The sequence below is a fragment of the Bos javanicus genome, chromosome 12 (assembly GCF_032452875.1).
Source record: "Bos javanicus breed banteng chromosome 12, ARS-OSU_banteng_1.0, whole genome shotgun sequence".
Classification (NCBI taxonomy): Eukaryota; Metazoa; Chordata; class Mammalia; order Artiodactyla; family Bovidae; genus Bos; species Bos javanicus.
Window position 1 is genome coordinate 42,090,595 of NC_083879.1, and position 72,089 is coordinate 42,162,683.

A 72,089-nucleotide genomic window follows, 5' to 3' on the forward strand; every position below is an offset into this window, starting at 1 on the left:
ACAGTATCTTATATCGAGCAAAATAAGTTTAAGATCAGTTCAGCTCTGTCGTTCAGTCATCTCTGACTCTATGCGACACCATGGATTGCAGCATGCCAGGCCTCCCTGTCCATCACCACTCCCAGAGTCTGTCCAAATTCATGTCCATTGAGTCGGTGATGCCATCCAACGATCTCATCTTCTGTTGTCCCATTCTTCTCCTGTCCTCAATCTTTTCCAGCATCAGCGTCTTTTCAAATGAGTCAGCTCTTCGCATCAGGTGGCCAAAGTATTGGAGTTTCAGCTTCAACATCCCAGTCCTTCCAATGAACACCCAGGACTTATCTCATTTAGGATGGACTGGTTGGATCTCCTGGCAGACCAAGGGACTCTCAAGAGTTTTCTCAAACACCACAATTCAAAAGCATCACTTACTCGGTGCTCAGGTTTCTATATAGTCCAGCTCTCACATCCATACATAACTACTGGAAAAACCATAGCCTTGATTACAGGGACTTTGGTAACAAAGTAATGTCTCTGCTTTATAATATACTGTCTGTTGCTGCTGCTGCTGCTGCTGCTAAGTCGCTTCAGTCTTGTCCAACTTTGTGCGACCCCATAGACTGCAGCCCACCAGGCTTCCCCATCCCTGGGATTCTCCAGGCAAGAATACTGGAGTGGGTTACCATTTCCTTCTCCAATGCATGAAAGTGAAAAGTGAAAGTGAAGTCACTCAGTCGTGTCTGACTCTTAGCAACCCCATGGACTGCAACCTATCAGGCTCCTCCATCCATGGTTTTCTAGGCAAAAGTACTGGAGTGGGGTGCCATTGCCTTCTCCGAATATACTGTCTAGGTTGGTCAAAACTTTCCTTCTAAGGAGTAAACATCTTTCAATTTCATGGCTGCAATCACCATCTGCAGTGATTTTGGAATCCAAAATATATAAAGTCAGCCACTGTATCCACTGTTTCCCTATCTGCCATGAAGTGATGGCACCAGATGCCATGATCTTAGTTTTCTGAATGTTGAACTTTAAGCCAACTTTTCCACTCTCCTCTTTCACTTTCATCAAAAGGCTCTTTAGTTCTTCACTTTCTGCCATAAAGGTGGTGTTATCTGCATATCTGAGGTTATTGATAAATATCCCAGCAATTTTGATTCCAGCTTGTACTTCATCCAGCCCAGAATTTCTCATGATGTACTCTGGATATAAGTTAAATAAGCAGGGTGACAATATACAGCCTTGACGTACTCCTTTTCCTATTTGGAACTAACTCGTATGTCTAATTTGTTCCATGTCCAGTTCTAACTTTTGCTTCCTGATCTGCATACAGGTTTCTCAAGAGACAGGTCAGGTGATCTGGTATTCCCATCTCTTTCAGAATTTTTCAGTTTATTGTAATCCACACAGTCAAAGGCTTTGGCATAGGCAATAAAGCAGAAATAGATGTTTTTTTCTGGAACTCTCTTGCTTTTTCAGTGATCCAGCAGATGTTAGTAATTTAATTACTGGTTCCTCTGCCTTTTCTAAAACCAGCTTGAACATCTGGAAGTTCATGGTTCACATATTGCTGAAGCCTGGCTTGGAGAATTTTGAGCATTACTTTACTAGTATGTGAGATGAGTGCAATTGTGCGGTAGTCTGAGCCTTCTTTGGCATTGCCTTTCTTTGGGATTGGAATGAAAACTGACCTTTTCCAGTCCTGTGGCCACTGTTGAGTTTTCCAAATTTGCTGGCATATTGAGTGCAACACATTCATAGCATCATCTTTCAGGATTTGGAATAGCTCAACTGGAATTCCATCACCTCCACTAGCTTTGTTCATAGTGATACTTCCTAACGCCCACTTGACTTCACATTCCAGGATATCTGGCTCTAGGTGAGTGAGCACATCATCGTGATTATCTTGGTTGTGAAGATCTTTTTTGTATAGTTCTTCTATGTATTCTTTCCATCTCTTCTTAATATCTTCTGCTTCTGTTAGGTCCATACAATTTTTGTCCTTTATTGAGCCCATCTTTGCACGAAATTTTCCCTTAATATCTTTAGTTTTCTTGAAGAAATCTCTAGTCTTTCCTGTTCTATTGTTTTCCTCTATTTCTTTGCATTGATCGCTGAAGAAGTCTTTCTTTTCTCTCCTTGCTATTCTTTGGAATTCTGCATTCAAATAGGTATATCTTTCCTTTTCTCCTTTGGTTTTTCTTTTCTTCTTTTCACAGCTATTTGTAAGGCCTCCTCAGGCAGCCATTTTGCCTTTCTTTTTCTTGGGGATGGTCTTGATTCCTGTCTCCTGTACAATGTCACAAACCTTCATCCACAGTTCATCAGGCACTCTGTCTATCAGGTCTAGTCCCTTAAATCTATTACCCACTTCCACTGTATAATCATAAGGGATTTGATTTAGATCATACCTGAATAGTCTAGTGGTTTTCCCCACTTTCTTCAATTTAAGTCTGAATTTGGCAATAAGGAATTCATGATCTGAGCCACAGTATAGAGCTTCTCCATTGGAAAACATATTCAGAATTATTATAACATGATTTTATTAATTCTAATTTAAAATTTGTGTAATGGCACCCCACTCTAGTACTCTTGCCTGAAAAATCCCATGGACGGAGGAGCCTGGTTGACTGCAGTCCATGGGGTCATGAAGAGTTGGACACGACTGAGCAACTTCAATTTCACTTTTCACTTTCATGCATTGGAGAAGGAAATGGCAACCCACTCCAGTATTCTTGTCTGGAGAATCTCAGGGAAGGAGGAGCCTGGTGGGCTGCCGTCTATGGGGTCGCACAGAGCTGGACACGACTGAAGAGACACAGCAGCAGCAGCAGTACACATCCTTTCATTTTACAAATTCTCATTGAGGCAAAAGTCACATATGAATTTAACATTTAAGTGTATGATTCACATAGTATCTGCATAGGGAATTTCATAAGAGACAGACAAAAAGCAGTTTAATAATTTTCTGGATAAAAGAAAGATTAGTGACTGCTTAATTGTCATAAGGTTTTCTTTTGTTGTTATGAAAATATTTTTAGAGAAGTGGTTATTTGCAAAACATGTCAAACATACTAAGTGAATCACACTTTGAGATGTTCATTTTATGTTATCTTTTGTTTACCTTTCATTGTATCAAAGTTTTCTTTTAGAGGAGAGCAGAAGGCAACCTTCACATTGAGAAAAACATTGAGCTGTTTTGTGACCCAGTTTGGTTTTGCTAAAGGAATGCTGAAGTCTTAGGTCAACTTTACCTGTTAGCATAACTTTCCTTTCACTTCTCAAAATAGCGATAACTGAATTCCAGTTTATAGCTGAGCATATGACCCTGAAGCTTTGTGCAGCATATTTTTGTTCACCCTTCTGTGGTCATTTTTATTCTTCTCCTTGCCCTGGAAACAAGAAAGTAAGTTACCGTTAAGTAAGAGTATTAGTCACTCAGTCGTGTCCAACTCTTTGCGACTCCATGGACTGTAGCCCTCTAGGCTCCTCTCTGTTCATAGAATTCTCCAGGCAAGAATACTGGAGTAGGTAACCATTCCCTTCTCCAGGGGATTTTTCTTTTTCTTTTATTTATTTATTTAATTTATTTTAATTGGAGGCTAATTACTTTACAATATTGTAGTGGGTTTTGCCATACATTGACATGAATCAGCCATGGGTGTACATATGTTCCCCATCCAGGTCTCCTGCATTTTAGGGAGGTTCTTTACCATCTATGCTACCAGGGAAGTCCATAGAAAACAGGCTTGCTAATCCTGGGCCTCAGGCTGGGGTTATACATTTGAGAATACAAGTTCCAAGTAAGAAACTAGAGGGTGGGAGAAATAGAGTCAGAATTTTCACTTCTACTGATTTCTTATTTCAGGTTACAGGGCTGATGGCAAGAGCTGTTCTTGATACAAACCTCTCTCTCTCTCCCTCTCTCCTCTGTTTTGATAATCACCCTCACCCCCTTATCCCTGCAGGACCAGGTGCACTAATGCTGGTTTCCTGTTTTGGTGGATTTGGAGAGGGTCAATTATCACCCTTTCTTGTGAGCCTTGGTTCTTGGTAAGGACCCAACGAAAACTCTGAGTTCTTACCCAAGCAAAAACAAGTTTACTGAAGAAAGAACAGAAAGAGTACCTCAAGAGAGAGGTGGACCAAACTAAAAGAGACACTGGCCCCAGAATGATGAAGTATGGAGGTTTTCAAGACAGGGTTTTTGTATATTCATCTAGGTGGGTGTGGACTGACAGTTTTGACTGACAGACTCTATTGAGCTTGTCTTTCCTGTAAGTCAATCTGTTATAATCAGTATGTATAGAATGTTTATGAACCCTTAGTGGGCTCCGGGCTGCCTAAGGTCACTTGAAGACAGCTGTGCATCAAAAGTGAATGTGCCAAAGTTGAGAAGTCCCCGTGGTTAGTCTGTATCCACTGTGCACCTAGGGTGCAAGCTCTGGAGTTGGAAACATCTCTATGATTATTTTGCAGCATATCTGTGAACTCTTCTGGGCCACACGGGGGTATGTCTGGGTGGGGTTTAGAGACCAATATGAATCTTTCCTGGCTAGGCCACATCTCTTTGCTCATGGCTAACTTCCCACCTAGTATCGTTTATTACATCTGTTTATCAGATGTCCATCTCTCCTACCTTTCTTGTATTAATACCAAGCCTAGCATGATAGGCTGACACAGTGTCTTTGAAATATACATGCATTTTCTAATAGGGAAATGAAACCCTCCTCCCAATGACATCACTATTAATAACTGAAAGTCATGTTAAAACAACATGAAAACAATTCACCTAATTATATGCTTTGAAATATAAAGGGAAATAAAGGATAATACCTAATGTTGCTGAGGCTATGGAAAACAAATTAATTGGCTAAATTAACTTACATTTCTAAATTCTAAAGATAAAACATTATACTTACTTCATTGGATCGTTGTAAGGATTATATAAGTTATTACAAGTTAAGGATTTCACACAAAGGCTGGCATACAGAAAGCAAATAATAAATATTATATGTCATTACTATTCTTTTTTTTCCCATTAAAACCTAGCTTTAAAACACTGATTTTCAGTCAAGGATTCATGTGAGAATCACCTGGTAAACTTTCCGTGATTATACATCCTGAGAACACAATTTAGGGGCCTCTGATTCAGTAGCTGTTGTATGAAGGTCTAAGTGTTGACCAATCTCCACAGAAAGTACTAATATCTATTCTTAACAATATTTGTTTTGTTACATGAGAAAATATTTAAAATATAGCTAAGTGAAAGTAAATTATGGTATTTATTGTCTAATTTAGACCCCATAGATTTCTTGATAAACATTAAAGATTGAAAATTTATGCCAGTGACAATAAAAGTAATATATCAAATAATAAATTCCTCAAATCAGAAAAAAAAAATATTACATTTGGCCTTTATAGATTTGGACAATATTTTTTATAGGAGAATTTCAAATAGGTAGATAAAGAATCTTTCAGTGTTTAAAACAAAAACAAAACAACTCCAGCAAATGGCTGCAGAGTTACTGTATATTAACTTGTATAGGTGCAGATAATCTATGATACTGAGTTACCAAAGGGAATTTGAAAGTTCATTATGACAGAAACTCTGTGCTTGCTCAGTTGCTCAATCATGTCCAATTGCCTATGATCCCATGGACTGGAGCCTGCCAGACTCCTCTGTCCAGGAGATTTCCTGGGCAAGAATACTGGAGTGGGTTGTTATTTCCTTCTCCAGGGGATGTTCCTGATCAGGGATCAAACCATAGCCTCCTATACAGACAGATTCTTTACCACTGAGTCACCTGGGAAGTCAAAAACTATAGAGCCAGCAAAAACAGATAATATCAGTTATGCATTGGTATCGTGAAAATATTATTCTCATTCTGCAGTCCCTGTTTTTTAGTAAATTTATCTTTAGTTTGTACTGAATATTTTCTTTAAAATAGAAAAAACTTATCCCAGTGTACAAATTTACCAATTTAAAAAGTGTAAATTTGAAGCTGTTTAATTTATATATGTGAACAAATACAACTTGCAAACCTTCTTTGTAAAATTACAAAGGTGCAGCTGTATCAGATTCATTAGGTAGGGAGTTAGGCATGAGCAATAAGGGTGGCCTAGCTGAAAAAATTTCCGTTCAGTTCAGTTCATTTCACTCGCTCAGTCATGTCCGACTTTTTGCGACCCCATGCACTACAGCACGCCAGGTCTCCCTGTCCACCACCAACTCCCAGAGCCTACCTACACTCATGTCCATTGAGTCAGTGATGCCATCCAACCATCTCATCCTCTGTCATCCCCGTTTCTTCCTGCCCTCAATCTATCTTTCCCAGCATCAGGGTCTTTTCGAATGAGTCAGCTCTTTGCATCAGGTGGCCAAAGTATTAGAGTTTCAGATTCAACATGAGTCCTTCCAATGAACACCCAGGACTGATCTGCTTTAGGATGGACTGGTTGGATCTCCTAGCAGTCAAGAGTCTTCTCAAACACCACAGTTCAAAAGTGTCAATTCTTCAGTGCTCAGCCTTCTTTATGGTCCAATTCTCACATCCATATGTGACTACTGGAAAAACCATAGACTTGACTAGATGGATCTTTGTTGACAAAGTAATGTCTCTGCTTTTTAATATACTGACTAGGTCGGTCATAACTTTCCTTCCAAGGAGTAAGCATCTTTTAATTTCATGGCTGCAGTCACCATCTGTAGTGATTTTGGGGCCCCCAAAAATTAAGTCAGCCACAGTTTTCACTCTTTCGCAATCTATTTGCCATGAAGAGATGGGACTGGATTCCATGATCTTAGTTTTCTGAATGTTGAACTTTAAGCCAACTTTTTTCACTCTCCTCTTTCACTTTCATCAAGCGGCTCTTTAGTTCTTCTTCACTTTCTTCCTTAAGGGTGGTGTCATCTGCATATCTGTGGTTATTGATATATCTCCCAGCAATCTTGATTTCAGCTTGTGCTTCTTCCAGCCCAGGGTTTCTCATGATGTATTCTACATATAAGTTAAATAAGCAGGGTGACAATATACATCCTTGATGTACTCCTTTTCCTATTTGGAATCAGTCTGTTGTTCCATGTCCAGTTCTAACTTTTGCTTCCCGATCTTCATATAGATTTCTCAAGAGGCAGGTTGGGTGGTCTAGTATTCCCATCTCTTTCAGAATTTTCCACAGTTTATTGTGATCCACACAGTCAAAAGATTTTTCATAGTCAACAAAGCAGAAATAGATGTTTTTTCTGGAACTCTCTTGTTTATTCAGTGATCCAGCAGATGTTGGGAATTTGATCTCTGGTTCCTCTTCGTTTTCTAAAGCCAGCTATGACATCTGGAAGTTCACAATTCAGGTATTGTTGAAGCTTGGCTTGGAGAATTTTGAGCATTACTTTGCTAGCATGTGAGACGAGTGCAATTATGCAGCAGTCTGAGCATTCTTTAGCATTGTCTTTCTTTGGGATTGGAATGAAAACTGACATTTTCCACTCCCATGGCCACTTCTAAGTTTTCCAAATTTGATGGTATATTGAGTGCAGAACTTTCACAGCATCATCTTTTAGGATTTGAAATAGCTCAACTGGAATTCCATCACCTCCACTAACTTTGTTCGTAGTGATGTTTCTAAGGCCCACTTGACTTTGCATTCCAGATGTCTGGCTCTAGGTGAGTGATAACACAACCGTGGTTATCCGGGTCATGAAGATCTTTTTGTACAGTTATTCTGTGTATTCTTGCCACTTCTTGTTAATATCTTTTGGTTCTGTTACATCCATACCATTTCTGTCCTTTATTGAGCCCATCTTTGAATGAAATATTACCTTGGTATCTCTCATTTTCTTGAGGAGATCTCTAGTCTTTCCCATTCTATTCTTTCCCATTCCAGGAGAAAGGAACAGTGACCCCCACATGAGACTTGTCTGTGGGTGTCTGGAAGTCTCCAGTTAAAGTGTCAGTCAGTGGCAACCTGCTGCAGGGTTGGGGGTGTGGACTGTAGCAGTAAATGGATAATATCTTTTGAGGGAGGTCACCAATATCTTCATTACCTCCACCATAGTTTGAAAGTGAAGTTGCTTAGTCGTGTCCGACTCTTTGCGACCCCGTGGACTGTAGCCCACTAGGCTCCTCTACCCATGGTATTCTCCAGGCAAGAATACTGGAGTGGGTTGCCATTTCAGGGAGGGAACACAGCTCCAGCTATCAACAGAGACTTGGTTTAAAGGTTTACTGAGCATGGCCCTGCCCATCAGAATAAGACCTTGTATCACCCTCAGTCAGTCTATCCCATCAGGAAGCTTCCAGAAGCCTCTTATCCTTCTCCATCAGAGGGAAGACAGACTGAAAACCACAGTCACAGAAAATTAATCAATCTAATCACATGGACCACAGTCTTGTCTAACTCAAGGAAACTATGAGTCATACCATGAAAGGCCACCCAAGTAGGACAGGTCATGGTAGAGAGTTCTGACGGAATGTGGTCCACTGGAGAAGGGAATGGCAAACCACTTCAATATTCCTTCCTTGAGAACCCCATGAACAGTATGAGAAAGCAAAAAGATATGACACTGAAAGATGAACTTCCCAGGTCAGTAGGTGCCCAATATGCTCCTGGAGATCAGTGGAGAAATAACTCCAGAAAGAATGAAAACAAAGCCAAAGGAAAAAACAACACCCAGTTATGCATGTGACTGGATATGGAAGCAAGGTCTGATGCTGTAAAGAACAATATTGCATAGGAACCTGGAATGTTAGGTCCATGAATCAAGGCAAATTGGAAGTGATCAAACAGGAGATGGCAAGAGTGAACATCGACATTTTAGGAATAAACGAACTAAAATGGACTGGAATGGGTGAATTTAACTCAGATGACCATTATATCTACTACTGTGGGCAAGAATCCCTTAAAGGAAATGTAGTCATCATAGTCAACAAAAGATTCTGAAATGCAGAATTTGGATGCAATCTCAAAAACGACAGAGTAGTCTCTGTTTCCAAGGCAAACCTTTCAATATCATGGTATTCCAAATCTATACCCTGACCAGTAATGCTGAAGAAGCTGATATTGAATGGTTCTATGAAGACAAAGACCTTCTAGAACTAACACCCAAACAAGATGTCCTTTTCTTTATTTGGGACTGAAATGCAAAAGTAGGAAGTCAAGAAACACCTGGAGTAACAGGTAAATTTGGCCTTGGAGTACAGAATGAAGCAGGCCAAAGTCTTATAGAGTTCTTCCAAGAGAACGCACTGGTCATAGCAAACTCCTCTTCCAACAACACAAGAGAAGACACTACACATGGATGTAACCAGATGGCTAACACCAAAATCAGATTGATTATATTCTTTGCAGCCAAAGATGGAGTAGCTCTTTACAGTCAGCAAAAACAAGACCGGGGCAGACTGTGGCTCAGATCATGAACTTCTTATTGCCAAATTTAGACTTCAGTTGAAGAAAGTAGGGAAAACCTTTAGACCATTCAGGTATGACCTAAATCAAATCCCTTATGATTAAACAGCAGAAGTGAGAAATAGATTTAAGGGACTAGATCTGATAGACAGAATGCCTGATGAACTATGAACAGAGATTCATGACATTGTACAGGAGGCAGGGATCAAGACCATCCCCCCAAAAAAAGAAATGCAAGAAGGAAAAATGGTTGTCTGAGGATGCCTTACAAATGACTATGAACACAAATATAATTTAAAACAATAAGCTTAATTCTTCATGTTGAAATAATACAAGAAATATCTCCCCTTTATTTTTTCTTAGATAATTTACTTTAGATACATGTAATTATTAAGTACTTTCTCCTCCTTTGAAATGGACACACATTCTTTTGAAACTAAACAAGCCTTTAGTCAGCTTTATCATGGCAAGTATAACTTTTCAGGGACTCAGGAGCTATTTAGCTGAAATGCAAACGTTAAGGAAGACTGCATCCTTACCTCCCAGTTTCTATAGGAGGATAAGAACTTAATTTCAGTGGGCACCTCACTTTGGGTTGCAAAAATACTTTCTGTGGTAAGTATATGAGATTTCCTCCCACTTCTGGATAAAGCCAAGTAGCTGATACAAATAGTCACCTCAATTCCAAGTGTACCCAGGATGAACTATGTGTAACAAATGGTGCCCTCAAGTCCTCTGACTTAAGGACTAGTCATTGTTTATCTCCAACAAAGGTCCATCTAGTCAAGGCTGTGGTTTTTCCTGTGGTCATGTATGGATATGAGAGTTGGACTGTAAAGAAGGCTGAGCACCAAAGAATTGATGCTTTTTAACTGTGGTGTTGGAGAAGACTCTTGAGAGTCCTTTGGACTGCAAGGAGATCCAACCAGTCCATTCTGAAGGAGATCAGCCCTGGGATTTCTTTGGAAGGAATGATGCTAAAGCTGAAACTCCAGTACTTTGGCCACCTCATGCGAAGAGTTGACTCATTGCAAAAGACTCTGATGCTGAGAGGGATTGGGGGCAGGAGGAGAAGGGGACGACAGAGGATGAGATGGCTGGATGGCATCACTGACTCGATGGACATGAGTCTGAGTGAACTCCTGGAGTTGGTGATGGACAGGGTGGCCTGGCGTGCTGCGATTCATGGGGTCGCAAAGAGTCGGACACGACTGAGCGACTGAACTGAACTGAACTGATTGTTTATCTTGAAACTAGATAATTAGTGAGTTTTATCTGTTTGGCTGTGTCAAATGCTGATATTTCTTTTTGTTTTTTCAACTTTTTAACAGACTGCTGGTGATTTTGCCCCACATTCTGGTTTAATACTTATTCAATTATAACATGTCTTCTTTCTCTGCAACCTCTGTGGAGAGGGTTTCTGGCTTGGAAGAAGGCTTTTAATTATATTTCCCTAACAATTTTAAAACATTATTTCATCAAATACACATGAACAGCTTCAAAACATTTTGCTGACTGAGTGAAGGAGCAGAGATTTTTCAGTTTGTATCACTTAATTGAGCTACAGCCTCTGACACTTCTATCTCTGAAAGAAGAATGGCTCCTCACCATACTTTACCTAACCCTTATAAAAGGCAAATTCTAACTGTTATTTTAGTCATATTTCTGAATTCTAGCCTCAAGGAAATCTAGAAGAATGTATTTCGGTTTCCTAACATGAGGAAGAAAAAAAAAACAAAACAAAAAAACCAAAAAATGTGGCAAATTAAAAGTGCTGGTTTTCCAAAAATCTTAAACAATGATCACAAATTTCACTAATTGACTTTGAAGTGAAGACATCTGCTATTCTTTTGCACTGACCTTTCCAAGAAAAAAAAATATCAAAAATAAATACAACAGCAATAATAAAAGTAAACCAGGCTAAAATACGTATTTATGAATAAAAAAAAGACATTTAATGCCATCTTCGATTTCTTTGTTCATTCTTATGAGCTGGAAGATAGAAACAAGTAAAACAGCCTTGAGGCTCACGTTTTGGGGTAGAATAGCCATCCCATTAGCCCTGGATGACTTACTCTGGACTGTTATGTGGAAAAGAAATGAGCTTTTACTTTATTGGAAGGCCATTGTAGCCCGGGTTCTTTTTATTACAACAGCATAGCCCATACCAATGGTCATTTGGTGTTGCTATGGCAACCCACTCCAGTATTCTTGCCTGGGATTTAACGTTTAATATTTGTTCAGTACCCTCTACCAATAGCAGCAGGTGTGGGCTGTAAAGTCTATAAATCCCCAGGAAAGCCTACTTTCTAACATCTTCCTTAGATATTATCATATAGGATAAGACTATAAACTATAAGATGTGCAAAGGATTTATTACAAAACAGCCACAGAGGCAGTTGAAAGGGTTATCAGAGAACAACTCTCCTCCAGTCAATTCCATCATGAGATCTAGTTAGAGGAGGGCATCATTCCAGGAACCCAGGCTTCAGAAGCCCACGTGTCTCATGATACATCCACCAAAAAGGTAAAAAACAATGCATCAGTCTCAGTTCTGTTGTTCAGCCATGTCCGATTCTTTGTGACCCCATGAACAGCAGCAAACCAGGCCTCCCTGTCCATCATCAAATATAGGAGTTTACTCAAACTCATGTTCACTGAGTCAGTAATGCCATCCAACTATATCATCCCATGTCATCCCCTTTTCCTCCTGCCTTCAGTCTTTCCCAGCATCAGGGTCTTTTCAAATGAGTCAGCTCTTCACATCAGGTGGCCAAAGTACTGGAGTTTCAGCTTCAACATCAACCCTTCCAATGAACACCCAGGACTGATCTCCCTTAGGATGGACTGGTTGGATCTCCTTGTAGTCCAAGGGACTCTCAAGAGATTTTTTCAACACAGTTCAAAAGCATCAGTTTTTTGGTACTCAGGTTTCTTTATAATCCAATTCTCACATCCATGCATAACTACTGGAAAAACAGCCTTGACTAGAAGGACCTTTGTTGGCAAAGTAATGTCTCTGCTTTTGAATATGCTGTCTAGGTTGGTCATAAATTTCCTTCCAAGGAGTAAGTGTATTTTAATTTCATGGCTACATCATCATCTGTAGTGATTTTGGAGCCCCAAAAATTAAGTCAGCCACTGTTTCCCCATCTATTTGCAATGAAGTGATGGGATCAGTTGCCATGATCTTAGTTTTCTGAATGTTGAGCTTTAAGCCAACTTTTTCACTCTTCTCTTTCACTTTCATCAAGAGGCTCTTTAGTTCTTCACTTTCTGCCCTAAGAGTGGTGTCATCTGCATATCTGAGGTTATTGATCTATCTCCCAGCAATCTTGATTCCAGCTTGCGCTTCTTCCAGCCCAGCGTTTCTCATGATGTCCTCTGCATATAAGTTAAATAAGCAGGGGGACAATATACAGCCTTGATGTACTCTTTTTCCTATTTGGAACCAGTCTGTTGTTCCATGTCCAGTTCTAACTTTTGCTTCCTGACCTGCATACAGGTTTCTCAAGAGGCTTGTTGGGTGTTCTGGTATTTCCACCTCTTCCAGATTTTCCAGTTTATTGTAATCCACACAGTCAAAGGCTTTGGCATAGTCAATAAAGCAGAAATAGATATTTTCCTGGAACTCTCTGGCTTTTCCAATGATCCAGAAGATATTGGCAATTTGATCTCTGGTTCCTCTGCCTTTTCTAAAACGAGCTTGAACATCTGGAAGTTCATTGTTTACATATTGCTGAAGCCTGGCTTGGAGAATTTTGAACATTACTTTACTAGCATGTGAGATGAGTGCAATTGTGTGGTAGTTTGAGCATTTTTTGGCATTGCCTTTCTTAGGGATTGGAATGAAAACTGATCTTTCCCAGTCCTGTGGCCACTGCTGAGTTTTCCAAGTTTGCTGACCTATTGAGTGCAGCATTTTCACAGCATCATCTTTTAGGATTTTAAATAGCTCAACTGGAATTCCATCACCTCCACTAGCTTTTTTCATAGCAATGCTTCCTAAGACCCAGTGAATTCACATTCCAGGATGTCTGGCTCTAGATGAGTGATCACACCATTGTGATTAACTGTGTCATGAAGATCTGTTTTGTACAGTTCTATGCATTCTTGCCACCTCTTCTTAATACCTTCTGCTTCTGTTATGTCCATACCATTTCTATCCTTTGTTGAGCCCATCTTTCAATGAAATGTTCTCTTGGTATCTCTAATTTTCTTGAAGAGATCTCTAGCCTTCCCCATTCTATTGTTTCCTCTATTTCTTTCCATTTATCTCTGAGGAAGCTTTTCTTATCTCTCCTTGCCATTCTTTGGAAGTCTGCATTCAAATGGGTATATCTTTCCTTTTCTCCTTTGGTTTTTGCTTCTCTTCTTTTCTCAGCTATTTGTAAAGCCTCTTCAGACAGCCACTTTGCTTTTTTGCATTTCTTTTTCTTTAGGATTATCTTAATGCCTATCTCCTTTACAATGTCATGAACCTTCGTCCATAATTGATCAGGCACTCCGTCTATCAGATCTCGTCCCTTAAATCTATTTCTCACTCCACTGTATAATCATTAGGGATTTGCTTTAGGCCATACCTATAAAAGGTGACACGACTGAGCAACTGAACTGGACTCGACTGAATGATATAATCGTTTCCCCCACTTTCTTAAATTGAAGTCTGAATTTGTCAATTTGTAAATTAGGAGTTCATTATCTGAGCCACAGTCAGCTCCTGGTCTTGTTTTTGCTGACTGTATAGAGCTTCTGCATCTTTGGTTGCAAAGAATTTAATTAATCTGACTTCAGTGTTGGCCATCTGGTAATGTTCGTGTGTCGAGTCTTCTCTTGTGTTATTGTAAGAGGATGTTTGCTATGACCAGTTCATTCTCTTGGCAGAACTTTATCAGCCTTTTGCCTGTTTCGTTCTGTTCTCCAAGACCAAATTTTCCTGTTACTCCAAGTGTTTCTTGGCTTCCTACTTTTGCATTCCAGGCCCCTATAATGAAATGGACATATTTTTGTGGTGTTAACTCTAGAAGGTCTTGTAAGTCTTCCTAGAACCTTTCAACTTCAGCTTCTTCAGTGTTAATGGTCGGGCATCGATTTTGATTTCTGTGATATTGAATGGTTTGCCTTAGAAACGAACAGAGATCATTCTGTCATTTTGGCTATATACCAAACAATTTAATTTTTTGTGCATTTTCTTCTTATTAGAGGACATTGGTTCTGTGGAAAGTGAAGATGTGGAGACTAGAAACACATCACGGTTATTTCCATATCTTTCCAAATAGCAAGAATTCATGAGTCTTCCATAACAATTTCTGGATAGTGATTATAAATTTCTTGTTTCTTTTTATATCCCTCTACATGTTCATGTGGATTTCCCTGGTGGCTCCGGTGGTAAAGAATCCACCTGCAGTGTGGGAGACCTGGTTTTGATCCTTGGGTTGAGAAGCTGCCTTGGAGTAGGAAATGGCAACCCACTCCTGTATTCTTGCCTGGATAATCCCCATGGACTGAGGAGCCTGGCGGGCTGCAGTCCACAGGGTCGCAAAGAATCGGACAAGACTAAATGGCTAAGCACTGTGCACATGTTCAAGAAATTGCTCGCAAACTACTGCAGTATTCTCAACAGGTTCACAAGGCACCTATGGTACATTTTGAAATATTAAACAATTTATATTATTTTAATTTAAATATACATAATAAGCATTATGGAGAAGGCAATGGCACCCCACTCCAGTACTCTTGCCTGGAAAATCCCATGGACAGAGGAGCCTCGTAGGTTGCAGTCCCTGGGGTCGCTGCAAGTCGGACACGACTGAGCAGCTTCACTTTCACTTTTCACTTTCATGCATTGGAGAAGGAAATAGCAACCCACTCCAGTGTTCTTGCCTGGAGAATCCCAGAGATGGGGGAGCCTGGTGGGCTGCCATCTATGGGGTCGCACAGAGTCAGACACGACTGAAGCGACTCAGCAGCAGCAGCAGCAGCAGCATCAATAAGCATTATGCCTATAAAGTATAATACTATACTTTTTGAAACTTTACAGATAATAAAAACCTACAGTACGTTGCTTTGCATTGAAATGAGGAAACATATTTTCAAGTATACTGGAAACAATGACATTGTTTGGAATAAATCAAAGAACAAATATTATAGTTTCTGAATCTGACCCAAGTAGAATACCTTGCTGATATTTTTATCACTTTTTGCATTAAAGTCTTTCAAGAACAAATCCTAAGAATGTCAACTAAACATTATTAAAATAATTAGATTTAATTTAGACTATTTGAAACTTTATATTACATACAAGAGAAGATATGTTCAAAATAACAAAGCATTCTTCTATAAAGAGGAAACTGTAGCCATTGACATAAAATTAATTTTCAATCATATCTTTATAGTTATTTAATACAAACTGTTGATTATTATGTATATTGCTAGAAAAGCTTACAAAAATAGGTCTATCATTGGTGATTTCACTTTAAAACACTCTTTAAAAATTAAGAAAAATGATTTAAGTAAATTGAAAGTGGGTAAAAAATATACAACTAAAGTGACTACTCAAAATAATATAAGAAACATAGAACAAGGACGTAAAAATGCACAAATGGAATAATTAATAAACAAGGAAACTTCAAATTAAATATTATGAAGATTATTTGTAAGGTTACTATGTTTTGCCATGTAGTCTAAATTGAAAAGAGTATTAAATTAAGCAATTCCCTACTACTCTCATTTTTATAATAATATACCAGTAGTGAACATTTTAAAGCAGAAAGAATACAGGAAATATTCTTTGGCTCTAGATGCTCATTTAAGAATGATTTAAAAAGTCACGATATAATGAATAGTAATTTATATGTTGGGCTTCCTAGGTGGTGCTAGTGGTTAAGAACCAATCTGCCAATGCAGGAGAAATAAGACCTACTGGTTCAATCTCTGGATTGGGAAGATCCCCTGGAGAAGGAAATGGTAACCCATTCCAGTATTCTTGCCTGGAAAATCCCATTGATGGAGGAGCCTGGCAGGCTACAGTCTGAAGTGACTTAGCATAAACACATACAATTTATATGTTAGACTCAAAATATTGTTGTAAAATTTTCTGCAATTATGAGACAACATGTAAATATCACATAGAAAATTCATGGTTGATTTCTGAATCTAAATATTGTTCTACCATGTGTATTAGTAATATCAGTTGCTACTGACTCAGAAGAGAGAATTTTCCCAAAATGCACTGAAGCAAAAACTGTAAAATATAATGATTTAAAAATAGCCGTCTCACAAGACATATTGCTAACAGAATACCATTTATGATATATGGTAGTTCATTCAAAAAAGGATGGCTGGTTAACAGAACACTGACATAAGCAGTAATATTTACATTTTGTAGTTTTAAGATATTTAGTTGACATTAAATATTTCAAAGACTATAGATTTGTGTTAAAATTATATTGTTGTTGTTGTAAGGAACATTTCTTTTTTCCATATTAAGACCAAAGAACACAATTTGATAGTTGTCACTATATATATAGGGAAGGACTTTGAAGGCCAGTGGGATTTGATTACAGAACTTCCACAGGACTGGGGAAACAGACTCTTAGAAGGCACAAACAAAACCTTGTGAGCACCAGGATCCAGAAGAAACGAGCAGTGATGCCACAAGAGACTGAGCCAGACTTGCCTTGAGTGTCCAGGAGTGTCTGGCAGAGGCGTGGATCAATAGTGGCCTGCTACAGGGTCAGGGGCACTGAATACAATAGTCCTGGGAGCCATGGGACATATTGGCATGAATCCTTTGAAGGAGGTTGCCATTACCACCATTACCTCTACCATAGTTTAGCCTCAGTTCAAACTACAGGGAGGGAACACAAACCCACTCATCAACAGAAAATTGTATTAAAGATTTACTGAGGATGGCCCTTCCCATTAGAGCAAGACCCAGTTTCACCCACAGCCAGTACTTCCCATTAGGAAGCTTCAAAAAGCCTCTTATCCTTATGAGTCAGAGGGCAGACAGAATGAAATCCACAATCAGAAAAAACTAATCAAACCAATTACATGGATCACAGCCTTGTCTAACTCAATGAAATAATGAGCCATACCTTATAAGGCCACCCAGACAGATGGGTCATGGTGGAGAGTTCTGAGAAAATGTGGTCTACTGGAGATGGGAATGGCAAACCATTTGCCAATGAGAACCCTATAAACAGTATGAAAAGGCAAAAATATATGACACAGAAAGACCAACTCCCCAGGTCCATAGATGCCCAATATGCTGCTGGAGAAGAGTGGAGAAATAGCTTAGGAAAGAAAGAAGAGGCTGAGCCAAAGCAAAAACAACACCCAGTTGTGTATGGGACTGGTGATGGAAGTAAAGTTCAATACTATGAAGAGCAATATTGCATAGGAACCTGCATGAATGTAAGGTCCATTAATCAAGGTAAATTTGAAGTGGTCAAACAGGAGACAGCAAGAGTGAACATCAACACTTTAGGAATTAATGAGCTAAAATGGACTAAAATAGGTGAACTTAATTCAGATAACCATTACATCTACTTAAAATAAATCCCTTAAAATAAACGGGCAAGAATCCCTTAAAATAAATGGAGTAGCTGTCATAGCCAACAAAGAGTCTGAAATACAGTACTTGGGTACAATCTCAAAAATTACAGAATGATTTCTGTTCATTCCAAGGCAAACCATTCAATAACACAGTAATCCAAGTCAATGCCCCAACCAATAATGCTGAAGAATCTGAAATTGAGTGGTTCTATGAAGACATACAAGATCTTCTAGAACTAACACCAAAAAAAGATGCCATTTTAATTGTAGGTTACTTGAATGCAAAAGTAGAAAGCCAAGATACACCTGGAGTAACAGGCAAGTGTGGCCTTGATGTACAAAATGAAGCAGGGCAAAGGATAACAGTTTTGCCAAGAGAATGCACTGGTCATAGCAAACACCCTCTTCCAAAAACACAAGAGATGACCTTTGCACATGGACATCACCAGATGGTCAATACTGAAATCAGATTGATTATGTTCTTTGCAGCCAAATATGGAGAAGTTCTAGGGTCAGCAAAAACAGGACTGGAAGCTGACTGGAGCTCAGCTCAAATAGGCCAGCAAATCTGGAAAACTCAGCAGTGGTCACAGGACTGGAAAGTGTCAGATTGCATTCCAATCCCAAAGAAAGTCAGTGCCAAAGAATGTTCAAATTACTGCACAATTGCACTCATCTCACACACTAGCAAAATAATGCTCAAAAGTCTCCAAACTAGGCTTCAACTGTTCATGAACCAACAACTTCCATCTGTTTAAGCTGGATTTAGAAAAGGCAGAGGAACTAGAGATCAAATTGCCAACATCCGTTGGATCATAGAAAAAGCAAGAGAATTCCAGAAAACATCTACATCTGCTTCATTGACTATGCTAGACCCATTGACTCTGGTTCGCAACAAACTGTGAAAAATTCTACAAGAGATAAGAATACAAGATCACCTTATCTGCCTCCTGAGAAAACTGTATGCACGTTTAGAAGCAACAGTTAGAACTGGATATAGAACAATGGACTGTTTTCCAAATTGGGAAAGGAGTACATAAAGGCTATATATTGTCAACCTCCTTATTTAATTTATATGCAGATTATATCATGTGATGCAACCCTGGATGAAACACCAGCTAGAATCAAGATTGCCAGGAGAAATATCAGTAACTTCAGATATGCAAATGACACCACCCTTATGGCAGAAAGGAAAGAAGAACTAAAGAGCCTATTGATGAAATCAAAGAGGAGAGTGAAAAAACTGGCTTAAAAGTCAACTTTCAAAAAACTAAGATCATGGCATCTGGTCCCATCACTTCATGGTAAATATATGGAGAAACAATGGAAACAGTGACAGAGTTTATTTTCTTGGGCTCCAAAATCACTGCAGATGTTGACTGCAACCATGAAATTAAAAGATGCTTGCTCCTTGGAAGAAAAGTTATGGCCAACGTAGACAGCATATTAAGAAGCAGAAACAGTACTTTGTCAACCAAGGTCTGTCTAGTCAAAGCTATGGTTTTTCCAGTAGTCATGCATGGATATGAGAGCTGGACTATAAAGAAAGCTGAGCGTTAAAGAATTAATGCTTTTGAACTGGGGTGTTGGAGAAAACTCTTGAGAATCCCTTAGACAGCAAGGAGATCAAAGGACTCAATCCTAAAGGAAATCTGTCCTGAATATTCATTGGAAGGACTGATGCTGAGGCTGAAGCTCCGGTACTTTGGCCACCTGATGTGAAGAACGACTCATTGGAAAAGACCCTGATTCTGGGAAATGTTGAAGGCAGGAGGCAAAGGTGCGACAGAGGATGAGATGTTTGGATGGCATCACTGACTCAATGGACATGAATTTGAGTAAGCTTCAGGAGTTGGTTATGGATGAGGAAGCATGTTGTATTACAGTCTATGGGGTCAGTAAGAGTTGAACTTGACTGAATGGCTCAATATATGTATATTTATATATAAAAATTAAAGAAATTGGATATATTTTTGTGGTACTCTTGTCCTAATCCCACACATTTTTAAAGGTAAGCATATGTCATTTCAGGTAGTATTCAATATTGCTGACCAGAAATGTTTTACAACAGTTGTAGATGACTGACTGCTGTATTTTCTAAATATTTTTCCAGTTTTTAAATGAAATCATTTATTGTGACTATCCTGTCTGTATGTCTTTTTGAATATTGAGTTTGAAAAAGTGCAAGATGATTTATTAGCTTATAGCTTGCTAGTGTTTCAAGAAGCCACACCCATATATCAGGGTGAGGACTAGTCTTTGTGCCAATACCCCAGACTTCCAATTGAATGCAGTAACTTGATAATACATGAATTATCCTTATGAAAGGAATAAATGTGTCCAAGATCTAGGAGATGTGTAATATTGTGGAAACTTTTAAAAGCCTCCAGTATCCATATTCCAGTTTCTTCTTTTAGCTTAGAATCCTTCATCTTTTCTCATAAGTGGCCAGCTATAGTCTCATTGTATCAGACCACTGGCTACATATGAGCAGGGGTTAGTAAGTGAACACTACAGCCTTCTTTAAGATTATGTTCTACATCCTAGACACTCACTTCCTTCCTTTGCTCCTTTAGATGGTACTTGGATCATCTGCTGAATTACAGTGATATCTAGAGAAACTGCAAAATCCTTATGGTACAAATGACAGAGCTGTTCTACCAATCCTGACTGCTTTTCTCTACATCAAGAGCAGAGAAGCTACAGACTTCTTTATAAAAACAGTGTTATTGGAACATGGTAAGGCTCATTAATTCATTTACTATCTACTGTTACTTTTAAGCTACAACAATAGAGTTGAGCGGCAACAAAACAGACCATGTCCTTTACTGCAAACTTTGTTGGATTATGAATTAGATAGTTAAATTAAAAGAAATTCATTATGCAAACCATTCTATACTAAATATCTTTCTCTAATAGATTAGCTTTACCCAAATTAAAACAATTACTATAACTGAAAAAAACTTTCTTAACTGATAGTTTCTAAGGGATCAATTTTCCCCCCAAAATGAAAAGAAATGAAAGATAATTAAATTCAATTTACAAAAAAAAAAAAAAAAGTCTATGAAGGCTAAAAGACTTAGCTTTTCAGTTGCAAAGTTGCATCTGACTCTGTGCAACCCCATGGACTTGCAGCACGTCAGGCTTCCCTGTTCATCCCCATTTCCTGGAGCTTGCTCAAACTCATGTCCCATGAGTCAGTGATGCCATCCACCCATCTCATTCTCTATTGTCCCCTTCTCCTCCTGTCTTCAACCTTACACAACACCAGGGTCATTTTTAATGAGTGGGCTCTTCACATTAGGTGGCCAAAGTATTCGAGCTTCAGCATCAGTCCATCCAGTGAATATTCAGGACTAGTTTTCTTTAGGATTCATTTGTTAGATCTCCTTGCAGTCCATAGACTTTCAAGAGTCTTCTCTAACACCACAGTTCAGAACCATCAATCTTCAGCACCTAGCCTTCTTTATGGTCCAACTCTCACATCCATACATGACAATGGGAAAAAACATAGCTTTGACTATATGGACTTTTGTTGGCAAATGATGTCTGCTTTTTAATATGCTGTCTAGGTTGGCCATAACTTTTCTTCCAAGGAGCAAGTGTCTTTTAATTTCATGGCTGCAGTCACCATCTGCATCTTAAGAAAATAAAGTCTGTCACTGTTTCTATTGTTTTTCCATCTATTTGCCATGAAGTGGTGGGACCGGACGCCATGATCTTTGTTTTTTGAATGTTGAGTTTTAAGCCAGTTTTTCACTCTCCTCTTTCACTTTCATGAAGAGACTCTTTAGTTCCTCTTTGCTTTCTGCCATAAGGGTGGTATCATCTGCATATCTGAGGTTATTGATATTTCTTCTGGTAATCTTGATTTCAACTTGTGTTTCATCTAGCCTGGAATTTCACATGATGTACTCTGCATATATATTAAATAAGCAGGGTAACAGTATACAGCTTTGACATACTCCTTTCCAAATTTGTAACCAGTCTGCCGTTCCATGTCAGGTTCTCACTGTTACTTCTTGACTTCCATGCAGGTTTCATAGGTAAGGTAGTCTGATGTTTACATTTCTTGAAGAATTTTTCATATTTTGTCATGATCCACACAGTCAATGCTTTTAGCATAGTCAATGAAGCAGAAGTAGATGCTTTTCTGGAATTATCTTGCTTTTTATAAAATCCACTAGATGTTGACAATTTGATTTGTGGTTCCTCTGCCTTTTCTAAATCCAGCTTGAATGTCTGGGGGTTCTTGTTTTACTTCTCGTTGAAGCCTAGCTTGAAGGATTTTAAATATCACCTTGATAGCATGTGAGATGAGTGCAACTGTGCAGTAATTTAAACATTCTTCAACATTACCATTCTTTGGAATTGGAATGAAAACTGACTTTTTCCAGTCTTGTGGCTACTGCTGAGGTTTCCAAATTTGCTGGCATAATGTGTGTGGCACTTTAACAACATCATCTTTTTAAACTTTGAAATAGCTTAGCTGGAATTCCATCACCTGCACTAGCTTTGTTCATAGTGATGCTTCCTAAGGTCCACTTGAAAGACTGGATGTCATGAAAACTACTGATTGTTAAATGTCAATAAATGCCAGAAAATGACATTATTTAAAAGTGTTTTAATGCTGGATACTAGCACTGTGAGAAAATTTTCTTTATTTGTTTGCCCAATTAAAATAAAGTGAAAATCTTTTGAATCCAAGCTTTGAAATACTCCAAGAATGTAATATCTAGTATTACATTGTAATACTAGAATGTAATTGTCTAGTATCAAAATTAGTTCAAAGCAGAAAAATTAAAGACAATAGTAGCAAAAAAAGTGCATTGGTAAACAGTGTATTAGAGTTCCTTGAAATACGCTGCTCTTATATTTAAAGAGGAATACTATAAACTATTTCCAGAAATGGAGCTTACTATAGAGTAGGATTTCAGTGAATTTCTGCTTGTGGTTTAGGTGGGTTGTAAGACAGAAAGGCTATCTCTCACTAATAGTTTTATTATATACAAAATTATAGTTTCTATTATGTGACTTAGGTGGTTTAAAAGTCTTATTGGATGCTGAATTCTACAATTCCAATCCAGTTACAACTATTTCTGTAAAGTCAATATACTGTTAATTGAATCATAAATGCTAACACCATTGATTTCAGGCGAAAAAAATTAAATTCTTTCTAGAAACAATTGTTTGTCAAAGCAATTGTGATCTCTTAAAGGTTTATGCCTCTTTCAATGCCTGTTTTCTTCAGATGGAAATTATCTTGAAGAATTTTAGGTTTATTTATTTCTCAAAATATCAGAGCAGCAGTACACTGGTTGTAGTAGTGTAGCAGCCACTGTGATAGTGGCTTCATAGCCTACACTGGAAGCTAGAGCGAGTGGGATGGGAGATTTAGACAGCATGAGAGTGAGGAGTGTGTCTATGGAAGAGCAGAACTATGGATGATGGAGCCATGAAAGATATTCATCCTGCTGGTGAAGCTCATTCAGATGAGTGTGTCACTGCTGGAAACTGACCAGACTCACAGAATTTAATTCAAAGGAAGAAGATCATAATTCAAGGGAACTGATCTTTGATTCAGTTCTAAGGTGGAAAGTAGGAAAATAACATGTTTCAGGTAGCTTCACAAATTACCGCAGAATGAGTCAGGGGGCTTTTAAACAACAGAAAATTGTTTCTCCCAGTTTTAGAGGCTGGAAGTCTGAAATCAGGGTAGCTGTGTGGTCAAGAGAGAATCTCCTTTTAGATCACAGACTTCTCGCTGTGTCCTCACCTGGCTAAAGGCAAGGAGTCCTTGTGGAATCTCTTATATGTGCTGTGTGAGCTCAGTCACATCCAACTCTTTGCAGCCCCATGGACTATAGACCATCAGGTCCTTTGTTCATGGAATTTTCCAGGCAAGAATGCTGGAGTGGGTGTCATTTCCTTCTCCAGGGGATCCTCCCAACCCAGGGATTGAACCCACAACTTTGGTTTCTCTTGTAGTGGCAAGCAGATTTTTTACTAATGCACCACCTGGGAAATCCACAGAGTCTCTTATATTAAAGCACTAACCCCATTCATAAGGGCTCCACTTTAAGAGCTAATCACTACTCTACAGCACCCCCCCCCCAATACCATCACATAGGATATCATAATTTCAACTTATGAATTTGGGGGAAACACAAACATTCAGACCATAGCAGAATGCCAATTCAAAGATGAAGTGACTGAGAAGAAATGAGTATTACCCATGAACTCTGCACATACAATTAAAAATGCACACATGGACAGCAATGTTTCTCAGAAGTCATGATGACTTTCCAGTACTGAAGGTCTACAAGATGCCTGTGCTACTTGCTCCATTGCAGATAGATGGTATCATTCCAAAAGACACAGAACTCTCTCAGAACAATCCAGCTAATAAGCAGCCAATTGGAATCCTAAAGACATTAGTTGCATATACTTTAAAGAGATTCAGAGAGACTGGGCTAAATTTGATTGAATAAAGCAGACAGTCATAGAAGTTCCTGCCTTCTAGAAAATGAAATCCATCCTAGACTAATGCAAGCAACAGTCATTCAAAGCTCAAGTATGTTCTAGTAGAGATGTTGTATCTTCTTGTTCTCAGAAACTGTCTTTGGATTTAGATTTAATTGATATTGGAATAAATGACAGGTTTGAATAGTTATCTTGACAAATATAGTACGGCTCACATTAAATAGTTAGTCATTTGACTCTTACCAGTAAAAAATCTACTGTAGGTCTCTCACTGTGTCTACAGCTGGTGCCATCCACACCCCTCCACCTTTACCCTCCACCAACCCCACCCATTACACATCTTCCTCCATTCATAAATTCTTACTCCAATTCCCCCACTCTTTAGATTGCCAGGAGACACAAAACCTACTTGTTTTAGTCAAAATGGTGTCATCTATGAGAACCAGCGAGGTATGCTTGTAGGACTTCTCTGGAAAATGTAACTCTGGGTTATGTTCTAATAAAGTTGTCCAATGTCTTTATAAAAAAATCATTCAATATCTCACATAAATTCTAAAATTAAATCTAAAAATAAGAAAAAGGACCAACTAAAATAACATGATTTTTAAACTATTGAAGAAAAGAGGACGACATTAAAAAAAAAAAAAAAAAAGGAGGGGGTTATCAAGCTAAGTGACTAGGATCTGAATTTCAAAGAAGGAATTAAAGAGAGTTTCTGGGATCTTCATCCAAAATTGAGCTTCCGGAGTACTGATGGAATATATCACTATCATTTCCCATGAGCAATGTCAGGATTACAATGAAGACTTCAATGCTTATTTTGATGAGGGTAGGACCTTGAAAGCCAGGACAGAGACTGTAGCTAGAATATTTATTAAACTGGGTGCACAAGGGAAGCATCTTTCTCAAGTTCAAAATAATATCAAAATGTTCATGAAGAAATCTTACAAACTAACAAAAAGAACAAGCATTCTAGTCACAATTATGGTAGAGAAAACCACAACTATCTTCTATAACAAGGTGGTTCACATTGAAAGAAAAATAGATTAATTTCACCAATGGCAAGCAGTGTCATGGCAAGAGAACTGTTCTAGTCCCAGAGGAGGTGATTATGTTTAAGCTTATTTAATATTTTAGCAAAGCAAGCCATCAAAATTCATGTCTTTCAGAATATTATTTTACAAATATGTTGACAGAAGTATCCTTTTATGTTTAAACAACTTTTGAAACCAAAATATCAGCTGATTCTTCTTTTATTGTTGACACAAAGAAAATCACAGAAATCATCTATGCAAAATAACTAAAATAAGATACACTGAGAAAAACACTTTAGAGATTACTCAAAATGTATTCTACTAAGGAAATAGTTCAACTGAGAATAGTGCAGGCACATTCATGAAACATAAATTCTTCACTAACAAGATTGTATAGTAACTTAGATCAGGTTGGAGTGCATCAATAGAAATATATAAGCACAAAAATTCTCATATTTTCACATTTAGACTGAATCATAATAAGATTGACAATATCCTGGCCAAGGTACAATAGTAACTAATACTGGAATCAGTTGTTAATGCCTAGCCTAACAATGATATATTGAATTAATTTCTACTATCAGAACATTTGCAAGAAAATATTTTTATCCATTTTCTTGAAACATGATTTTCCTGCCTGGTCTAAATTATCTCACCACTAATGTGTATTTTTTAGTGAGATCTAGTATCCCTTGGTTGAAATTGCCCTCATTTCTGAGGTTCTTCAAAGCCTGTTTTATTCTGCCAAAACACCTAGAACTCTTTATTTAACTTTAGCTTCTCCTCAAGACACTATGCTCACTGAACATTGTGCTTCTTACATGTGCTAATTTGTACTAAAAATTTAGTGATAAGTGATAAGTTACAGGGAAATGTTTTTATGGAATGTATGAAGGAAAGTCATAATACTTTGCAGTTTACAATATTAACATTTTCAATAGTATAAAATTATGAATATATTTGTATATGCTATGTAAAATGATATTTAGCTACATATTTTTGTATATAACTATATTGATCACAATAAACTGTGGAAAATTCTGAAAGAGATGGGAATACCAGACCACCTGACCTGCCTCTTGAGAAACCTATATGCAAGCCAGGAAGCAACAGAATGGGACATGGAACAACAGACTGGTTCCAAATAGGAAAGGAGTATGTCAAGGCTGTATATTGTCACCATGTTTATTTAACTTATATGCAGAGTACATCATGAGAAACGCTAGGCTGGAAAAAGCACAAGCTGAAATTAAGATTGCTGGGAGAAATATCAATAACCTCAGATATGCAGATGACACCACCCTTATGGCAGAAAGTGAAGAGGAACTGAAAAGCCTCTTGATGAAAGTTAAAGAAGAGAGTGAAAAAGTTGGCTTAAAGCTTAACATTCAGAAAACTAAGATCATGGCATCTGGTCCCATCACTTCATGGGACATAGGTGGAGAAACAGTAGAAGCAGTGTCAGACTTTATTTTTTTTTTTTGGGCTCCAAAATCACTGTAAATGGTGATTGCAGCCATGGAATTAAAAGACGCTTACTCCTTGGAAGGAAAGTTATGACCAACTAGATAACATATTAAAAAGCAGAAACATTACTTTGCCAACAAAGGTCCATCTAGTCAAAGCTATGGTTTTTCCAGTAGTCATGTATGGATGTGAGAGTTGGACTGTGAAGAAAGCTGAGTGCTGAAGAACTGATGCTTTTGAACTGTGGTGTTGGAGAAGACTCTTGAGAGTCCCTTGGAATACAAGGAGATCCAACCAGTCCATTCTAAAGGAGATCAGTCCTGGGTGTTCTTTGGAAGGACTGATGCTGAAGCTGAAACTCCAATACTTACCTCATGCGAAGAGTTGGCTCATTAGAAAAGACTCTGATGCTTGGAGGGATTGGGAGCAGGAGGAGAAGGAGATGACAGAGGATGAGATAGCTGGATGACACCACCAACTGGATGGACATGAGTTTGGGTGACCTCTGGGAGTTGGTGATGGACAGGCGGGCCTGGCATGCTGCGATTCATTGGGTCGCAGAGATTCAGACACGACTGAGCAACTGAACTGAACTGATATTTATATATCAGTTTTTAGAAATCTAAACTGTTCTGGCAAGATTTGTTCCTAATCCCTTGCTTTGGAATTTTATAAGAACCACTGAACCATTCTTTTGGTAAAGGGAGCCTTAGAATCCGGAGACATCTTCATAGGAAAATGACTTTTCCTACACTTAAGATATATTTACCAGTTTTTGAAAGCCAGTAGAAAATAAAATAAATATTAATGAATCAAGTTCTTGCAGATGGTTTATTTCTTTGTACAACAGTGCATATTAACATAGAACTATTTGTATAGCTTAGAAAACTTCTAACTAAAGGATTATTAAATGGCATAGTACTTCATGAAAATTATTCAATATAGATTTTTAAAAATGGAAACTAAAATAAACAGTTTAGAAAAAAGATATCGTGCATACATGATATAACTACATTATAGGCATAATTAATGCCTAGGGTGAAAATGAAACTTCACATGTTTCTCAGAGTATGACAGAAGAAACTGGAAAAAAGTATGATGTATAATTTATACATTTAATTTCCTAAAAGTTGGAACACAATTTACCTTTGAGGCTACCTTTATCTTTATTCTGGGAAAGAATAACAGGATGCCCTTTATTAATATAAAAAGGAAACTAAAAAAAAATCATTGTTAATGAAAAATTCACTTAAAGAAGTTATTTTCTTCATAAACTATAAAAGATTGTAATAGTTACACAAATAGTTTCATTTCAACAATTTTTTGCAAAGTATTTATTTTAAAATAGAAATTAAAACAATAATGTGCTTATATGTATATGTGTGTGTGTGTGTATATGTGTATATATATATATATATATATATATATATATTTCCATAGTTTAGATTTTTGAAAACTGAAAGTATAGACTCCTGATGATTGAAGTAAAATCTGAAAACTCTGTCTTTCTTTCACTTTTTACTGAAGAGAAGGAAAATGAACTAAAATGCACTGGATGCAGCTGAAAGGAGACATGATTTACATGCCCCACACGGGGTGCTATTTCAAATAAAATAATTCAGACCTTGGCAAGCACTGAAAGTGCTTTATGATGTTTTTGTCATTTGAAGGGGGTAAAAGAAAAACCACACTCTCCAGGAATGAGGGAAAGATCTCATGCTGGGTGTAGGATAGAAAATGGAAGATATTTTCATCTCCCAAAAAGTCAGAGTTGTACGCACACCAGCAAAGAATGATCTCATGTAGCTCAGGAGGGTGAGCAATAGCACAGGCAGAAGCCAGTTTCGGGGAGGAGAATCTGAAAGCATGAGGACTTCATTTACTGCTGTGAGAAAACATAGAATACATGGTCATTTTCTTAAACATTTTAGAAATGTATTCAGAGTAATAACTTTCCAGTAATTAAATGATGTATCCCTGAGACTTTAGAAATTGAAAGCCATACTGCAATAAGACCTTAGTGGACTTGTAAGGCTAATGACCAAGACATTCACAAATATGTTTCATCTTGGCATTAATGAAATGCTTCATCCAAGAAATATCCCTTTTCATTACAGAGTCTAATCCTGTTTTTTTCATTTGTGTTCCAGAAATGATTTATAAATTGAGGTCACTATACTGACTAAAATAGAAACAGCTATGTGAGTATCATAGAGGTATAGGTAAAAGCCTATACAAATCAGAATTGCCAGGTAAAATACAGGACGTTCAGTAAGAAAAAAAAAAAAATTGGTGTTAATATGCCCTCCATAACATGGCATGGGATATATGACACTTTATATATTTAAAAAAAATTACATGGGATTTATCTGAAACTAAAATTTAATTGGGTATCTTATATTTCAGATCAGATCAGTCGTTCAGTCATGTCCGACAATTTGCGACCCATGAATCAGAGCACGCCAGGCCTCCCTGTCCATCACCAAATCCCAGAGTTCACTTAGATTCACATCCATCGAATCAGTGATGTCATCCAGCCATTTCATCCTCTGTCGTCCCCTTCTCCTCTTGCCCTCAATCCCTCCGAGCATCAGAGTCTTTTGCAATGAGTCAACTCTTCCCATGAGGTGGCAAAGTACTGGAGTTTCAGCTTTAGCATCATTCCTTCCAAAGAAATCCCAGGGCTGATCTCCTTCAGAATGGACTGGTTGGATCTCCTTGCAGTCCAAGGAACTCTCAAGAGTCTTCTCCAACACCACAGTTCAAAAGCATCAGTTCTTCGGCGCTCAGCCTTCTTCACAGTCCAACTCTCACATCCATACATGAGCACAGGAAAAACCATAGCCTTGACTAGATGAACCTTTGTTGGCAAAGTAATGTCTCTGCTTTTCAATATGCTATCTAGGTTGGTCATAACTTTGCTTCCAAGGAGTAAGGGTCTTTTAATTTCATGGCTGCAGTCACCATCTGCAGTGATTTTGGAGCCCAGAAAAATAAAGTCTGACACTGTTTCCACTATTTACCCATCTATTTCCCAGGAAGTGATGGGACCGGATGCCATGATCTTCATTTTCTGAATGTTGAACTTTAAGCCAACTTTTTCACTCTCCAATTTCACCTTCATCAAGAGGCTTTTGAGTTCCTCGTCACTTTCTGCCATAAGGGTGGTGTCATCTGCATATCTAAGGTTATTGATATTTCTCCCAGCAATCTTGATTCCAGCTTGTGTTTCTTCCTATCCAGCGTTTCTCATGATGTTATCTGCATATAAGTTAAATGAACAGGGTGACAATGTACAGCCTTGACGTACTCCTTTTCCTATTTGGAACCAGTCTGTTGTTCCATGTCCAGTTCTAAGTGTTGCTTACTGACCTGCATACAAATTTCTCAAGAGGCAGATCAGGTGGTCTGGTATTCCCATCTCTTTCAGATTTTTCCACAGTTTGTTGTGATCCACACAGTCAAAGGCTTTGCCATAGTCAATAAAGCAGAAATAGATGTTTTCCTGGAATTCTCTTGCTTTTTCCATGATCCAGCAGATGTTGGAAATTTGATCTCTGGTTCCTCTGCCATTTCTAAAACCAGCTTGAACATCTGGAAGTTCACGGTTCACATATTGCTGAAGCCTGGCTTGGAGAATTTTGAGCATTACTTTACTAGCGTATGAGATGAGTGCAATTGTGCAGTAGTTTGAGCATTCTTTGGCATTGCCTTTCTTTGGGATTGGAATGGAAACTGACCTTTTCCAGTCCTGTGGCTACTGCTGAGTTTTCCAAATTTGCTGGCATATTGAGTGCAGCACTTTCACAGCATTATCTTTCAGGATTTGGAATAGCTCAACTGGAATTCTATCACCTCCACTAGCTTTGTTCGTAGTGATGCTTTCGAAGGCCAACTTGACTTCACATTCCAGGATGTCTGGCTCTAGGTCAGTGATCACACCATCGTGATTATCTGGGTTGTGAAGATCTTTTTTGTATAGTTCTTCTGTGTATTCTTGCCATCTCTTCTTAATATCTTCTGCTTCTGTTAGGTCCATATCATTTCTGTCCTTTATCGAGCTCATCAAATGTTCCTTTGGTATCTCTGATTTTCTTGAAGAGATCTCTAGTCTTTCCCATTCTGTTGTTTTCCTCTATTTCTTTGCATTGATCACTGAAGAAGGCTTTATGATTTCTTCTTGCTATTCTTTGGAACTCTGCATTCAGATGCTTATATCTTTCCTTTTCTCCTTTGCTTTTTGCTTCTCTTCTTTTCACAGCTATTTGTAAGGCCTCCCCAGACAGCCATTTTGCTTTCTTGCATTTCTTTTCCATGGGGATGGTCTTAATCCCTGTCTCCTGTACAATGTCATGAACCTCATTCCATAGTTCATCAGGCAATCTATCTATCAGATCTAGGCCCTTAAATCTATTTCTCACTTCCACTGTATAATCATAAGGGATTTGATTTAGGTCATACCTGAATGGTCTAGTGGTTTTCCCTACTTTCTTCAATTTCAGTCTGAATTTGGCAATAAGGAGTTCATGGTCTGAGCCACAGTCAGCTCCTGGTCTTGTTTTTGCTGACTGTATAGAGGTTCTCCATCTTTGGCTGCAAAGAATATAATCAATCTGATTTCGGTGTTGACCATCTGGTGATGTCCATTTGTAAAGTCTTCTCTTGTGTTCAGGAAGAGCGGTGGTGAGGAGATACCCCTCATCCAAGGTAAGGAGCAATGGCTGTGCTTTGCTAGAGCAGCCATGAAGAGATACCCCACGCCCAAGGTAAGAGAAACCCAAGTAAGACGGTAGGTGTTTCAAGAGCGCATCAGTGGGCAAACACACTGAAACTGTACTCACAGAAAACTGGCCAATTTAACCACACTAGGACCACAGCCTTGTCTAACTCAATGAAACTAAGCAATGCCCGTGGGGCAACCCAAGATGGGCAGGTCATGGTGGAGAGATCTGACAGAATGTGGTCCACTAGAGAAGGGAATGGCAAACCACTTCAGTATTCTTGCCTTGAGAACCCCATGAACAGTATGAAAAGGCAAAATGATAAGATACTGAAAGAGAAACTCCCCAGGTCAGTAGGTGCCCAATATGCTACTGGATATCAGTGGAGGAATAACTCCAGAAAGAATGAAGGGATGGTTGGAGCCAAAGCAAAAAGAATACCCAGCTGTGGATGTGACTGGTGATAGAAGCAAAGTCCGATGCTGTAAAGAGCAATATTGCATAGAAACCTGGAATGTCAGGTCCATGAATCAAGGCAAACTGGAAGTCATCAAACAAGAGATGGCAAGAGTGAATGTCGACATTCTAGGAATCAGCGAACTAAAATGGACTGGAATGGGTGAATTTAACTCAGATGACTATTATATCTACTACTGCAGGCAGGAATCCCTCAGAAGAAATGGAGAACCCATCATGGTCAACAAAAGAGTCCAAAATGCAGTACTTGGATGCAATCTCAAAAACGACAGAATGATCTCTGTTCATTTCCAAGGCAAACCATTCAATATCACAGTAATCCAAGTCTATGCCCCCACCAGTAGCACTGAAGAAGCTGAAGTTGAATGGTTCTATGAAGACCTACAAGACCTTTTAGAACTAACACCCCAAAAAGATGCCCTTTTCATTATAGGGGACTGGAATGCAAAAGTAGGAAGTCAAGAAACACTTGGAGTAACAGGAAAATTTGGCCTTGGAAAATGGAATGAAGCAGGGCAAAGACTAATAGAGTTTTGCCAAGAAAATGCACTGGCCGTAACAAACACCTTCTTCCAACAACACAAGAGAAGACTCTATACATGGACATGACCAGATGGTCAACACCAAAATCAGATCTTATATTTACATTTAAAAAATCTGGCAACCCTGATAAGAACACCTAAGTTGTATTCCTGTTAGAGAAGACAGTGTCTCCCAAATGTTTTCATGACACGACCTACATAAAATGAGCTACGTGCAGTCAAGTTTGACAAATGGGGAGAGGGTACTGGGCTCCAGCTATTGCATATACACCATAAACACATCATGGTTGACTGTCCATGGTGAGAAAGTCTGTTCTCCTGGATATATGATCACTGAAGGAAAGATATCTGACTTGTTTTACATACATTTTTTATTTCAGTTACATTCACAAACATCAATTCCTGAGAAATACTGTAGTCTATATATTTTCAAATATTTTCTCTCATTGCCTCATGAAAAACTTAGGGAGGCATTTTAATAAATAGAGTTAGATTTTTGTAATCAGATTGATTCAAGTTTAAATTTTAATTCTTCCACTTTGCAACTCTATGATTTATGGAAATTATTTTGGTTTGGAAACCTGTTTCTAACCCATTTTGATCTGTTTCCTTAACTTAAAGTGTATATAAGTTGCCTAAACTGGGACTAATATCAAAGTATTTGTAAGATCACAAGTTAAAAGCCTAATATGTCACTCAGCATTAAAAGATAACTTCACCAAATAATGTGAAATGGATTTCTATGTGGTTGTCTTTAAAGATTTTATACCAGTGTAGAGTGATTCCATTCCTGATGCTGGGCAATGAAAGTAGATTAGGACTCTCAGTTTAGATAAATGCATTTTTATATATTTCCTAAAGACTGTGGATTCTCTAAAGTCTTCACTGAGTTAAAGGAATTTCCCAGATATACCTATTTGAGCAATATTGTACTACTGCTTTACTGAAGATACTTTGTGGTAATGATATTTGCCTTCAATGAGAGTTAATTTAAGAAGAAGTTTTATCAATGTAAATTAATTTAAATTCAGGAATGTTTTTGCAAATCACATGTATAACTTAAACATTATTCTTTTTATAAGGACTTTTGAGGAAGATTATCTATTTACCTATCTACCTATGGTGGATGTTGATTGTTAATTGGCCCATGAAATATCTATTCCCATCTTACGTTAAAAGCATCCTAATTTGGGGGACATTATCTCCCCTTGCTGATGTTCGTTTCAAATGGAACTACAAATGAAGCAACCATATTGTATTCAAAATAAAGGGTGGACACAAAAGCTATAAGGGCTGGACATTCTCTTGTGGAATTTTGAATTTTGAGTAGGGTGTAGGTTGGAATTTGTATCAGAGAATTTAAAATAAGGTAAGGCTAATATATATAAAAATTTGTCTTTATGAAATGAAAGAAGTCTGGAGATAGAAAACAGCCTGATATGGAGGTTCCATACATCCCAGGAACCAGATTCCTTCTCTTTTTTTCTGTCCTTCTCACCAAAGGTCTTTCATTCTCAAGGTTGATTCAACATGGTGTACAGATACTGCTCCAAGCATCGATGTGCATCTCATGTAGTGTCAATGAAAAAGATTAGAAGGACAAAAAGTGTATCAGTTCACTTCAGTTCAGTTCACTCACTCAGTCGTGTCCGACTCTTTGAGACCCCATGAATTGCAGCACGCCAGGCCTCCCTGTCCACCACCAACTCCGAGTTCACTCAGACTCACGCCCATCAAGTGCGTGATGCCATCCAGCCATCTCGTCCTCTGTCGTCCCCTTCTCCTCCTGCCCCCAATCCCTCCCAGCATCAGAGTCTTTTCCAACGAGTCAACGCATGAGGTGGCCAAAGTACTGAAGTTTCAGCTTTAGCATCATTCCTTCCAAAGAAATCCCAGGGCTGATCTCCTTCAGAATGGACTGGTTGGATCTCCTTGCAGTCCAAGGGACTCTCAAGAGTCTTCTCCAACACCACAGTTCAAAAGCATCAGTTCTTCGGCCCTCAGCCTTCTTCACAGTCCAACTCTCACATCCATACATGACCACAGGAAAAAACATAGCCTTGACTAGACGGACCTTTGTTGGCAAAGTAATGTCTCTGCTTTTGAATATGCTATATAGGTTGGTCACAACTTTCCTTCCAAGGAGTAAGTGTCTTTTAATTTCATGGTTGCAGTCACCATCTACAGTGATTTTGGAGCCTAAAAAAAATAAAGTCTGACACTGTTTCCAGTGTTTCCCCATCTATTTCCCATGAAGTGATGGGACCAGATGCCATGATCTTCGTTGAGCTTTAAGCCAACTTTTTCACTCTCCACTTTCACTTTCATCAAGAGGCTTTTTAGTTCCTCTTCACTTTCTGCCATATAGGTGGTGTCATCTGCATATCTGAGGTTATTGATATTTCTCCCAGCAATCTTGATTCCAGCTTGTGCTTCTTCCAGTCCAGTGTTTCTCATGATGTACTCTGCATATAAGTTAAATAAGCAGGGTGACAATGTACAGCCTTGACGTACTCCTTTTCCTAATTGGAACACGTCTGTTGTTCCATGTCCAGTTCTAACTGTTGCTTCCTGACCTGTATACAGATTTCTCAAGAGACAGGTCAGGTGGTCTGGTATTCCCATCTCTTTCAGAATTTTCCATAGTTTATTGTGAAAGTGTATACTAGTTACCTAAGACAGAATCTTTTAAGGAGTTTTCCAAAATTTCCATTGTACTACTTCCACTGTCATTGTGGCTGAAGAAGCTCACCTGCCATATCAGTAAGCAAACGATGTTGCAGTCCTCGAGACATTAGCCACTGCAGCTGCCCCTGAGTGTTAACTCTGAGGGGATTCTGGGTGTTAGGTAGTCAGAATAGAAAAAAGGAGTCCAGAATCATGGTGGCAAAAAGACAAAGAAAAAGCCTAGAAGAACAGAACAAAGGAAGATCTAAGGACCAGAGTGAGAACCTCAGGTGAAGCAAATAGCCTTCCTTGCTAGCCCAATTTACATAGGGCAGGCTCAGAGGGAGGAGAAAAAAACATATAAAAACAGGAGCCAAAATTAAGCCAGGCTTCTATTCTCTTCACCTCTTTGGGTCTTCCCGCCTTCATTCCTTGAGGATGTATTTTCCTTTGCTTGACAAATAAAATTAAGCTGTAACACTGATCTGTCTGTCACTTCAAATATTTGCTGCGGTGAGACAGAACTGAGGAAATTACACACTGTCCTGACATCTCTGGTGCCTTTTCTAGGATTTAACCTGGTTGAAACAACCTCAGCTCAGTCACTGTGAGGCAGAGACCAAACACAGCAGAAGCCCAACTCAGCAAAACCTCCTGTAGTGGAAGCTGAACACGAAGAAAACCCAGTGCACTGGAAGTGATAAGCCCAGCGAGCTGGAAACTGGGACAACAAAAACAAACTCAGCTGAAAGCTCATGTGGCTCAATCTCAGATTCCAAAAAACCTCTTGTTGGAGTAGGAAATCCTCACTCGTATGGCTGGAAGGACATATGGCTAACAAAATCTTAATTCCCTTACAACTTCTCATTTCTTATTTCCTTTAACCCCCTATGAACACGCAAATGGCAGTAGATTGAATTGAGAGACTCTGGAGAGGCTACCCCCCCAGTGTGTCCCAAAGGCTAGACTATCCTCTGTGCTCTAGTAGCTGTTGCCCAAGAGGGTGAGGGTTCTTCTGTCCTTAATCTCCTTTGTGCCAAGGATCAGGCCAACGAAAACTGTGAGCACAGGTCAGATATTTAGCAGATTTTCTGGCAGGTTATGAAAGGAATTCCTTGGCATGCTTTTCCCACTGCTTTTCCCTCCCTTTCTTCAGCTCCTCTCTTCAGCTATGCCACTACTTATGAAGTATTGAGCAGGTCATCATCTTTCTGTCATGCGAGTGTATGTTCCTTGGTTCTTTGTCTCATCACAACAAAGATTTGGAGTGACAGACATTAAAGCCCCCTCAGCATGTCACTGGCACCCCACTCCAGTACTCTTTCCTGGAAAATCCCATGGACGGAGGGCCTAGTGGGCTGTAGTCCATGGGGTTGCTAAGAGTCGGACATGACTGAGCGACTTCACTTTCAGCGTGTCACAGCTCTCAGGTCTTGGATAGACTGTGTTATAGCTCTCAGGTCTCGAATTGACCATGTTATAGCTCTTAGACAAATCAGTGTTACAGCTCAGTGTTACAGCTCTTTTATTTAGAAGATAGCAGGAAAATCCATCTTCGAAGCATGAGGGCACGTTGATCCAAAGACATGAGGAGAAGAGCGCTCCAGTGTGCGGGGGAGAGAGACAGAGACAGAGACAGAGAGAGCGAGCTTTGGGTCCTCTTTTTATATGTTTATCTCTCCCTGGGCCTGTCCTATGTAAATTGGGCCAGCCACGAGTGTTTGTTTTACCTGAGGTCCTCACTCCAGTCCTCAGACCTTCTTTTGTTCTATTTTCTTGGGCTTTTCCCTTCCATGTCTTTTAGCCACCACCATTTTGGACTCCTTTTCCCTATTCTATTTACCTAACATTTCCGTTTCTGAAAGTTGTGTTTGAAACAGTTTACCTAACATCAGGACTCAAACTCATGTGGCAAGGACTCTGTGCTATGCTTATTCACTCATATCCAACTGGGACTTGAGCCCTGGCCAAAGCCCATGGTGCCTGGCTTGGGGACCTAATTAAGGTCAGGCTCTTTATGTCTCATTGCAAAAAATTCAGTGATAGACACAGCTAGCAATGGCAACTCACTCCAGTACTCTTGCCTGGAAAATCCCATGGGCAGAGAAGCCAGGTAGGCTGCAGTCCATAGGGTTGCAAAGAGTCGGACAGGACTGAGTGACTTCACTTTCACTTTTCACTTTCTTGCATTGGAGAAGGAAATGGCAACACACTCCAGTGTTCTTGCCTGGAAAATCGCAGGGACGGGGTAGCCTGGTGGGCTGCCATCTATGAGGTCACACAGAGTTGGACACGACTGAAGCGACTTAGCAACAGCAGCAGCAGCAGAGAGAAGCACACTCCACAGGGTGTAGACAATCACAGGGCAAGTGCCATGGAATGAGTTGTGATTAGTTTTCACTGGCTGGGTGATTTCATATGCTAATGAGTGGAAGGATTATTCCAACAATTGGGGAACCATCCACTCCTTGGTCTTTTGGTAGTGCCTTGGAACTAACAAGGTGCATCTGAGTGTGTCATTTAGCTTGCAGATTGAGGATCAAGGTTTTGTTGGCTTTGACTTGTCAACTTGGACCCATTTGACTTTAATCAGTTTATGTTATGCCCTTGGGCTGTGCCATTCTTTCAAATGTTGTGTCCTGCCCCCCTTCCCTCCTGTTTCATTCTCTTTTCCTGAGCCCTGCCTGGGCCCACATTGTTGCCTCTACAATCTTCTGCAGGGATAACCAGAAAATAGCTGGCCCTGGGGAAGGAAATACTGTATAGTGTCCAATCCCTCTAGATATTCAGGCCTTCATCTTCCATGTTTCCTACAACATGTGAAACAATAGAATCTTTCAGTGCATCCACTAGGGTGGGTGACAGGCACACAATGCCTGCTAGGAGTCCATCTGTTGATGACATCTCTTCAAGGGAAATTGGGCTTCCAGGAATAATGTCTCCCACTTTGAGAGTTAGCTCTGCAGGGCCAAACCCTTGCCACCTTTCTCCTAAAGTTACAAACATATCCCCGAATCAAATCTCCTCTCTACTTTTATGGAACATCTGGTCTATTGCCAATTATCAATTTGTTCTTAAGCCACTTACTAACTCCTACAACCAGGACCCTGCCCCTTGTAGCCAACATTTATCCACCTCACTTATTAAAATACTCCTAATACCCCTAACAGGACCAGATAACTCACTACTTTGTCATTACTTCTGTTATTACCTGAAGTGGGTCAATGACAATGAAATGTTTACCATTGGAAACACCCTAAATTCCTCTTATGGAGGGAGGAAATCAGTGACTTACATTCCCTCAGAGAAATAAGAGGATAAAGCTTTGGCTTTATCACCAGGTTCCCAGTCTTAGGGCACAGGCTTAGGTTGCTTTACATCATGGTATCTACTCCCATCTACAGTGCACAAACCAGCAATGAGTTAAGATTGCTGCTGCTGCTGCTGCTAAGTCGCTTCAGTCGTGTTCGACTCTATGTGACCCCATATACGGCAGCCCACCAGGCTCCCCCGTCCCTGGGATTCTCCAGGCAAGAACACTGGAGCGGGTTGCCATTTCCTTCTCCAATGCATGAAAGTGAAAAGTGAAAGTGACGTCGCTCAGTCGTGTCCAACTCTTAGTGACCCCATGGACTGCAGCCTATCAGGCTCCTCCGTCCGTGGGATTTTCCAGGCAAGAGTACTGGAGTGGGATGCCATTGCCTTCCCCATTACAACCCCTTAATCCTACCCAGCACTGGTCAGGCTGGAGACCTTGGAGACACCCAATTCTAGTCTGGAGGTCCCAGGAGGTTGACCTGCCTAGGGATCTGTTCCTAAGAAGTTTGTCATACCTCAATCTGCTTGGGGATCTACCAGTTCAGGAGTCCCAGGAGGTCGACATGCCTTGACCTGCCCAGGGACCCAATTCTCGGAAGGCTGACCTGCCCGGGGATTCAGTTTCTAGGAGGCTGTCACACCTCAGCCTGCCTGGGGATCTGCACCCTGACCAGGAGATGCCTGGCTCTCCTGGTGACCATCGCAACAGTACTGAGTAGGATAAGCTTCAAAAAGACTCACCCCTAAGGAAGTCTACCCATAAAATAGGAGTCCTATTAAGTTTTTCTTCTTTTTTTTCTTTTCCTCCCTGTCATCACCGTCTTTCAGATAGGAAATAATCAACCTACTTCTCAACAGATGCCCTTGAGATGCATCCTTGATAACTGGAAGCTGTTCAGTCCTCTAATTCTAAGGAGAAGTCACTTAAAATCCTTCTGTGTTACAGTGTGGCCATGATGTCCTCTGGATGACAAGGAACACTGGCCTGAGGATGGGAGTTTAAATTACAATACCATCCTGCAGCTAGACTTATTCTGCAAAAGACAACGGAAATGAACAGAGATCCTCTATGTCCAAATTTTCTTCCCACTAAGAGATATGAAGGAACTGTCTTAAATATGGGATTGCTGTATGCCCTAAAAGCCTTAAATTTGCCAACCCAGATTTAGGTTGCCACCTAAATTTGCCACCATTTATTAGGCAAATGGTGTTAGGCACAGACAACCAAGAGAAGGACGCCCTCCATGAAGATTCACCTCCCATGGCTCCCAAGTTGCCTGGTACTTCCTCCTTGTATCCAAACATGCTCCAATATTCAGAAGCACCCCCTCCACCAAAGCCAACTGAAGTATATCCCTTAGTTGAAACTGGAGGAGAATTTAGACCAACCCGGGTCCATAGGCCCTTCTCCCTCTTAGAACTAAGATCAAACAAGACCTGGGAAGTTATACAGATGATCCAGGCAAATAGATAGATACAGTCCAACACATTACCTTGATCTTTGACTTGACATGGAAGGACATCATGGCTATATTTAGTCAAACTTTATCTGACCCTGAGTATGCTAGGGTCTTAAAGGAAGCCCAAAGGTATGCTACAGGGCTTCGAATATCAAGCAATAAATATCCAGTATGGGAAAGTGCAGCCCCCCTCCTCATATCTTAACTGAAATTATAATAAACCTGAGTACATCTGGGAAAGGGATCTTTTTCTGATCTCTCTAAAGGCAGGACTAAAAGCAGTGAAGCAAAAAGTAATCAGCTATGCCTGGGTCTCAGCAATAATTCAGGAGCCCAATGAAAACCCCATTGCCTTTCTGGAAAGGCCAAATGAGGGCCTCCAAAAGTTTTCCAATCTGGACTTAGACTCTGACGAGGGACAGGTGATTTTAAAGGACAAATTCCTGCCCCAGTTGCACCAGACATCAGGATAAAGTTACAACAGCTGCAGCAGCAGGACCCTGCTGCCTCTTTAGATGAGACGGTTCAGACAGCCACCAATACTTTTTGTAACAGAGAACAGGAGAGGGAAGCCAAGGCCCAGGAAAAGGAGAAAAGCAAAGAGACAAGGCATGCCCAGATGCTGGCCGCCCTTCAGGGAAGCCCTATGGTGAATCCTTGAAGGACAGGTACGAGACAAATGCCTAATCTGTAGACAAGGCAGGACATTGGGCCAAAGAGTATCCAAACCATGGCAAGTCTCCTAAAATGGCTTGCTACAAATGCCATCAATTGGGACATTGGGTAGCAGCCTGCCCTTGGGACATAACAGCCTCAAGGTCAAGTGCCAAGCCTTCCCTCACTATGGTTCAACAGGACTGAAGTGGCATGCTCCAGCCAGCCTGCCTATCACGGATAACCATCATGGGGCTGGAGCCAAGGGCACAACTGGATGTGGCAGGTAGGTCCAACAATTTCTTGGTTGACACATTGGCTAATCTCTCTGTCCTGACCTCTAGAGCCTTCTCCTTCCAAAACTACCATTTTGGGTGTTACAGGAAAAGCAATTAAAAAAGATTCACATGAACACTTCTTTGTTGCTGGGATGGACAAATATTTTCCCAACAGTTTTTGGTGGCCCCTGAGTGTCCTATTCACTTACTGTGGAGAGATCCTTCCCTGCCTTCAAAACCTTGCAGCTATTGCAGTCCTAATAGAAAATGCTTTAAAACTCTGTCTTGGGGGCAAACTATTTTTACCAGCCACCAAGTGAAACAACTCTTGAATGGGAGAGGCCATTTATTGATGTCTGATCAAAGGATCCTCAGATATCAAGTAGTGCTGATGGAAAATCCAGGCCTAACCATATCCCCTTGTGAGGTTCTTAACCAGCTACCCTTCTGCGTAACCCCCAAAGGCTCTCTCCACTTTAACTTTTGCCTAGAAACTTTGGACCACTGGACAAAACCCCAAGAGGGACTGTCAGAAGATCCTCTAACCAATCCTGTGGAAATCTTGCACACTGATGGAAACAGCTTTGTTTAGGAAGGAAAAAAAAAAAAAAAAGAGAGAGAGAGCTGGATATTCAGTAGTCTCCAATTTTGAGACCATAGAAGCTAAACCTTTGCCACCAGTTACTTCAGCCCAGTTACCTGAGCTCATAGCCCTGACTGGAGACTTAGAGCTGGGAAAAGGAAAAAAGAGTAGCCATTTGCATGGACTCCAAGCATCCCTTTCTTGTGCTACATGAACATGCTGCTATTTGGAAAGAAACAGGCTACTTGACCACCTGAGGGTCCCCAATCAAACATGCTGATCAAATTCTTAGGCTCTTGGAGGCAGTTCACAGTTCATCTGTCCACTGAGGTTTCAGTCACCTACTGTAAAGGACACTAAAAAAGTAGCACAGAAGAGGCATGAGGGAACCAAGCAGCCGGTCAGGCAGCTAAGAGAGCAGCATTACAAAACAATGACCTAATAGGGGTTGCCACCTTAGTTTCCCAGACTAATTTGCCAGAAACTCCTTCATATATTGAGGTGAGACTCTTAAAGCTAAAAGAAGGGTCTTCAAGAAAATCATATGGGGTGGTTCCAAAAGGAGGGAATCCTTTTTCTGCCTGGGAACCTCCAGTGGAAGTTGGTTAGCTCCTTACATGCTACCACTCATTTTGGGGAGAAGGCCCTCCAAAGATTATTTAAAAAGTCCTTCAAAGGGACAGGCCTCCAAATGACTATAAGACAAGTGGTCTTCTCTTGTCCTGCTTGTCAATTAAACAACCTCTAAGGAGTTCAAAGACCACAGCTGGCCCAGACCATTTAATGAAGTGGGACCTACCCAGGAGAGAACTGGTAGATCTGGGACTTCACCCAGATGCCAGTTCCTGAAGGGCATTTTAGTAATTCTGAAGGGCATATTAGTCATGATAAATACATTCACAAGATGGATTGAAGGCTTTCCCACCCAGACTAAGAAGGCTGAGGAGGTGGTAAAAAAAAAAAAAAACCTCCTCCATGAAATCATCATGGGATTTGGTCTGCCCAGGTCATTACAAAGTGGAAATGGGACATCACTTACTTCTAAAGTCACCCAAGGGGTCTCTAAAGCATTGGGCATTACCTATTATCTCCATTGTGCTTGGAGGTCTCAGTCTTCAGGAAAAGTAGAAAGAGTCAACCAATTCTTAAATTCAGAAATAAAGATAACCCAGGAGAAATTTCTGGGATGGAAGGAGGCTTTACCAATAGCTCTCCTCCAAACCCGTATTTCCCCTAAGGAACATCTTGGTTTTAGTCCTTATGAGATGCTATATGGGAGACCTTTTGTTTATGTCAATGACCTCTTGCTAGATCCAGAGGTTCAGACACTCTGGTCTTATACAATGGCCATTGGGCAATTCCAACAGCCTATATGCATGTGGGTGTCAACCAGGATCCAAAAGATTCTAAAAAGCCACCACTATATGCTCCAGGGACGCAAGTCTTAATTAAAGTCTGGAAAGATGGGTCCCCAAAGGCTCAACTCCAGCCCACATCGAAGGGTCCCTACTCTGTAATACTTTCTACCCCTATAGCAGTCAAGGTACCAGGACATGACTCCTGGATTCACTACTCATGAGTCAAGCCATAAAAGAAAACAGAAGAGGACACTCAATACACCTGTGAGCCCCTGGGAATTCTCAGGGGCTCACAGGTGTATTGAGGGCTACAGATTAGTGCCATTCTAACTAACACCCCCAAAATTAAGTTTCTGGGGATAACATTTCTCAGGATAGCTCTAAAGACCCAACACAGCTGGGCAGGGGTTGTCCTGTAAAATAGACAAGAGATAGACCTCCTGATCCCTGAACAAGGAGTGATTTGAGCCATATAAAATGAGACATGTTGTTTCTGGGTAAATGGCTTCAACTAAGTTAAATAAAGTCTCTCAGTCCTCAAGAAAACGATTCAGATCCTACAGGATCTCAAAGAATGAGCTGGAGAGTTCTCGAGGTGGCTACAATCTCTCTGAGGGATCCTTCTCCTGGTGAGGGAGAATCTGGAGCTTGTTAGTTCAGTTCAGTTCAGTCTCTCAGTCGTGTCCAACTCTTTGCGACCACATGCATTGCAGCACTCCAGACCTCCCTGTACGTCACCAATGCCCAGAGTTCACCCAAGCTCAGGTCCATCTAGTTGGTGATGCCATCCAACAATCTCATCCTCTGTCGTCCCATTCTCCTCCTGCCCCCAATCCCTCCCAGCATCAGAGTCTTTTCCAATGAGTCAACACTTTGCATGAGGTGGCCAAAGTATTGGAGTTTCAGCTTTAGCATCATACCTTCCAAAGAACACTCGGGACTTATCTCCTTTAGAATGGACTGGTTGGATCTCCTTGCAGTCCAAGGAACTCTGAAGAGTCTTCTCCAACACCATAGTTCAAAAGCATCAATTCTTCAGCATTCAGCCTTCTTCACAGTCCAACTTTTACATCCATATGTGACTACTGGAAAAACCATAGCCTTGACTAGATGTACCTTTGTTGGCAAAGTAATATCTCTCCTTTGAATATGCTATAAATTTGGTCATAACTTTCCTTCCAAGGAGTAAGCATCTTTTAATTTCATGGCTGCAGTCACCATATGCACTGATCTTGGAGCCCAGAAAAATAAAGTCTGACACTGTTTCCACTGTTTCCCTATCTATTTCCCATGAAGTGATAGGACCGGATGCCATGATCTTCATTTTCTGAATGTTGAGCTTTAAGCCAACTTTTTCACTCTCCACTTTCACTTTCATCAAGAGGCTTTTTAATTTCTCTTCACTTTCTGCCATAGGGGTGGTATCATTTGCATATCTGAGATTATTTATATTTCTCATAGTAATCTTGATTCCAGCTTGTGCTTCTTCCAGCCCAGCGTTTCTCATGATGTACTTTGAATATAAGTTAAATAAGCAGGGTGACAATATACAGCCTTAACGTACTCCTTTTCCTATTTGAAACCAATCTGCTATTCCATGTCCACTTCTAGTTGTCGCTTCCTGACATGCATATAGGTTTCTCAAGAGGCAGGTCAGGTGGTCTGGTATTCCCATCTCTTTCAGAATTTCCAGTTTATTGTGACCCACACAGTCAAAGGCTTTGGCATAGTCAATAAAGCAGAAATAGATATTTTTGTTTTGTTTTGTTTTGTTTTCCTGGAACTCTCTTCCTTTTTCGATGATCCAGCAGATGTTGGCAATTTGATCTCTGTTTCCTCTGCCATTTCTAAAACCAGCTTTAACATCTGGAAGTTCACGGTTCACATATTGCTGAAGCCTGGCTTGGAGAACTTTGAGCATTACTTTACTAGTGTGTGAGATGAGTGCAATTGTGCAGTAGTTTGAGCATTCTTTGGCATTGCCTTTCTTTGGGATTGGAACGAAAGTTGACCTTTTCCAGTCCTGTGGCCACTGCTGAGTTTTCCAGATTTGCTGGCAGATTGAGTGCAGCACTTTCACAGCATCATCTTTCAGGATTTGAAAGAGCTCAACTGGAATTCTATCACCTCCACTAGCTTTGTTCATAGTGATGCTTTCTAAGGACCACTTGACTTCACATTCCAGGATGTCTGGCTCTAGGTCAGTGATCACACCATCATGATTATCTGGGTCATGAAGATCTTTTTGTACAGTTCTTCTGTGTATTCTTGCCATCTCTTCTTAATATCTTCTGCTTCTGTTAGGTCCATACCTTTTCTGCCCTTTATCGAGCCCATCTTTGCATAAAATGTTCCCTTGGTATCTCTAATTTTCTTGAAGAGATCTCTAGTCTTTCCCATTCTGTTGTTTTCCTCTATTTCTTTGCATTGACCGCTGAGGAAGGCTTTCTTATCTCCCCTTGCTATTCTTTGGAACTCTGCATTCAGATGCTTATATCTTTGCTTTTTCTTCTCTTCTTTTCACAGCTAATTGTAAGGCCTCCCCAGACAGCCATTTTGCTTTTTTGCATTTCTTTTCCATGGGGATGGTCTTGATCCCTGTTTCCTGTACAATATCACCTACTTCCATCCACAGTTCATCAGGCACTCTATCAGATCTAGTCCCTTAAATCTATTTCTCACTTCCACTGTATAATCATAAGGAATTTGATTTAGGTCATACCTGAATGGTCTAGTGGTTTTCCCTACTTTCTTCACTTTAACTCTGAATTTGGAAATAAGGAGTTCATGATCTAAGCCACAGTCAGCTCCTGGTCTCATTTTTGCTGACTGTATAGAGCTTCTCCATCTTTGGCCACAAAGAATATAATCAGTCTGGTTTTGGTGTTGATCATCTGGTGATGCCCATGTGTAGAGTCTTCTCTTGTGTTGTTGGAAGAGGTTGTTTGCTATGACCAGTGTGTTCTCTTGGCAGAACTCTATTATGCTTTTCCCTGCTTCATCCGTATTCCAAGGCCAAATTTGCTTGTTACCCCAGGTGTTTCTTGACTTCCTACTTTTGCATTCCAGTGTTGGTTAATGCCCCTACTAATACCTGTTATCACCATATTGACACTGCTTATGATTGCTCCATGTATTATTGATTGTCTAACCCATTTTGTCTCTGCCCAGGTCAACATGCTACAACATGCAGTGGCAGTTCAATAAGGATATATAAAACTACAGCCAACCATGGAAAATGTCCCTCACCCTTAGATGGGCAGTACTATAAGGACTCTGAGCCTTGAGACTAGCAAAAGGAGGAGGCCCAATGCCCCTCACCTTCCTAATTCAGCAGGAAGTAGCCAGAGAGATCTCTACACCCCTATTTCCAAAGAATTGGCCTCCCATCTTTTGAGGAGGGGAATGTGAAGTAGTTAAAATAGGAAAAAAGTAGTCCAGGATGGTGGTGGCTAAAAGACAAAGAAAGGGAAAGCCTGCAAAAATAGAACAAAGGAACGTCCAAGGACCAGAGTGAGAACCTCAGGTGAAGCAATTAACTCTCCTGGCTAGCCCAATTTACAATAGGCAGGCTCAGAGGGAGGGGAAAAAAACATATAAAAAGAAGAGCCATATAAAAACATAAATATAAATATAAATATATATATATATATGTATATATATATATAGAGAGAGAGAGAGAGAGAGAGAGAGAGAGAGCACGAGCGCGAGCGAGCCAGGTGCTTCTCTTTTCTTACCTTCTTTTGAGTTGGCTTGAGGATGTATTTTCTTTTGCTTGCCAAATAAAACTAAGCTGTAACACTGGTCTGTCCATTGCTTTAAATTTTGCTGTGGTGAGACAGAACCGAGGAGATTACACACTCCCCCAACAAGGGTGAAGAAAATCAGGATACTTGTCCTAGATGGTTAAGCTGCATATCAAAGAAGCAATTTTAGTGAAATCAGACCCTTTCCTCTTCCCGTATACGAAAAAGCACAAAATTCTTGAGATATATCAAAAATATTTGAGATGTCTAATTTTCTTTAAATAATGGTAATCTGTTGATGTTTCAATGACCTGTATTTTGGTTGCAAAAAACGCTTATACATTCTGACCCCTCTCTTATCTTTTAAGAACTGTACCCAGGAGCCATTTGAGAGGACGCCTCCCGGGCTTGAGTCCTCAGAAAATCCATTGAATAAAACACTAGTCTCAACTTTTAGGCTGTATATATATATGTGTGTGTGTATATATATATATTTTTTTTTTTCAGTCGACAATATCTAACTAGCTAAAAACATAGTTTCATGATTATAATGAATGTGACAGAGGCTGGAAAATGTTATATTTATCCCATTTATAAAGATTTTTAGTTAGTATTAAAAAAAAAAAAAGTAGCATCCTTAGCTAAGAATGAGAGCAAAGCTATTGGATATGAAATTAGCAGCCTACACTACTACAAAATAAAACACAACACTGATTGGAAATTATCCTTTCAGTAGCAACACTTCTCTTGAAATGTCATATATTTCCTACTACCTTTACCAGAGATTACTTGGTTTCAGCCTTTTCTAAAGTTGGTTTTTCATGCTGCCTGATGAATCTATTGTTGCAGGGAGGAAGCCAATTCTGACTGCATGTTGGAACTGTTTCTTTGACTGGTTTTTTTGTTGCTTTTGTTATTATAAACATATAGAATGGTTTGCCTCAGGGAACCTGACCCTCTGCCTGAATGTTAAACTAAAGTGCCTTTGTTCATAAAGCTGTCCACCTGTGGATGGCAAAAAGGAAAAAATTAACACATACCCTGCCTGAAGCTTGCCATTCTAGGAGATGTTTGTAAGTTTAATGACCTTTTTACTTAGTTTCCTCACCTCCCCTCATCTCTAATCTATAAAAGAACCTGGCATCCAAACCCCAATAAGATGGTTATTTTGAGGTGCTAGCCTGCAATCTTCTCAGTCTACAAGCTCCTCGATTAAAATCTCTTCTTTGACTCAACACCTAATCTCTCAGATTCACTGGCCAATCATGTGATGAACAGAGCTAGCTTGGACTTGGTAACATTATGAGTTGGTCAATATCTTGCTTATAAATTTATTTTCTACTTAAAAGAGGATGATAAATTATGATTAACTCAAGACATTTTAGGGATCTCTCTCTAGTTTGAAGAACTACTATGACGGGGCTTACCTGGTGGCTGAGACAGTAAAGAATTTACCTGCAATGCAGGGGACTTGGGTTTGATCCCTGCATTGGGAAGGTCCCCTGGAAAAGGAAATGGCTACCCACTCCAATATTCTTGTCTAGAGAATTCCATGGGCAGAGGAACTTGGCAAGCTATAGTCCATAGGGTCAGGAAGAATTAGACATGACTGAGGGACTAACACTACTACTATAATCATGCATATGTTCTATATGGACATGTTCAACTTTGTAATATTGCCAAACAGTGATCTGTAGAAAATTTCAATGACAAATATTTAATGTATAGATATTCACATATAACACTAATACTTCAGATACTATTAATGGGCAATTCAGAAAGGATAGCATTAGCAGTTTATAAAACCAATCTCCTTAGGAAAGCTAAAAATAACCTCCATTTTTATGTAATTTCTTGAACTATTATTACTACCTTTGTGTATCACCTAAAGATTGTTTACCAAAATTTGGATATTATCTATAAAAGTTAAGAGAAGAGTTGATGTTTGACAGATAAAGAAATTTAATTTTCTTGACATTGACTTAAATTCTTGGGCTTTTATTTCATCACACGTTAACCATAAATAAATAAATAAATAAATAAAATATATTTATTATTATTTTTTTAAAGAGCAAATGTGGTGCTAGGAAAGAATATAATAAAACCTGGATTGCTTCCTGGGATATTTTCAAGCTGTCAAATAATAAATAAATATATGCTTTAGAAACTACAGATATGTTAGTTTTCTAGAATAGAGTGCTGTGAATGCACACAGAAGCCCCTGGCCACAGTTAATTTAAGATAATACAAAAACATCCTATCCAGAAGAGCTCATCTGTGAACCTCCACAATGCAAACTGGTGTAGTGTTTATAAAATAATCTTTGTAATGTTTTTCACCAAAGGGGCTTAAAAATTTTATCATGAGAAATATATATAAAGTCAAACTTACCATTTTAACTATTTTTAACTGCTATTCAATACAATGGCATTAAATATATTTGCATTGCTTTATAACCTTTACTGAAACCATTTACCTTAGATTGTGACTTTTAGCCATGTGGCCGGGACTCAGTTCAGTTCAGTTCAGCCACTGAAAGTAAAAGAATTTCAAAATTGTTGCCATAATGATTTTTGCATATTTATATATATGTTGCTTCTTTGGCTTTTTCCATACTTTCTAATAACACGTTTATACTGACAGCTGTGAATCCTGGAAACTTGTTATATCTAACTAAAATCCCCTGGTTACTTTCAATTCAGTTCAGTTCAGTCTCAGTCATGTCTGAATCTTTTCAACTCCATGGACTGCAGCACCTCAGGCCTCCCCGACCATCAACTCCTGGAGCTACCTCAAACTCATGTCCATCAGTTGGTGATACCATCCAACCATCTCATCCTCTGTAGTCCCCTTCTCCTCCTGCATTCAGTCTTTTCCAGGATCAGGGTGTTTTCAAATGAGTCAGTTCTTCACATCAGGGGGCCAAAGTGGAGCTTCAGCATCAGTCCTTCCAATGAATATTCAGGACTGATTTCCTTTAGGATTGACTGGTTTGATCTCTTTGCATTCCAAGGGACTCATAAGAGTCTCCTGCAACACCACAATTCAAAAGCATCAATTCTTCAGTGCTCAGCTTTCTTAATCTCCAACTCTCACATCCATACATGACTACTGGAAAAACCATAGCTTTGACTAAACAGACTTTTATTGGCAAGGTAATGTCTCTGCTTTATACTACGCTGCCTAGCTTGGTCATAGTTTTTCTTCCAAGGAACAAGTGTCTTTTAATTGCATGCCTGCATTCATCATCTGCAGTGATTCTGGAACCCATGAAAATAAAGTCTGTCACCATTTCCACTGTTTCCCCATCTATTTGCCTTGAAGTGATGGGACTGGATGTCATGATCTTAGTTTGTGGAATGTTGAGTTTTAAGCCAGGTTTTTCATTCTCCTCTTTCACTTTCATCAAGAGGCTCTTTAGTTCTTTTTCACTTTCATAAGGGTGGTGTCGTCTGCATATCTGCAGTTATTGATAATTCTCCTGGCAATCTTGATTCCAGCTCGTGCTTCATCCAGCCTGGCATTTCATATGATGCACTCTGCATATGTGTTAAATAAGCAGAGTCAGCCTATGCTGGGAGCCAGCGTGAGGAACTCCGCCCATGGCAAAGGTCATGAGGAAGGGGGATCGACATACACAAAGGCGGGATTGAGCCTCAGGAGTCCCCCTGGAAATTCTCGAGCATCTACCCCCAAAACCAGAATCTGCCTACTTTACTGCTTTGTGCTCTCACCTACACCTCTGACTTTATGGGGGGCTGTCCCCCACTACCATCTCTCTCTCTGAAAAAGAGTTAACTTACAGCTCCAGTTAATAAAGTTCCTGGGCATGACAAGAGTGTTTTAGTTCATAAACCCTTCAGATGGCTCTCTAACTTGCCTGACAGGTTTACCCGGACTCCTACAGCTATGCATATGATTGTTTACAGTCTCCCAGGCAAGAGAGGCATGGGGAGCTTAAGATATTCAAATAGTATAGAGCCTCTTGGAGAGTTAGAAATTGTCAGAATAGAAATAGTAGAAGATTTCATTGTTGAGCCAATGCTTGCTGCAAAATTTCCACATCCCCTGTATTGTTTCCTTGGAAGTGTATTAATTAATATAGTTGGTATGTAGAAAAAATAAGTAGTGGCCTTGGGGTTAACAACTTTAGACCCTTAAGGTAATAAATTCTTTCCTTTGTTGTAAACCCACTGCACCTCTGCCCTATAGGAATGCAACTTTATCTAACACCTGTGGAGGATGGCGCCAAACTTTAAAATAATTACTCTTAGAGAAAATAAGTCTTATGGTTGACAAACCTTTGTCAGAGTCATAAAATGTTAACAGGCCTTCTGGCCAGAAGATGATGTAAATCACCTAAACCATTTGTATATGATAAGTTTGCAGAAAAGAAACTCTGGTTTCTATAAGGATCAAAGACTGCTGACTTTGCATGATTTCAACCTCCTATTAGCCTCTATGTGCAACTTAGGGTATAAAAGCCCCTGTTGAAAATAGAGCTATGGGCCTTGCTAACCGAAGCTTAGTCTCCCCATGTCGTTCTTTCTCTCACCTTCTGGCTGAATTCCCATATGGAGCATGGAGGCTCGTCAAGCCTAATAATTTTGCCTGGGCTTCTAAGAGCTGACCTGGGAGGCCTTAGTGTTTCCTTTGGAGGACGCCTGCGGCCTATGTAGGTGACGCAAACTCCTTGTCTTGGAGTTTTATTGGTTTTTCACGTAAACCAAGTTATTCATCCTGTTTTCTCCACTGAATTTTCTCACTGAGCTATCCCTATTTAACCACTCTTTATATCTCTAATTAATATTTAATTAAGCTATTGCTATTCTAATCGCCAACACCGTCCTCCTGAGGGAATCCCTGGATCCAACCGGGGCTGGACCCTGGTAAGCATATAAGCCTTGACATATTCCTTTCCCAGTTTGGAACCAGTCTGTTGTTCCATGTCCAGTTCTAACTGTTGTTTCTTGACCTGCATACAGATTTCTCAGGAGGCAGGTAAGGTGGTCTGGTATTCCCATCGCTTGAAAACTTTTCCACATTTTGTTGTGATCCATACAGTCAAAGGCTTTAGCATGGTCAATGAAGCAGAAATAGTTGTTTTGATTGAATTTTCTTGCTTATTTTATGATCCAGCAGATGCTGGCAATTTGGTCTCTGGTTCCTCTGCCTTTTCTAATTCCCACTTTAACATCTGGAACTTCTGGGTTCACATGCTGCTGAAGCCTAACTTGGAGAACTTTGAGCATTACTCTGCTAGCATGTGAGATGAGTGCAATTGTGTATTAGTCTGGACAATCTTTGGCATTAAAACTGGCATTTTCCAGTCCTGTGGCCACTGTTGAGTTTTCCAATTTTGCTGGCATATTGAGTGCAGCACTTTAACAGCATCATCTTTTAAGATTTGAAATAACTTAACTGGAATTCCATCACCTCCACCAGCTTTGTTTGTAGTGATGCTTCCTAATGCCCACTTGACTTTGCACTCCAGATATCTATTTCTAGGTGAGTGATCACACCGTCGTAGTTATCTGGGTCATTAAGATCACTTTGTATAGTTCTGTATATTCTTTGCTCTTTTTAATAACTTCTGCTTCTGTAGATCCACACGGCTTCTGTCTTTTATTGTGCCCTTCTTTGTATGAAATTTTCCCTTGTTATCTTTAATTTTCTTGAAGAGATCTCTAGTTTTTCCCATTCTATTTATTTCCTCTAGTTCTTTGCATGATCATTTAGGAAGCTCTTCTTATGTCTTCTTTTTATTCTTTGAAGCTCTGCATTCAGATGGATATATCTTTGCTTTTCTACTTTGCCTTTTGCTTCTCTTCTTTTCTCAGCTATTTTTAATGCCTCATCAGACAACCATATTGCCCCTTCACATTTCTTTTTTGGGGCAATGGTTTTGATCACTGTACCACATACAATGTCATGAACCTCTATCCATAGTTCTTCAGGCACTCTGTCTATGAGATCTATTCCCTTGAATATTTGTCACTTTCACTTTGTAATCATAAGGGATTTGATTTAGGTCATATTGGAATGGTCTAGTGGTTTTCTCTACTTTATTCAATTTAAATCTGAATTTGGTAAATAATGAGTTCATGATATGAGCCACAGTCAGCTCCCAGTTTTGTTTTTGCTGACTATATAGAGCTTCTCCATATTCGACTGCAAGGAATATAATCAATTTGATTTCAATTGTTACTATCCGTGAAGTCCATGTGCAGAGTCATCTCTGTCTTGTGTTTTCAGAAGAGGGCGTTTGCTGTGACCTGTGTGTTCTCTTGGCAAAACTCTGTTAGCCTTTGCCTTGCTTCATTTTGCACTCCAAGGTCAAAATTGCCTGTTACTCCAGGTATATCTTGGCTTCCTACTTTTCCTTTCCAGCCCCCTATAATGGAAAGGACATCTATTTTTGGTGTTAGTTCTAGAAGATCTTGCAGATCTTTATAGAATCAGTTTCAGCTTCTTCAGCATTAGTGGTTGGGGCATAGACTTGGATTACTGTAATATTGGATGGTTGCCTTGGAAATGAACAGAGATCATTCTGTCGTTTTTGAGATTGCACCCAAGTACTGCATTTCAAACTGTTTTGTTGACTATGTGGGCTACTCCATTCCTTCTAAGGAATTCTTGTCCAGAGTAGTAGATGCAATGGTCATCTGAATTAAATTCACCCTTTCTGGTCCATTTTAGCTCACTGATTCCTAAAGTGTCAATGTTCACTCTTGCCATCTCCTGTTTGACCAGTTGCAATTTACCTCAATTCATGGACCTTACATTCCAGGTTCCTATGCAATATTGCTCTTCATAGCATCAGATTTTACTTCCATCACCAGTCCCATCCACAATGGTTGTTGTTCTTGCTTTGGCTCAGCCTTGGGCACCTACCAACCTGGGTGTTCATCTTTCAGTTTCATATCTTTTTGCCTTTTCATACTGTTCAGGTGTTCCCAAGCCAAGTATACTGAAGTGGTTTGCCATTCCCATTGCCGATAGATAATATTTTGTCAGAACTCTTCACCATGAACCATCCATCCTGGATGGCTTGACACAGCATTGCTCAAAGTTTCATTGAGTTAGAGTAGACTTTGATCCATGTGATCAGTTTGGTTAATTTTCTGTAATTGTAGCTTTCATTCTGTCTGCCCTCTGACTGATAAGGATAAGAGACTTTTGGAAGCTTCTGAATGGGAGGGACTGGCTCTGGAAGAATCTGGTTCTTGATCTAATGGGCAGAGTCATCCTCAATGATGCTTTAAATCAATTTTCTATTGATGGGTGGGTCTGTGTTCCTTCCCTGTAGTTCAATCTGAAGCTAAATTACGGTAGGGGCAGTGGCAGTAACAGTGATCTCCTTCAAGAGGACTCATGCCAACATGTCTTGTGGCTCCCAGGTCTGTTGTATTCAGTGCCCCTGACCCCACAGCAGGCCATTGTCACCCCATGCCTCCATGGGAGATTCCTGAACACTAACAGCCAAGTATGGCTCAGTCTCTTGTGGGATCACTACTCCTTTCTCTTAGGTTCTGGTGTGCACAAAGTTTTTCTTGTCCCTTCCAAGAGTGTTTCCCCAGTCCTCTGGAAATCCTGCATCAAATTCCACTGGTCTTCAAAGTCAAATTTCCTGAAGGTTCTCAGTCCCTTTGCTGGATCCCCAGGTTGGGGAATGTCTTGTGGGCTCTAGAACATTTGCAACAATGTGAAAACTTCTTTGATATAATTGTTCTCCAGTTTGAGGGTCTTCTGCTTGGTGAATCTATGGTGCGGCTAATAAGTCCTCCAAGAGGATTTATGCCACATGCAGTGCCTCCCAGGTCTGTTGCAGCCAGAGCCCTCATCCCCATGGCAGCCCCTACTGGTCTGTGACTTTGCAGGAAACACTCACTCAAAGGCAGGTGTGGTTCTGTCTCTTGTAGGGTCCCTGGGTCCTGGAGCACACAAGGTTTTGTTTGAGTCCTCTGAGCATCTCTGGTGGGTATGGGCTTTGACTCTAAACACAATTTTGCCTGCCCTACCACCTTGTTGGGGCTTCTCCTTTGCCCTTGGATGTGGGTATCTTTTTTTGGTGGGATCCAACTTTCTTCTGTTCAAAATTGCATCAGCAACTAGTTGCAATTTTGGAGTTCCACAGGAGTACGTAGGGCAGTCCCAAATCTTGTTCTGGGTACTTTAATGGATAATATTACATATTAAAATATTATATATGATATGTTTCTAGCCCAATTGTACATATGTCCTTCTGATCTTAAATATGATGATAGATAGTAAAGTATTGCTGCTCTTTTTCAGTCTCCCAGTCATGTCTGACTCTTTGCAATGCCACAGACTGCACCATGCCAGGCCTCCCTATCCTTCACTATTTTCCAGAGTTTGCCCAAGTTCATGTTCATTGCATCAGTGATGCCATCCAGCCATCTCATCCTCTGATGCCCTCTTTTCCCTATACCCTCAATCTTTCCCAGCATTAGGGACTTTCCCAATGAATCACCTGTTCACATCAGCTCACCAAAACACTGGAGCTTCAGTTTCAGCATCAGTCCTTCCAACAAGTATTCCCGGTTAATTTCCTTTAAGATTGACTGGTTTGATTTTCTCAGTGTCAAAAGGACTCTCAGAAGTCTTCTGCAGTACCACAGTTCAAAGGCATCAATTCTTTGGCACTTTGCCTTCTTTACGATCCAGATCTCACAACAGTACATGACCACTGGGAAGACCATAGGCTTGACTATATGAACCTTTGTTGGTGGAGTGATGTCTCATCTTTTCAACACACTGTCTAGGTTTGTCATAGCTTTCCTGCCAAGAAGCAATTGTCTTCTGATTTCATGGCTATAGCCACCACTCACAGCGATTTTAGAGCCCAAGAAGAGGATATCAGTCACTGCTTCTAAATTTTCTCCTTCTATTTGCCAGGAAATAATGGTGCTGGATGCCATGATCTTAGTGTTTTTTTTTTTTTTTAACACTGAGTTTTAAGTTGACTTTTTCACTCTCCCCTTTCACCCTAATCAGGAGGCTCTTTAGTTCCTCTTCACTTTCTGCCATTAGAGTAGTATCATCTGCATATCTGAGGTTGTTCATGTTAGCAAATTATATATATGGTTTTAAGAATAAAATATAACCTATATGCATAGTGAATAATTATTTTAATACTTATATGATTGTATTTTTCTAACATGATATATATGTCAAATATACTAGCTTTTAGTAGCAAAAATGTGAGTATAAATGTCTATCATATGATTTCTGGGTTATTTTATGCATTCTGGTAGAACTTATATAGAATGTTCACAGAAATATAATAAAATTCTGGTTTAGCATGATCCAGTTAACTTAATTTTTCTCAATAAAAGTCTCATGTTAACAGGAAAATTCTGCTGAAATGGTCGCAACTACACACCACTGCAACTGAATCACAAGTTAGGATAGGTAAGCACTGAGTATTTTTAAGAGACTTTGCTGGAATATTTTTCATTATAACTTAGAAATCTAAGGATGCAATTTGAGACTTCAAACTTTCATTCTTTGGTGAATCATCTTTTAAATAAAAGCTATTTTTAACTTAAGGCTCATAAAAAATAGTACATTGTGTTTTACCAACACCGCTCTCATTCCACCAACCACTACCACAGCCACACACACACACGCACATACGCACAAAAACCCCTCAATGGAAGCTAATATCTGATTTTTATTCCATCCTTCTCCAGCAGATGGCAGTGTGGCTGTGGCATATTAACTCACATTACACACACATCAGGGTTGGGCTTCCCAGGTGGTAATCCACTTGCCATTGCAGGAAGATCCTCTGGAGGAGGAAATGGCAACCCACTCTAGCATTCTTGCTGGGAAAATGCCATGGACAGAGGATCCTGCTGGGCTACAGTGCCTAGGGTTGCAAAGAGTCAGATACAACTGAGTGAACACACACACACAGTGTAAATATATGAGGAAAGAATATATTAGGAAAAGAAAAGAAAAAAGGTGGCACATAAGAGGCATATGCTTAGAGTCAAGATATAAATTATTTTTTATGATCCTTTCATTTTAGTGGGGCTTCCCAGGTGAAGAATCTGCCTGCCAATGCAGGAGACGTAAGAGACATGGTTTCAGTCCTTGGGTTGGGAAGATCCCCTGGAGGAGGGAATGGCAATCCACTCCAGTAATCTTGCCTGGAGAATCCCATGGACAGAGGAGCCTTATGGGCTAGAGTCCATGGGGTAGCAAAGAGTCAGACACAAGTGAAGCAAAAAATTAGATAGACTGAGCTAAATTGGGGATGATTATAGGGTGGAAAGCCAATACCTTGTACTTCTGGGGTAAGTAGGCCCAAATAAAGGGAAATCAGTTTCTGAAGATACCAATACAGAATGTGGGGAAAGCCAATTGTTTTTTAAGGAAAAACAAGACACTTTATATTTATGTTCAGGGGGTTCATAAATATATTTATGTTAATAAAATTTATTCATTTCACCATATTGAAATCTTTCCAAAGTCTCATAACTCTTTGTATAATTAATTTCCTTACTTTTCCCACAATATCCATTAACTTTTTATATAAGATATAACAATTATTACATGGTTTATATAATGTCTATCCACTATAGCTAAAATATAAGCTCCAAGCAGTAAGAGTTTTGGTCTTTTGTTCACTAATATATCTGAATTTCTGAGAAAGGTGCCTGGCACATAGAAAACATTCTCATTAAATATATATGTTAATGATCCTCCAAATTGTTTTAAAAAAGTGTTTCAGTTCAGTTCAGTCCCTCAGTCATGTCTGGCTCTTTGCAACCCCATGAATTGCAGCACGCCAGACCTCCCTGTCCATCACCAACTCCCGGAGGTCACCCAAACTCATGTCCACTGAGTTGATGATGCCATCCAGGCATCTCATCCTTTGTTGTCCCCTTCTTCTCCTGCCCCCATCCCTCCCAGCATCAGAGTCTTTTCCAATGAGTCAACTCTTCGCATTAGGTGACCAAAGTATTGGAGTTTCAGCTTTAGCATCATTCCTTCCAAAGAACATCCAGAACTGATCTCCTTTAGGATGGACTGGTTGGATCTTCTTGCAGTCCAAGGGACTCTCAAGAGTCTTCTCCAACACCACAGTTCAAAAGCATCAATTCTTCGGTGTATTTAATTGAAATAATTGTTTATATGTCTTAAATTAGATGCAGTATAAAAAAGTACATATAAAAGTGTTATATGAAGTATAATTTATTCAAACGTTTTAAGCACACTGCCAAGCATTTTTAATTATTTTTTAAACATGATTTTTTTGCTTTCATTTTCTGCTATTCTTGTACAATGTTAATGCATGGTATTAATCAGTATGCACTGTAATTCTCAGCTAAAGGAAATAATTAGCCTATGCTGGTCAGTCAGTTAGTCATTCAACTAGAGCTTGGAGTAGGCACTCACATCCTTATCAAACATAAGAATTGCTAAATTCTAATGCAAGTGATGTATTAGATAAAGCATGCTGAGTTTAATGAGCCTGGAATGAAATGAGGTGAGTAATGCAGTTACTAAAATTCACCAGTGGTCAACAAATGTAGAACCTTGTGACTGTATTTTGTCATCTCAACATAATGGTTTATTCTCCAGAAAGAAGCCTCATTAACTATTTTTAATGTGTTTAAAATAAGTCATCAGTCTTAAAAATAAATACAGTTGACAGAGTTGTCTAAATTCAATTATTTTAAGACAGGCATGACGCTGAGAGAAGACACAGCAATTACTTGTCCAATGAACTGTATAATGTCTTGGTATTCTTTCCTTTCTTCTTTGAAGACTGTCTAGATCTCCAGTATTTGGAGAGAAAAGGCAGAGGATTATGATTTCTAGGGTGAGATTCTGACTAGGAAAAAGAATGTAAAATAAAGTTTTAAGAAACCAGAAAATAACATATGTTCAAATTTATAACATTTAACAATTTTGGAGAAATTATTTCCTTATTCTCATTTTTATTCACTATATGATGCTTTATATTTCAAATTAAGATAGATAGATCAGTTTATGCTATTGCATTAACAATACTTTATAAGTTTGTAACAAATAAAATTAAACTAAATATCCATACTGTATATTTCAAGTTATCTGTGAACTTGTAAGAAAACATAAATTCTAAGTTGACACATTTACCTACACTTAAAGAAATTTGTATTTTTTAAAATATCCAACCAAAAATGCAGATACCATATTTATACTCTGTGCCTTTTTTATCATTTAGATATCTTCAAACTACTCAGTATCTGATGAGAAATAAAAATATTTTCATGTAAATATAAGGAATTTCCAGGTGGCTCAATGGTAAATAATCTACCTGCCAATGCAGGGGAGGCAAGTTCCATCCCTGGATTGGGAAGATCCCTTGGAGAAGGACATGGCAACTCACTCCAGTATTCTTGCCTTAAAATCCCTTTGACAGAGGAGCCTGGGGGGCTATAGACCATGGTGTAGCAAAACAGTCTGACATAACTTAGTGACTAAACAACAACAGCAAGTAAATATAAAGAGAAATGAGTCCTTTAAAGTTAGACAACTATGAAGCAAATAATTTCTGTAAGAAAAATTTTATTTTCAGTTAATTTGTGCAAAGCAATTTAATTTAAAATTATTTCTAATCAGCCCTGGAGAAAAGTCAATACATTTTGTAAGTCCACATGAAAGATAAAGGTTCCAGAATGTATTAGCTCTTAATTGTTTTCCATTTCAGATTATAAGTTCATGTTAAAATTAAAGATTAGTTATGCATATAGTAAAAACCTTCATTTTAATCAGTAGAAATCATTTTATGATATAATAACTCATGCTTAAATTACAATTTTCTAGATGTTTAAAACACAATATAATTAAGCTATAGTACAGAAATCAACATAAGATGCTTAGGTTCTCTTTTAGACATAGACAGTATGTTTTATTTAAAGAGGGAATGAACTTTTTCTTACTATTCCTAGTCACGTGAAAAGTTATTATTATTATAAAATTCTGATAACATATAAGAATATTCAAATGACTATGACATTTGGTAATTCACATTGGTTTCATTCAGATGAAGATCTAACTAATCCTTGAGTTAGTTAGTTGGAAAATATATGCATCATTTCAAACATAATCTTTTCTTCTGGATACATTTAATTCTAAACAGCATGCAGTTTACATATATTCCTATTGCTAAATTAAATAAACAAGGAGAACTTTAGACTGAAGTGGCTCTAAGGCTGTGGTAGCTTACATATTCAAACCAAGAATCTAATCCTATAAATGCCTGAGGAAGCCCTGGGGCACGTCCTTGGCAAAAGAACATTTGCCTTTTAGTTGCCAAAAGCAGCCAACAGAGAAAGGCAGAAGGTCTATGGCAGGCCAGTGACAGGGATGCCATCCCCACTAGGTGAGCTGGAGTGGAGAGGAGCCTGACCCAAGAGGCAGGGCTTGGCCAAGAAGTGGCATCCCCTGATGCTACCCTTCCCCTTTCACCTCTACAGCTCAAGCCAAGTGACATTCCCCTGGTGCTATTCTTTCCCTCCCACCTCTAAAGCTCAAGCTGCAGCACACACCTCTCCACACTCACTTTTTAACTGACCTTTTTATTCTGTCTGTTTGCTCCCTAGCCAGTGATAAATTTTAATAATAAATCATCCTTTATGTGAAAAAGAAATCAAAAGGGCAACCAATTGTAACAGCCAATTGGGCTTTAAGCTATAACTAATCAAATACTTTCTTTTTTATGCTTTGGCACTGTTTTCTTTTTTTAGATGTACTGTGTTGTTTGTGGGATATTAGTTCCCATCTTACTTCCCTAACCAGGGATTGAACCTGGACCTGGAAGTGAGGCACTGTCTAATACTAGGCTGCCAGGGAATTCTCAGGTGTCTTTCCCTTATCTCCCATGGATGGAACCCTCTGAACCATTTCTGATTTGAGTGCTGCTCCATTCAAATAGATGAATGTTCAAATAAACTCAAAATATTTAATATGGTTAAGTTTATCTTTTAACAGTACATCATATATCTGAGTATATAAAAATTCACATGAATGAATATGCATAACAAGGAAAAAAACAGAGATATATAAGAAGTTATGTCAGTAAAATGGCAGAGGAGGAATCCCAGCCATAGTTTCTTGCAGCAATATTGATTTAACAGCAACGTGTGGACCATTACTTGCTGAGATGTCAGGATTTAGTCAAGTAGTTGAAGTCCTCAGACAAGCACAAATCCAAAAATAACTGCATGAAAATGAGTAAGGAGAGTGATTTCACTTTACCATGTCAGCCTTCACACTAAGCTGGAATAGCTGAGTGTCGAGAGAAATTCACATGAAAATTTGGCCCACAAATTCACTTGGGAAAAGAGAGAGGGGAGCATTCATCCAACATCCTTCTAGTGAGTTACTCAAGGGAATGGTTTCTGTCTTCCCTCATGGAGTGCTGAAGGACATGGCATGTCTAGGACACCTAAGAACTAAAGCAAAAGATTTAGGCTACAAAAGCAAAACCAAACAGATGGAACTACATCAAACTAAAAAGCTTCTGCACAACAAGGGAAACAATCAACAAAGTGAAAAGGCAATCAATGGAATGTGAGAAAAAATTTACAAACCATATCTTCGATAAGGGGTTAGTATCCAAAATACATAAGGAGCTAGCAACTCAATAGCAAAAACCAACCTCATTAAAAATGGGCAAAAGACATGAATATAAAAATGGGCAAAAGACATGAATAGAAATTTCTCCAAACAATGTATGCAAATGACTGACAGCTATATGAGAAGATGCTAAATATCACTAATCATCAGGGAAATGAAAATCAAAACCATGAGATAATATTTCACAGCTCTTAGAATGGATGTTATAAAAATAAGCAAAGATTAAAAAGCATTGGTGAGGATGCAGAGAAATTGGAATGTGTGTATACTATTGGTGGAAATGTAAAATGGTGCAGCCATTAGGGAAAACAGTATAAAGTTTCATCAAAAAACTTAAAAAAATAGAATTATCATATGATCCAGTAATGCTGTTTTGGGGCATATATCTAAAAAATTGAAATCAGGATCTCAAAGACATATTGGAACATCAATGTTCAGAACAGCTTTATATACAATAGCCAAGAAATGGAAGGGCTTCCCTGGTGGCTCAGTGGTAAAGAAACTGCCTGCCAATGCAAGAGACACAGTTCCATCCCTAGATCAGGAAAATCCCTTGGAGAAGGAAACAGCAATGCACGCAAGTATTCTTGACTGGAAAATCCCATGGACAGAGGAGACTGGTGCACTACAGACCATGGGATAGTAAAAGAGTCAGATATATTTTAATGACTAAACAAAAACAAAGACATGGAAACAACTAACATTTATCAGCAGATGAATGCATAAAGAAAATCGGGTATATACATTTAATGAAATATTATTCAGCATTAAAAAATAAGAAATCCTGTCATAACACAACAACATGAATATAATTGAATGGCATTCTGCTGAGTGAAAAAAATCCAGTTACAAAAGGATAAGCACTGCATAACCCCACTTATATAAGGTATCTAAAATAGTTAAAATTGTAGAAACAGGGTGTAGAATGGTGTTTTCCATAGACTGGAGAGATGTTCAATGGGTATAAAATTTCAGTTCTGTGAAGTGAAAAGCTCTAGAAGTCTACTGTACAATATTGTACTTGTAGTCTACAATATTATACTGTACTTGTACATTTAGGAATATATTGAAGATAGGTCTAATGTGTGTTTCTATGACATTAAAAAATATTAGTTATGTTGAGGTTGAGAGTCTTGTTTAAAAATATTTTGCTCAATACAACCCATATTCATAGTAAAGTTTGAAATGGTAATTTAAAACTACTCTGATATTCTTGCATTAGCATCAGTGTAAGGGGATCTCATCAGTGATTTCTATTTACATTGTCTTCTTCTAATTTTCCTGAAATTTATGGCATATTTAGTACCTCCAAATTTTAGCTGTGAAGGAATTTGAAAAATTAAAATAATAGCTCACTTTTTGGAATAGGTGTGTAACAAAGGAGAACAAACCTGACTCCATGTTGGATCTATTATTTTAGCTCTAAACTTTGTTTTCCTTACTGGTTCCAAATAGGAAAAGGAGTTTGTCAAGGCTGTATACTGTCACCCTGTTTATTTAACTTATATGCAGAGTACATCATGAGAAACGCTGGACTGGAAGAAACACAAGCTGGAATCAAGATTGCCGGGAGAAATATCAATAACCTCAGATATGCAGATGACACCACTCTTATGGCAGAAAGTGAAGAGGAACTCAAAAGCCTCTTGATGAAAGTGAAAGTGGAGAGTGAAAAAGTTGGCTTAAAGCTCAACATTCAGAAAACAAGATCATGGCATCCGGTCCCACCACTTCATGGGAAATAGATGGGGAAACAGTGGAAACAGTGTCAGACTTTATTTTTCTGGGCTCCAAAATCACTACAGATGGTGAGTGTAGTCATGAAATTAAAAGACGCTTACTCCTTGGAAGGAAATTTATGACCAACCTAGATAGCATATTCAAAAGCAGAGACATTACTTTGCCAACAAATGTCCATCTAGTTAAGGCTATGGTTTTTCCTGTGGTCATGTATGGATGTGAGAGTTGGACTGTGAAGAAGGCTGAGCGCCATAGAATTGATGCTTTTGAACTGTGGTGTTGGAGAAGACTCTTGAGAGTCCCTTGGTCTGCAAGGAGATCCAACCAGTCCATTCTGAAGGAGATCAGCCCTGGGATTTCTTTGGAAGAAATGATGCTAAAGCTGAAACTCCAGTACTTTGGCCACCTCATGCAAAGATTTGACTCATTGGAAAAGACTGTGATGCTGGGAGGGATTGGGGGCAGAAGGAGAAGGGGAGGACAGAGGATGAGATGGCTGGATGGCATCACTGACTCGACGGACGTGAGTCTGGGTGAACTCTGGGAGTTGGTGATGGACAGGGAGGCCTGGCGTGCTGCGATTCATGGGGTCACAAAGAGTCGGACACGACTGAGTGACTGATCTGATCTGATCTGATCTGACCCATGCTTAGTCATGCTAACTTTGCACCTTTGTAATGGAACATTGCCTGTAGCCTGAAATGTGCATAATAGCCACTTCTCAAGGCTCAGCCTCTCCTACTTGACCTTTACACGTAAAACAGTTTTCATTCATATAGAGATAAAAAGTTGTAGAATGGAAAATAATGTTTGTCTTGTTGAAAGGTTTGCAGGAATGTCTTGACCAGACCTACACGGGCAACTGCAAAACAAAGGATTATCACATCACTTCTGGGGTCTGACTAATACCAAGAAGTCTGCAACAGCCAGCCACAGCCCCTCCCCTTTTCATGTAAAAGAAGCCAGAATTCTAATCTCAAATAAAATGGTGCTTTGGGACACTAACTGGGTTCAATCCCTGGGTTGGGAAGATCTCCTGGAGAAGGAAATGGCAACCCACTCCAGTGTTCTTGCCTGGAAAATCCCATGAACGGAGGAGCCTGGTGGGCTACAGTCCATGGGGTTGCAAAGAGTCAGACACGACTGAGCAACTTCACTTCTCATGGGACACTAGTCTGCAATTTTCTCAGTCTTTTGAAATAAAGTTTTTATTTCTTTTTGAATAAGGTTGCTATTTCTTGTCACAACACCTCATCTCTTCGTTTATTGACTTCTCTTATGGGTGACCAGTAGTAGCTTGAACTTAGTAGCAGGTGTTTACTTGTGGGTTGGTAATAACTACTTGTCCTGTCTACTACAATTTAGTTTTTATTTGTTTACCTTTTCTGTGTGATTATGTTGTTTTTAAGTGATATTTTATTTTTAATAGAATAACTGATTTATTAAAACTCTATAAGAAACATTTTTAAAATATATATTTGTGCATAATATTCTTATGCTATTAATCTGATTATTTTAGTAGTCTTATCCAGGAATTAATTTAGAGCCTGATGTTTCTATGTCTGTCTAAAGAAAAAAAAAATATGAGACACACTCAGTTTTCAGTGTATGAGTGCTGAGATGTGTCTTGTGAATATTCTGGAGTCAGATGTGATCATCTTGACCCAATCAGGGAGCACTTAGTGTCATATAAATAGAAAAGCACTTTTGAAATTATAATGGTGCCTATCATTCAAATTGGATTTCTAGCTTGATCTCTGTTTGTTTCATGCAAGACTCCTAAAAGGATAAAAGTGGAAGAACAATCATAGGAAAAAATAAAAAGGAAAATACAGAAATACCATTTCACTAAATCTTTTATAAAATATTTTGGTTAGAAAAGAGTAATATATTGAGAAACAGTCATGATTTTTGTTTGTTTGTTTGTTTTCCTTTAGACCACTTCACATGAAAAGAGACCTTTAAACAAGCAAATCTTTGAACATTAGCAGACATATTCTAGTTCAATAAACTGAGAATTAAAAGCAAAAAGAGTCACACATCGGTATGTGCAATCCTTAGACATCACATCTTAATAAAATATTCTGTCTTGTTTATAAGTCTTAAAATTAGATTCTGTATTACTCCAAAACTTATGTTAACACGATATATTTTAAACACTTTCCTAATTCATTTTCCTCTGTATTTCTTTGACAATACGTTAATCAACTAAGGCTGCTAGTGAAAGAGCTATTTTAAGAATAATGCTTAAGAGCATCCATGTTAAAATGTATATCATTTATCAGTGCCATTTTTCAACACTCAAGTGGTGCACCCATTTTTTACATACTTCATAATCAGAATACATTCAATAAATACAACTGAGAAAGAAGAAGCAACATTAGTCTGGAAATGGTAACAAAATTAAAAATCATACCAAGAAAATCTTAATAATTTTCGGTATTCAAATTGGCAAAAAAAAAAAAAATTGTGAGAAAACACAACATGATGAACAAAAAATGTTCCTTACATAATATGTCAAGAATAAATGCTACTTGGTTAGCATAATTAAAGCCCTTCATTAGAAATCCAAGATATATTTTTCTTAATCAGAATCTAGAGATTATTACAATAAGATTTGTTACATAAATAATAGAGATGCTGACAAACAAAAGATACATTAAAATATTTCAATATGCATCTTAAAGAAAAATATTCAAGTATTTTAGTATTTTTGTAAGGAAAAAAGAAATATATATATGTATTTGGTGAACAGAGGAAGAAGTAAAAGTAAATGCAAAGGGGACAGATGACTAGAGAAGAAAAATAATGTGTTCCACAAAGTGAAAATAGATGGTATAAAACACTATGCACTATGCTAAATATATTATTATTATTATTACATATTTGAAACTTTCATAAATGCAAGGGGATTCTTAAAGACAATGTGTATAATAAGAAAGGGAGCCAGAAACTGAACCCAAGATTTTTGGTCATTTTCCAATGAACAGTGTCTGTTCCTACCTCTTTTTAACTTTCTCAGTGCACATTTTATAAAGCACTAAATCTCACATTTATCTGAACCTCACATTTCAGAACATGCAGAACAGAAACAACAAATTATGTGATACAACTTTCTTTACAAGGATTTATCTCATGGGGGAAGGCAATTTCATGTTCTCAGATGCTGCAGCTGCTGCTGCTGCTAAGTCGCTTCAGTCGTGTCTCAGATGCTAAATATGGATTTTATTTGTAATTTAGTATGACATGACATAATAACATACCATATAATTATGGTTTAGTCATTAATGTTTATTGAATAATAATAAAAACAAGGAGATATGAGAATTATAAGCTATTCATAACTTGTAAGGATTGTATTTCCCTTGTGGCCCCTTCATCAGTTAAAATGGTTGTATCTTACAACTTTTCCCTTTGCTTTGGGCTATTTGTAGGCACTTCTTTTGCAGTGATTAAAGTGCTAGTTTTCAGTGAATCCATTAAGAAGAAAGTGACTAATTATGAGCATTAACAGTAAAGATTATGGGAAGAACAATGTGTTTAATTGTGAATGCAGAAAACCACTATGTTAAAGCTGTAATCTGAAACAAATGAATATAACATGTAATAGATAACCAAAAATATTCACAGAGAAGAAATGTAGGCTATTATCTCTGAGAACAATAAAGAAATGAGATATGAAACACTGAAAGAAGAGTTTTCACTCTCCTGTTTAATCTTGAATAGCTGGTAGAGAACAGATATGAACTGAAGAAGCCTGCCTCTCACATCTCAGCTCCTAACTCTCCCCTACAAACGGTGCCATCTCCCAATACAGAGTCATTTGTTTTCTGCCTGCTCATGATGCCTTTCTTCCTCTTCTTCTCCTATCTGCCTGAAGAAGGTCTATTAATTCTTTAGTGCAGAATTCAAAAGGACATTTTCATAAGCTTTTGCAACACTCTTAATTGATTACCTCCACTGAAATACATGCATTTTAATGCTTCTTATATACTCTACTGCAACTATTTTTCATAAAACTTTTCCTGAGATTAGAAATATTGTATTATAAGCCAGTATATCCCCAGAATTAAGTAAAATACTCACATACATTAGCTATTCAGCAAAGATATAACAATTAAAAAATATTTGCCATATTTTATGGCATTTGATGCTCAGATGAAATCCTGATTTAGGTACAAATACTTTCTAATAATGGATAAAAGTTAAAAAATAAACTATTTTTATTAGCAAAAATAGTTGAAGTCTGCAATGATCTGAATATATAACAAAATACTTCTGCCTAGAAATGTGTACAGTACAATGAGAACTATAGAAATGAACATAGAAAAATAACACAACAAAACACTTAAAAACCTGGGTAGAGCAGTTGTTTGAAAGTAAAAATAAACATTTCAAATCATCAAAAGAAAAAATAAAAGATACAAGAATAATTTATTAGAAAGAAATTGGGCTAACTCACTGAGTCCAAGGAAGGTTTATATAAGAACATCTATAGCAACTATGTTGGGAATACAATTCCTGAATAAAGAATAGAAGCAAAGACATACTAGAGGTTATTTAAATAATATAGTGTTAGGATGAATTACTGGAAGTAAGGATAATAATTCAGGATCAGATTCATTATGAGTTTTGAAAGTATAGCCTACAGGATATCTCAAAAATGCAGTGGAGAGAGAGAGACTTTCTGAGAGAGAAAAGGACATTCATGACTTCAGAGTTTTTGGCAGATCAACTGTAATCTGTCAAAATGGATTTTCCATGAAATCAGATGTGCAAGAATATTAAATGAACCATTTTGAAGGAGGTAGAAGGCTGCTGGTGTTACATGATGGGAATAAATAATAGTAGGCTTCACTTGGAATCTCTTACTTATGTTTCTTGAGGTAGGAAACAAAGATATGGCCTGAGAATAGGATAGAGAAGGAAATGGTAGAGTTTTGGAGACCTAGGAGAGTGTGAAATTGTTTTCAAGTAGATGAGAGAAGAGAATAAAGAACTATATTATGGTGACTGGGCAGCACTCGGTGTTCAATTGAGGTTCACAATTATACAATTAGAGAACAGATAGAGTAGTAAAGTGTTTTTTGTTTCTTTGTATTCACATTTGACAGCTTTAGTGCAAATAAGAGTAGCCTAAGTTTAGATGCAATTAAAATTGCGACTTTGCCAAGCAATTCTTACAAAGTGAGAAGGGGCAAGGGATGTAATGGTATTTAAAAGGAAAGTATTATAATCAACGAGCAGAATATATACTGCATAGGAAAGACAAGAGGTTTTCAAAGAGGAGAGAGAGAGTGAAAATGTAATAACCAATCAATAAATAAGTATCAACAACAAAAAAAATGTTGTTGGTTTAGAGACACTAAAGTTTATAATATGGAAGGATGAGAGGTGGGATCAAAGAAGATGAACAATTTAATATGCAGCAATTTCAGTCTGTGGATCTATGCTGATTCCTGAAAATGATTATCCTTTACAAGGGCTTTTCAGCAAAATGTTAATAATGGAATTAATACTAGATTTTTTGTTTGGTCTCTTTTTGTGACCGTTTTTGTAGCTACATCTGGGTTTGCACATGTATTTGATGAAGGCCAGTCACAAATGAAAAAGGATTGTGCATGTTGATCCCCATTCGTGAGATTTCATGTCAGATTTCTACAACATTAAGGCAATGAATCAGCTATCTAAAAAGGTAAGATTTGTTGAGGCAACAAAATAAAATCATCTTATTTAAAAGTTAAAATTTAATCATGTATAGGCCTAAAACAGAAAAGCAAATTTTCCTAATCTTTATTAATGTGTAATAAAGAATATACTATCATATGGAGGGCAGCACTTCTTTTAAGTTAAGGGTCACAATTTACTCAATAGACAAGGAAATTTCTTCTTCCTCAAAATTCATTTTTTGAGCTTAGAGACCATGAAGAACTGTAATTCATGTTGTTGCAGTACAATGGCTTGTGATATATCTGAATTTCAACAATATGTTTTAGAACTAATCCAGAAAAGTAAGTTACAAACTTTGAAGTTAGATTGAAATAAGTTGTTATTGGGAAAAAAGAAATTAAAGCCAAGGGGGAAAAAGTCACCTCTATATCTTGAGTAAATACTATATTACAGTCTAATTATCCTTCACTGAATCTAATATACTGCTCCTCAGACATGATAGGAAAGTTGTTGTTGTTCAGTTGCTAAGTTATGTTCCACTCTTTGTGACCCCATAGACTGCAGCGCATCAAACTTCCCTGTCCTTTACTATCATCCAGAGTTTGTTCAGATTCATGTCCATTGAGTTGGAGGTGATGCTATCTAACCATTTTATCCTCTGATGCCCCCTTCTCCTTTTAACTTCAATCTATTCCAGCATCAGGGTCTTTTACAACCAGTCAGCTCTTCGCATCAGGCAGCCAAAGTATCAGGCTTTCAGTTTCAACATCAGTCCTTCCAATTAATATTCAGGGTTGATTTCCTTCAGGATTGATTGGTTTCATCTCCTTGCTGTCCAAAAGATTCTCAAGAGTCGTACAGAAGACATGTTTTTAAATTGATTTTGTCTCTGAATTATGAATTTTCAAGGTAATATTAATCAGCTTAATTTTTGTTAACGAAAGAGTACTTTTTTTCATTTTGCTAAATCTGAAAAACCCAAAGAGATATTTTTTGTTTGTATAACTTCTAAACCATCAGGAGTATGGTGGAATGGTGAGTTAGAAGGGGGAAGTCAAATCCAATATAAATCTTATAATACTTCCTTCTGTTAGCATATAAAGTGATCTTTCTCTAAATAACAAAACAAACCTTTATATTGGCTTATAGACTAAAGAAATAGCTTTCATTGCATTAGTAAGAGTCCAAATGTAGGCTTAAATAACAGCTGATGGCTTTAGTATCTATGAGGATCTTCCCATCTATCCACTCCTCATCCTTAACCCTGACCCCATCTTCAGATTTACAGAAGCAGACTGTAGCAGTTGCAGGCACCATTGCCAGACATTACAATACTTAGAGGAGGAAGTGAAACGGCCTCTGTCTTAGAATGTTCACTTTTAGAAATGCTGAAACTTTCCCCAAAATCTTTCCAGAAGTCCTCTTATATCTGATAACATATTCCTGAGCAATTAATGGGCAAGATTATTTAGAATGTTCTCAGACAAGTGCCAGTGGTGTGATTTGAGTGTCGTGATGGTGGTGATTTTTGCCCTTGAGGAGATACTTGACAATATCTGAGACAGTTTTTGGTTGGAATAATTAGAGCAGGGCTACTGATATTTAGTGGGTAGAGGTCAGGAAGAGTGATAAACAACCTACTACATGCAGGGCACACTTCCATAGCAGAGAATTATCTAGCCCAAAATATAAATTGTGCTGAATCTGAGAAACCCTGTCTTAGAATAATCATGTCCATCTTCAAGCTAGGGTAGATATTAATGTCTAGTGAGGCACATGGATCAGTGAAGAAAGAAACAATAGATAAAGAAAATTGCAGTTCTCTAAGGAACAAAGCCACATAATGAAACTAGACATGCAGCAACACCCTTAACTTCACCCTCCTAGTAACAAGTACAATTTAACAGCCTTATATTTACCTTCCAGTAGAGATAAGGCTTTCTACCTTCAGCTGCTACTGCTGCTAAGTCACTTCAGTCATATCTGACTCTGTGCGACCCCATAGATAGCAGCTTACCAGGCTCCCCTGTCCCTGGGATTCTCCAGGCAAGAACACTGGAGTGGGTTGCCATTTCCTTCTCCAATGCATGAAAGTGAAAAGTGAAAGTGAAGTCGTTCAGTCATGTCCGACTCTTAGTGACCCCATGGACTGCAGCCTACCAGGCTCCTCCACCCATGGGATTTTCCAGGCAAGAGTACTGGAGGGTTGCCTGATTAAAAATACCATGGTGGCTGACCTCCTGATATTTCAGTTATGGCTGACTGATTCCTTGATGATAAAAATAGTATTCAAATATTTGAATACTAGAATACTAAAAGACAATGAAAATGCATTGTTTTCTGCATAATGCTAATAAAGTATTGGCAATTGGATTAGAAAATAACATTACTTATTTTCTTTTTGACTTTATAACAGTGATATATTAACATAGAACACTGTGTGTTAATGGGCATGCATGTATGAATGCAAAAGAAAATAATTCTTCTCTACAAAGAGCCTGGGAGGTGAACTTCCAGAGGAGTTGGACAGTCCTTATTGTTAAGCCTCCTAAAAGTCTTCATAGATTTTCTATGCTTTTTCTATAATATATATATTATATAATATATATATTATATATATAGTAATAATTGTTTCAAGACAAAGACAAAGGTGATTTGAAACATTCTGTACTGATTTCCTTTTAAATAGCTTAGAAATATATCTAAACTTTAATATATATAATATTAAGAAAAAATACTCCATTAATATACTTATATATAATGATATTTATCATATAAAGTCAAAGTACACTTTCTAGAATTGAGATTATTTTTAATTCTAGCTTTATTCTATCTTTTATTAGAGATTAAATGATGCTTTAGAATTGCAAAACCAGAAGGAGAAAAAGTTTAAATAATACTCAAGAGAAAACTACATCTCAATAAGAGTAGGTAATTTCTTTCTAGATCCCACAGCTAGACTAATTGAGACAAAACTATAATCTCAGAACTGCTATCTCATAACCTGCTGCACAAATTACTAGGTATCTCTTTGGAATACAAGGTAGGCTGCAGGAAAATAAGAGCTGGAGAAAAAGAAATTTGCACAAGATTTTACATTTGAGATTTCTTGAAGATGAATATGCATAAAGGAATACTTGTAGTCCTTAATGATGCTAGTGGTAGTAGGTTTTGCAAAACTAATGAAATGACAATAAATTATATGTAATATTTTCTACCAGCAAATTTAGCAATCATACCTCCCCAGATTACTGTTTAGATTTGAAATTATTATTTTTACATGA

General features: G+C 38.6%; 1 long non-coding RNA gene across 1 annotated transcript; it reads left to right on the top strand.

The window, feature by feature from the left end:
* Positions 1-11,424: 11,424 nt before the first annotated feature.
* On the top strand, positions 11,425-56,304 carry LOC133258077 (uncharacterized). Its single transcript, XR_009739798.1, has 3 exons — positions 11,425-11,917; positions 20,526-20,688; positions 56,111-56,304. It is a non-coding gene; the product is annotated as an uncharacterized LOC133258077 (long non-coding RNA).
* Positions 56,305-72,089: the final 15,785 nt, after the last annotated feature.